The 72,089-nt window shown below is 34.7% G+C and overlaps 5 protein-coding genes across 5 annotated transcripts; 2 read left to right on the plus strand and 3 right to left on the minus strand.

Annotated features, from left to right (window-relative positions):
* The first annotated feature begins 13,507 nt into the window (after nucleotides 1-13,507).
* Nucleotides 13,508-16,624, plus strand: LOC141724827 (protein NRT1/ PTR FAMILY 1.1-like). The gene is made up of 4 exons (XM_074527112.1): nucleotides 13,508-13,811; nucleotides 13,947-14,164; nucleotides 14,839-15,386; nucleotides 15,496-16,624. Exons 1-4 carry the CDS (start codon nucleotides 13,709-13,711, stop codon nucleotides 16,451-16,453), a joined length of 1,827 nt encoding a protein of 608 aa, XP_074383213.1. The 5' UTR covers nucleotides 13,508-13,708; the 3' UTR covers nucleotides 16,454-16,624.
* A 4,314-nt stretch (nucleotides 16,625-20,938) lies between these two features.
* LOC141660700 (uncharacterized) lies at nucleotides 20,939-21,418 on the plus strand. The gene has a single exon (XM_074467689.1). The coding sequence runs from the start codon at nucleotides 20,939-20,941 to the stop codon at nucleotides 21,416-21,418; it is 480 nt and encodes a 159-aa protein (XP_074323790.1).
* Nucleotides 21,419-23,979: 2,561 nt separating this feature from the next.
* On the minus strand, nucleotides 23,980-25,256 carry LOC141724828 (protein PLANT CADMIUM RESISTANCE 8-like). Its single transcript, XM_074527113.1, has 4 exons — nucleotides 24,905-25,256; nucleotides 24,718-24,789; nucleotides 24,413-24,625; nucleotides 23,980-24,261 (listed from the first exon to the last, which is right to left on the minus strand). The coding sequence occupies exons 1-4, from the start codon at nucleotides 25,134-25,136 to the stop codon at nucleotides 24,185-24,187; spliced, it is 594 nt and encodes a 197-aa protein (XP_074383214.1). The 5' UTR covers nucleotides 25,137-25,256; the 3' UTR covers nucleotides 23,980-24,184.
* A 1,315-nt stretch (nucleotides 25,257-26,571) lies between these two features.
* LOC141724829 (protein PLANT CADMIUM RESISTANCE 8-like) lies at nucleotides 26,572-28,493 on the minus strand. Its single transcript, XM_074527114.1, has 4 exons — nucleotides 27,494-28,493; nucleotides 27,335-27,406; nucleotides 27,029-27,241; nucleotides 26,572-26,880 (listed from the first exon to the last, which is right to left on the minus strand). The coding sequence occupies exons 1-4, from the start codon at nucleotides 27,723-27,725 to the stop codon at nucleotides 26,804-26,806; spliced, it is 594 nt and encodes a 197-aa protein (XP_074383215.1). The 5' UTR covers nucleotides 27,726-28,493; the 3' UTR covers nucleotides 26,572-26,803.
* A 154-nt stretch (nucleotides 28,494-28,647) lies between these two features.
* Nucleotides 28,648-33,420, minus strand: LOC141724830 (protein CURVATURE THYLAKOID 1C, chloroplastic). Its single transcript, XM_074527115.1, has 7 exons — nucleotides 33,272-33,420; nucleotides 33,061-33,184; nucleotides 31,425-31,519; nucleotides 30,516-30,602; nucleotides 29,952-30,014; nucleotides 29,094-29,131; nucleotides 28,648-28,866 (listed from the first exon to the last, which is right to left on the minus strand). Exons 2-7 carry the CDS (start codon nucleotides 33,170-33,172, stop codon nucleotides 28,812-28,814), a joined length of 450 nt encoding a protein of 149 aa, XP_074383216.1. The 5' UTR covers nucleotides 33,173-33,184; nucleotides 33,272-33,420; the 3' UTR covers nucleotides 28,648-28,811.
* Between the last annotated feature and the right edge of the window lie 38,669 nt (nucleotides 33,421-72,089).

The following is a 72,089-nucleotide window of genomic DNA, read 5'->3' on the forward strand; positions in this document are numbered from 1 at the left end:
GTTCATTTATCTTGTTGAAGTTTAAATGAGAGAGTTTCTTGTGCCAATTCCAGCTTTCTTCAGTTGAGGCTCTACTCACTAAACAGATTGCAGAACCATCAGAACTTGTTGAAAGCTTAGCTTCATAAATGTTACCACGCCTGAATCCCTTCAGAACAATTTTTCCTTTAGATTTACTAACTATTTCACAATGTTCTGCAAAGAAATCAACATGATAACCTCTGTCACAGATTTGACTTATACTCAGTAAGTTGTGTTTAAGTCCTGAGACCAGAGCTACATCTTTAATAATGACATTCCCAAGATTGATATTGCCATATCCCAAAGTTTTTCCAATGTTGCCATCTCCATAAGAAACACTTGGGCCAGCTTTCTCCACAAAGTCTGATAGCAGGGCCTTATTTCCAGTCATATGTCCTGAACATCCACTGTCCAGAACTAAAATATTTTTCCTGTTGCCCTGCAATCAAAAAGACCACTAATTATTAGTTTTAAGGACCCAGACTTGCTTGGATCCTTTGGCCTTTTTAGGTTTGTTAACATTTGCAGTGGATTTAACATCAGATTTTATGTTAACAGTTTTCTTATCAGAACTTATACTAGAAGGAACAACAGAAACTTTCTTTAAAGAAGGTTTTATTTGATAATAATCATAGTACAAACTATGATATTCCTTACAAGTATAAATGGAATGCCATAAACTACCACAATGAAAACAAGGATTTTGTGGTTTGTATCTAACAGACTGACTCTTAACTCCTGACTTTGTAGATAAGGAGTTAATATTCTTATTCTTCCTGCAAAAAGAAGCCAGATGGTTAGAACTTCCACAGTTATGACATGCTTTCCTAGGAGCATCAGGAACAGATTTATAGTTATTGCTTTTATTCACACCTTCCTTTCCATTCCTGTTTTTCCTAGGTGATTTTACCTTGTTTGCATTCTTAACATCTTTCAGCTTATGCTTAAGCTGCTTCTTTGTCATTAAGCCTATGTTAACTTCAGCTGTCTTTTCCTGTTTTAGTTTGTCAGAAGCTAATTCCTTTTTAACTTCTGATTTCTCATTTTCGGATTTTTCAGTTACAAACTTAACAGGTTTTAACTTCGGCTTTTGCTTATCAACAGGCTTAATTTCTACAGTTCCTTTTTTATTTTCTCCATAGCCTAAGCCCTCTTTCCAGTTTCCACTGCTTAGCAAATTTTGAGTTGTTTTGCCAGAGTTAGTCCAAGTACTGATAATCTCTCTCTCCTTTTCTAACTCAGTTTTTAGAGATTCATTCATTTTTAGCACTTCATCCCTAACATAAAAAGCATCATCTCTATCCTGCTGAGTTTGATGAAACATGACTAACTCTTTTTCTAAGAAATCATTTCTTTTCCTAAAAGCAAGATTTTCAGAAGTTAATCTTTCACATGTTAAAGTTTGATCTCTATAACTAACAAACATGGTTTTAAGATATCTTCTCAACTCATTAATATCATCAGTATGAAAAGCATAAGTAGTCTGAGGTACCTTTGTTTCAGCAGCTTCAGAACTGCTCTCAGAACTTGATTTATCAGCATTTGCCATCAATGCATAGTTCTCCTCACTTTCAGAGTCTGAGGTGTCTGTCCAGCTTTTCTGCTTTGTGACAAGAGCTTTGCCTTTGTCATTCTTGGTCTTCTTGCAATCAGGAGATATTTGGCCTTTCTCACCACAATTATAACATTTAACATTAGCGTAATCTCCTCTGTCAGACTTTCCTCCTCTTCCTTCAGATCTTCTGAAATTCTTCTTATCAGAACTTATGCCTTTCCTGGAAAACTTCTTTCCCTTCCTGAACTTCCTGTATGCAATCTTTGTGATTCCTTTCACCATAAGAGCACACAGCTTCATCATCTCCTCATCAGCATCAGTTTCAGGCAAGCTTTCAGAATCTGAGTCATCATCACTCTCAGAACTTGATGACTCAGTATCAGATTTTATGATAAGAGCTTTACCCTTATCTTTCTTTGAGGAAGGTGGTTTGGGGGATTCCTCTTCAACCTTGAGAGCAACTGTCCTTGACTTTCCTCCTTTCCTCTTGCTTCTTTGTTCCATCTCAAGTTCATGAGTCTTGAGCATTCCATAGATTTCATCAAGAGTTGTTTCATCAAGATTGTAGTTGTCTCTTATTGTTGTTGCCTTCAAATCCCAACATTCAGGAAGAGCTAACAGGAATTTGAGGTTTGTATCTTCAAGATCATACTCCTTATTTACTAATGACAAGTCATTCAAGAGTTTGACAAATCTATCATATACATCAGTCAATGACTCATTAGTCCTAGAGTCAAAGTGTTCGTACTCTTGAGTGAGTATTGTCTTCCTGTTCTTCTTAACTGTTTCAGTTCCTTGACACCTTGTCTCCAGTGCATCCCATATCTCCTTAGCAGTCTTGCAGTTGATTACCCTGTTTGACATTACATTATCAATGGCACTATGCAATAAGTGACGTACCTTGGCATCCTTAGCAATAGATGCTATATCTTCAGCAGTGTAATCATTCTTTTCCTTTGGTACGGTCATTGCTGCTTCACCTGCAACTACAACAGCGAGCTTGGTAGGTTTGTGAGGCCCTTCCTTGATTCTATCAAGGTATTCTGGATCTGTTGCTTCCAGAAACATGGTCATCCTTACCTTCCATATGGGATATTCAGATGGTCTCAATATGGGAACTCTGATAGTCTCATATCGACTCTGAGTTGATGTCTTTGATGATTCCTCAGTTTTGGTAGGCTTAGTTGGAGTTTCTGTGTCAGACATGATTGTGTTTGGATCTTTAACTGTATGTATGTTAACAGATAGCTCTGATACCACTTGTTAGGTCACACTTTCACTGTAGAGGGGGTGAATACAATGTTTATTACAATCAAATCAAACTTCAAGAACTTATGTAACAGAAAACAAACTTTATTTAAACAATAAACTCTGTTACAATCTGGAACTGTTATCTCTCAGTGATGAACAAAATATCACGAGAGCTGCTAGGGTTATAATAAATAATATTCTCGATAATGATAACACTTATAGTGTAAACCCTATGTCTGTGTTTATATACTACACAGTTACAAGATAATCGCTAATTGATATGGAATATAATTCTGCTTCCTAAAATATATCAATCAGATATCTTCTATTCCAAGTATTCCATTCTTCATGGAATTCCTTCTTCATGCATATCTCTTCTTATGTTTATCTTGATCTTCTTAACTTTAATCAGCTACTGTCCTTATCTGATCGTCCTTCAGCACTTAAGTTCTGATATCTATCTCCTGATAACATAAGTACTGATATCCCTTAAGTTCTGACTTCCAGTATAAGTACTGATCAGTTAAGTACTGATTTGTTCTGTTCAAATAAGATCTGAAATCTAAACATAAAACATATTAGCCATGACATTATCAAATATATCTAACAACCCTTCTGAACAACTCTCAAAGCTAGTGGCTCCCTGGATAGATACACTTCCATGCGACCTTTCAACCAGTTGTAGTTTTCTGTACCAAGCAAAAGAGGTGCCCGGTAATCCGAGGTTCCTTCGGGATATTTGTCAGACATTTTGATCGAATATTATTCCTATTACAGAAAGATTAGTATACCAATGCTCTGATACCAACTGAAATTACACCTATCAGGGGGTGAATAGGTGATTATGGCTAACTAGGATTACTTTTAAATTTTACTCGATAATAGCTTACTGAGATTTTACCAACAGAACTATAATCTGACAATGATAGTAAGCTGAGATGACTAAATGTAATGCAGAATATAATGTACAGAAAAGTAAATAGAACACACAAGAATTTTAGCCAGGTTCGACCCCTAATCCCCTATGGTCTACGTCCTGGTCCCTTACCAAACTTGGTAAGAGAATATATTATTGATCAATGAAAGTTACAACTACAAGATACAACAATATATCTCCCTTTATCCCAGCTGCTGATAATGGCTTGCTGAAACCCTGTTTAAGAACCTGCTCTCTAAGTACTATACTACCCCATAGTACAAACTCCTCTAGCAAGTACCACTAAACCCTTGTTTCCCTTAGCCAACTTATCCAGCAACTAATCAATACAATTTGAACAATACAAATCAATGATAAAGATTACAACTCAAACTATAGACTCTCTAATATGAAACACGTGTATAAAATTAAGAGCTCGAGAGTATTTTGAAATCAATAAAGTCCAGGAGTTGTATGTGTTCTTGCTTACAAATCGTTAGACATAAAACTGCAAGAAACCACATATAACCACATATTAACGTTTGAAACATTCTCAACAAATTACAACGGCTAGAATCCAATTCTACCATTTAAGATCGTTGGGATGGTTTCCAACGTTCATGTGTACGTTAGATAGAAGAGAAACAAGGATGAACAACGTTCAGAAAACATCTCTTCTATTTTGTAGAGTATAAAACATTTTAACAGAAGATAGAAGATAGAGTTTGATAGAAAAACAAACTCCTATAATTTAGGAAATCAATTTGAAAAAGTTAAATCGAATTATACTTGAGCTCTATATCTATAATGCACGTATATTTATTAGAGAAGTCCTTACAACTGATATAAAAGAAGATCCTATAATATCTCCATGAAATTCGACTTCCTTGTTGAATCTGGACTACGTATCTTGGCTTGCTGTTATTCTAACATTGTTGATCATAGCTTGCTGAGATACAATATTATCTTATAACGGCTTGCTACAATTATGCTTAAAATGACAAAGTCATTAAGCTTAGATTACCTGCAAACAAGCTTAAATAACAGTATGATAGCTTGCTGTATTGATCATCAAAACTAAGGAGTTACACCAAGGACTTGGCATGCTCAAAATCTAAAGATCTATTATATTTAGTTCATTGAAAAGGAAGTGTTTGCTCGTTAAAGCAGCAACAAGGTTCAAAAGCATCATGAAGTTTTGCTTGCTTAGGATCTATATTCCAGTTTGTTAAGTCATTTCGACTCTTTAGGATCTATATTCCAGTTTGTTAAGTCATTTTGACTCTTTAGGATTTATATTCCAGTTGATAGTTATTGAGGTTTGACCCATTTGTAAAAGGTCTTGCAAGACCACAATATGAGTTGAATACTAAAACTTTGAGAAACCAAGTTAAACTCTTGAGTTGGAGTAATACTTTATAAAAGAATTGAACGGAAGACTATATATAACAAGCAAGTAAAACATGAAGAAGATTGTAAAATATTTGAGAAATGCAGATAAAAGAAGTAACATAAATAAACCCTGAAGGATATTAAGTTCAAAATACAAGAATATAATACATAAAGCCATGAAAAGCTAAGTAAAATCTCTACTCATCCCTTGTAGAGTTATCCTTGTCCCTCTCCCCCTCGTTGCTCATTTCCTTTACATCAGCTGAAGTTTCTGCATGTTTTGCTGGAGAGGATGGAGGAGAAGTAGTGCTAGGGTCAAGGATGTGATCTTCCTGCATGGGAGAATAATAAAAAGCGTCCAAACTATCTTCAGTCTCTGGCTGCTCAGGGCTAATCAAATCTTTGGCCTCAATTAAGCCAGGATGCTTCTCCATCACCGCCTTCACCGTAACATCCCATCCTTGCGTGAACTAGATATGATAGAGACCCTCATCATGTATCTCCATTAATTATTTGAACTTCTGAGAGTCCATGTACTCGTCGATGAGAGTCAATTTATCATTCTGAAGCTTAACCAGCTCAGCATGGGCCTTGGACAGCTCCTCGCCCTTGTTCTTCAGCTTCTTATCAAGGGTCCCAGCCCTCTCCTTCCATTTGTTCATCTCCTTCTCAAACTCATCAGAGTTACCTTTCCAGGACTTGGCTTGGTGGAGTGCATCCTGGAAGTAGGCATTACTCTGTAAAAGAAGGAGGAAAATTCAGTAAAGGGCAACAACAAAAAGGGAAATATAAAGGAGAAAGAAAAGGAGATAAGGTTTACCGAAGCTTGGGCCTGAGAACCCAAGTGCTCGATTGACTCAATATCACTCCCCGTAACAATTTTTGTGTAGTCCTGGGGAGTGATACAGTGGAAAAACTAGTCTTTCGCGTGTTTGGTGGACCCAACCACTGTATCACCTCTTCAAAAGCCCTAGTTGGGCATGTAAGCATTCCCCTTAATTGGGGGATCTACGTCATCTCCTTGGAAAACCTCAGGAATGTGAGGATTTAAAAATGAAGGCCCGTCAGGTTTTCCCCTTGGGTCCTTGTTGAGTTTGGCCCTCTTTTGGCGGCCCGATTCGCCCTCCTTGAGCCTGTTAATGTCATTAATGGCCTCACAAGCTGAAAAATAAACATCGAAACCTATAAGTGATTAAGATATAACAGAGTACAAAAAATGAAGAAAAATGCAGGTAAAGTTACCCTTATCAGTGGCTTGAGAAAGACCAACTTGCTTCAAAGAAAACTCCTCTAAAAGATTCCAAATATATGTTTGTCCTTTATCCGCGGGAAGGGCTTGATAAGTGGCCTCCTCATCGTCAGTTACTCTAATATTAGTTGGGCTACCATTAATTACCTTGCAAAAGGGCCTACAAAATAAACTGGCCCAATCGCCTCCAACCCAAGTTAGCCTAGCAAACTCATCTCTCCATTTTGGGTTGTTTTCGACAATGGAGTTACCATAAAAAATGTGTGGACACCTTGGCCTTTGGCGGATAAAAACCCAGCCCGGTTGGGTTAAAGGGCTGTTATAAAATTAAAAAATTCCTAAAAAGGGAAACTGAGAAGGGGAAGTAATTTCTAAGGCATAAAACCATAAAATAATAAATATTCTTCCATGCACTTGGAGGAAGTTGACAGGGATTTATTTGAACATCCGCAAGAAGGCGGGGGATAAATTCATGAAAGGGGAACCTAAGGCCTAAAACTAGGGCTCCTCGATAAATAAAGATAGTGTCCCCCTCCCAGTTGCAAGTTCTATCACCCGGGGTGGCCGGAGTAATCCTAAGGTAAGGAGGAAGTTTGTACAAAGTATTGTAACTAGCTATTCTACCGTCTAGTTCGTGAAAGGTGTTGTCGTGCTTATAAGAATCTAACTCAGCAAGGGAATGATAATCATCCCCCTAGTATTAATCATGTCAATTAAAGATGTATACGAAGAACGGATTTGAATGAGGGTACCTCGTTTGGAAATGTTCATCTTGGCCAGCCTAGCAAGGTCGCGATCCGCCATTGAAGTGCTTGGGAAGGAGGCTTGAAATACAGAAAAAGGTTGAAGATGGTGGAGCAACGGTGGAAATGAGCGCCGGAAATCGTCTTAGTCAAGAGAGAGTTGAGAGAAATTTTTTGAGTGAGAGTGAAATGAGGAATCTCACTCCCTCTACTCTTATATATCAACAAAAGAGGGAGATGAATTGGCAAAAAGGCCAATGAGAATAGGCCCAACAAGGGAAGCCCATAAGCTGGAAGACCCTGGAACATTCTAGAAGTTCCAAGGACAAACGAAATGACAATAAAATCTAAAAGATCGATCAAAGTCCTGATCAATTTAGGAAGAAATCCTGGTCAAATTTTCATTCGACATGGATGGTAAAAATGACTAAAGATCGATCAGAGTCCTTATTGATTAAGGAAGAATTCCTGGTCGAATTTTAATTCGACATGGATGGTGAAAAAGACTAAAGATCGATCAGAGTCTTGATCGATTAAGGAAGAAATCCTGGTTGAATTTTTATTCGACGTACATGGTGAAAAATACTAAAGATCGATCAGAGTCCTGATCAATTAAGGGAGAACTCCTGGTCGCATTTTTATTCGACATGGATGGTGAAAAATACTAAAAATCGATCAGAGTCCTGATCGATTAAGGAAGAAATCCTGGTCGAATTTTCACCCGACATGGATGGTGAAAAAGCACAAAGATCGGCCAGAATCCTGGTCGATTTAGGGCAGAACTCTCGTCGAAAGTTCACTCGACATGGATGGTGAAAAAGCCCAAAGATCGACCAGAATCCTGGTCAATTTAGGGCAGAACTCTCGTTGAAAGTTCACTCGACATGGATGGTGAAAAAGCCCAAAGATCCACCAGAATCCTGGTCGATTTAAGGCAGAAGTCTCGTCGAAAGTTCACTCAACAAGAGTGGATAAAAAGCCCAAAGATCGACCAGAATCCTGGTCGATTTAGGGCAGAACTCTCGTCAAATGTTCACTCGACCAGAGTGACTAAAATAGCGAAAAGTCGACCAGAATCCTGGTCGATTTCGAGCAGGATCCTGGTTGACCAAGCTATGAACCCTGGTCGAAACTATTATGAAAAATAAGGAAAAATCCCAAAAATTCAGGAATATTATGAAATAATTTCCATAAATTAGTTTTGGGTAAAATATTCCTGAAAAAATAAGAAAAAATCATGGAAAGTACTAGAAAATTCCTAAAATAAGGATAAGGTAAGAAAACTGACATGGAAATATATGAAAATTTCAGAATATATCCTGAAGCATCGGATAAGGCAAATTGTTGTACAAGTGTAGGTCGCTCCACACTTTACGTTAAAAAATGATACCCTGCAAGAGAATAATTGAACTTAACTTTTGTAAAATCTTGTACGATTTCCCAGAAGTTGGGGGCATATGATAGGGGTAAAATAAATATTGGTTATGTAATTAATATTGCATTAATTATGCCCGGTTTGGGCTATCGATAAAGCTCATTTTAAAGGGGCCCAAAACCCTGAATATTAATTAATTTCGTAATTAATTAATATGGGTAACACCAGCTGATAAGTAAAATCCAAATAAGGATACAATTCTTTGGAGATTAGGCTCCAAGAAATCTCATGAGATAATGAATCAATTTCCGGTATTCTAGGACTCCAAAGTCCACTCTAAATATGAGACTAGTCCACCAAGTCTGCCAACTCTAACCCAATTCGAGTCTTCCCATTCCTATATAAGGGACCTTACCCCACAAATCAGAACTACATTTTTTTGACTTGATCCTTAGCACATAGTAAGGTACGTAGCACGAGAGCAGTCAAATAGAGTTTTGAAGCTCACGAACCCTAGCATTAAATACACCTTAGTTTTTGACCCATAACATAGCACAAACTATAGCATTGTGCTATTTTTGCACAAAATTGAAGTGATATTTTTTATTTTTTGTTTTATATTATTACTATATTACAAGATATAACACACCATTGGACATGTTCTTGGAATAAGATAATGAATACCGTCGAAATGATAAATTTTAGTTTTTGTTTTATAATACAGTTATAGAACAACATATAGCACATCATTGGACTTCTCTAAGAGCATGTCCAATGGTGGTGTAAAAATAAGTGTAATTTTTGCTATACTTTTAACACCAAAAAGTAGTTTTTGGTGCTAAAATAGTATAATGCTCTAATGGTTATTTTTATATTTTGTTCCAAATTTCATCAAGCCAGGTACCCCACTATTTTGAATACAAAATTAATTTTCTTAACTATTTTTTTATTTTTCGAGGGGTTGAGATCAGATGAGTTGTGAATTATAACTTAACCTATATTTTATTCTATATTTAACACAAATTTTAGCACAAGATATAAAACGTTATTATAATAATAAATTTTTATTTTATATTTTATAATATAAATATAAAACAAAATATAGCACATTATTAGACTTTCTCTCAGTAACTCATGTATAAAACTTAACGAAGAAGATTACAAGTTTTGTCTAATATTTATAGTAATACTAGCGATTCTAATTTATAACATAATATAATTACTAGGGGTGTGCATGGTGCGGTTTGGTGCGGTTTTTAGCATTAATCGTAGCTAAACCAATACATGTGGTTCAGTTCGGTTAATTGCTATTAACCGCCACCAAACCATTTAAAGCGGTTTTTCGGTTTCGGTTCATCATTCATCGGTTTCAGTTTTTATTCGGTTTTTTATACATTTTTTATTTGTACGATTTTTTGTTGGTAATATGTTAGATAAAAAAATAACATCAAGTTAAATGATAATATTACATTAATCACCAAAGATTTGTCACTTTAGAATTCGTTAAATAAAATTGATATATTTCATAAAGTTATTTTTGATTGTATAATTCATATTATCTTAAATAATAGATACGAAATATGATAAAAATTATATGTTCACAACAATGAAAAAAAGAGTATATATCAAAATATATGATAAAATTGATTATATACATATTAAAAAAATTATGATTTAAGAGTATTTACATATTAATCTTAATTAATTTATGGTATTATACTATACAATTATACTAATGTTAAGTAAATATTTATGGTATCTTATCATAATACTATTAAGTAAATATTTAATTAATAAAATATAAGAACCGGGTTATGATAATATATACATGTATATATATATATAATATTATGAGGAAAGTTCTATGGAGACCAATTTTTCATCGGAGACCTTGGAGATCACATATATTCTGCAATCAAAACACTTTAAAATATATTATTTTATGAAGTATGTTTTACAAGTATCACTAATTCATTAAAATTGTTGAAGATTATTTAAGTTTAATAGGTAAAATTTGTATATTCTGCAAGCTAAACAAATGTTATGCAAACTTAACATGTTTTGCAGAATAAAAGATTTTTGTAATGTTTTACATGCGGTATATATATATGATATTCAAGATTTTGAATAAAATAATGATCTTTGTAGAGTATGATTCGCAAAATAATATGTTTTGCAATGTTTTTGTGCAATATTTTGCTTGCAGAACATTAGTGGTCTCCAAGGTTTTCAAAAAAAAAATGGTCTCCATAGAACTTAACCCATTATATTATATATATATATATATATAATAGCGGTGCGGTTAATTTCGGTTCGATTTTGATTGAAAACCGGAACCAAAACTGCACCGCTAATTCGATTTTTGTCGGTTCGATTTTCTTCAATTTTTTTAGCGATTTGTTTTTTTTTATTTAATTTATCGATTTTTTCGATTATTTTTTCGATTTCGATTTTTTATCCTCACCCCTAATGATTACACAAAGTAAGGCTCTGTTTGCATATATGAAATTTGTAACTTTTAGTTTTGTTGGTCGACTTCGAAGAGATGATTTAACTTTATTATACAGTCATTACTTAGACATTTAAGAATTGGTATTCGAAAGATGAATCAGTGTGATCGCATATTGATTCTACCACTCTGACATACTCGAAAGCTTAAGCTTATCGTACACGATAATAACACGTCTTCGTCTTTACTTACCAGGATTATTTATAAATGGATATTATAAATTGATATTACGAGCAAGAAAAATCTAGTAAGCAGTATTTGAGGACAAATGTTTCTATAAAACAAAATTTTATAATTTTTATCATTATTTTTTTTCAAAAAAAATATTAAAATATCTCCGAAAATTATAAAATATAAAAATATATTCATAAAATATAGATTATATTTACCAGAATTTAATTTCGGGATCCGCCCTTAGCTACGAGAGTGATTTACAAAAATCACATGTTGATTCTAACATTTCCTTTTCCAGAAAACTTATTTTTCAGACTTTTCATGTTCATTTAATAGGATTATATATTTGACTTTCACTCGAAACTCATTATACGGGTTTATAATAAAATTATAAGAATAATACTAATGGCGGAGACATCACCATAAATTAACAGTTTGGAAGAGAGAGTACTATAAATTATGATACTAATAATCCTTGATATAGTGAAATTTTATATGACAACCATAATTTATGTACCCTTACCTGTTTTTTCATCAATAAAATGAAATTTCATTAAAATGCATAGATTTATATCACGAGATACATACACAGTCGTGACTTGTGGGTTTAATTTGAGTAGTAGTAACATTTTTAAATCTTATACTATATCCGTATGTATATGATTAACAGTTTGGATGATTCAAAGACATTGATTTCAGGTAAAAATCACATTAGTTCCGACATGCCTCATGATCCTCAGTGCAAAAATTTAACACAGTCATGATAAAAGTTGGTCATTCTGCACTCTCTGATCTTTCACTCTGTAACTCTTTCATACTGTTTATACTAGTATCATCAGGTTTACCAAACATCATCAACTGTAAAGGTTAATGAATAATTGTTGTAAAGATAAAATTGCAGGCAACTATTCAACTTTAAAATAAACAAATTTAAAATACACCGACCACAAATATTTAATTGCGGGCTGCTGTAATTACGGCAGATGAGTGTTATCGCAAAAATGTCGGGAAACAGCCCCAAACAAGAATACATAAAAAATAATATAATCAATAATCCGTTACACTAATCTACCGTATTTCCGATTACGTTAAATGAGTGGGTACTCGAAAATAAAATGAAGAGTAACAAATGTTGTGTATTCTTTACCCTGTTGTTTTCACAAGTTAAATGGCGGAAAAATTATGTTACATTATGGTTGTGGATATAGATAAAATTTGTATATCTGGAGATTCTTCGCTGACAATGGAGGTTGTACATATTTTATTGCGTCTTGCGGAATACAAGAAGTTGACATTTCGCAGCCACGGGTGTTTTTGTACATGAATAAATACAGCTCAAAACACATATAAGAAGTTAAGATATTTATGTTACAAGCTTACATTATGTTATATATACTGTTCTGTATGACTAATGAGTAATAGTAAAAGATGTATGAAAACACATCACGTGTAAAGCTCCAGAATGATACGTATTACGAAGTTCATCACTATTAATAAACAGTACTACTAGTTTTTTATATGTATAAATTGACAGTTCATACAAGTATTTAAAATGAATTATGCTTAAAATATGAAATTTAATATGCATAATCCTGTTTCTTGAGATGCAAGATTAAACAATCTCAAGTGTTTAAGGTTTTGTTTTTGAGCTGTAATCTCCTGTAACGCGCAGCCGCCCAGTAAAAGTCTATTACAGGTTACATCTCATTATTTGGATATTCCATTTTTGACTAAAACATGTACTTAATTTGGCTTAATTTGTTATTCAATTTACAATAAACAATTAGATCAGCAAATGTCAAAGTTTTTCCACCAAGTTTAAGGTTTCATGTCTGAGCTGTTATGTCTTGCAACTCATAGACGCCAGGCGCCTGGTTTTAGTCTGCTCATGAATTTTGCTTGCAACACAAACTCCTATCTTCGATGCTACATAATTTGTACAGAGTTATTACCTCAATTTGAGATGAAATAATATCGCAAAATACATAAACAACATAGTTATTAGTTCAATTTATAACATGAAGTACTATCGTCAAGTGTATTCACGAGTCATGATTATCGCAATTCGATGTGTGTCCACTTCCCAAATAATTTAATATAGTGACGAGTTAGTTGTTTCAGGAATTAATAAAAAGTTAAGAAAAAATTAGTAAGGAAATTGAAATGTAGTACAGTAAATTAAATACTCATGTAGTAAAACAGTAAAGACAATGTAATAATAATACTAACTGTAGACTAAAAGCCTCAAAGTGTGGATTCAAGACTGATGCTTAGGCAAATCTTTGACTACTCACTAGTTCAAAGAACATACACTTTTTTCCTTTTCAGATCTCTCTTGTTCACTTAGTTGTATATATAAAGCCCATGCCTTCTCCCCCATTCAGCAAAAAAACCAATATTTGTCTTTCAAAAACACACCCACAAACTCTCTCTGCAATCTCTCTCTCTCTCTCCCCCCCTCTCTCTCTCTCTCTCCAAGTGAATGTTGGTAAATTTCCCTTGAGCTAGGGAAGCAATAAGCACATGGAGATGTCTACAGATCAGAAGATTAAGTACCAGCTTCAAAAACAAGATGAACCTCAAGTGAGGAAAAAGGGTGGCCTAATTACTATGCCATTCATTATAGGTACATTGTATATGTATGTAAATATGTTTGTTTGTGTTGATGGGGTTGTGAGATTTACTTCAAAATTTCAATTTTTTATTATTATTTGAATTTGTGTGGTGAAATTATAATAATGTTGGTGATTCTGAAATGCAGCAAATGAGGCATTTGAGAAGGTTGCTAGCTATGGACTATTGCCCAACATGATATTGTATCTAATGATGGAGTATGGAATGAGCTTAACAAAAGGCCAAAATATACTTTATTTCTGGACTGCAGCTACTAATTTCATGCCAGTTATTGGAGCTGTTGTCTCTGATTCTTATATGGGTCGTTTTCTCACCATTGGTCTTGGTTCCATTGCCAGTTTGTTGGTAATTTTCTTTCATTTTTTTGCTTCTGTTTCTGTCATTTGTTTGTTAAATTCTGGTTTTTTCTTGCTTATACATAATTAGAAAATACGGATAGAGCTTTAGGAGAACACTAAAGATACAATTGCTCACAAGATAAAGGAATTTGCTGCAAATGCTAGCTTATTTATGTGTAAGTATATTCATTGTTTAGAGGTCTTTTTTTAGTGTAAATGGATATATGTGTTCTGATGCTGTTTCTGATGTACTATGTCCATCAGTTCACTAAACACAAAGAACTTGTAAAAAATGTAGAGAGGAACTCAAAAGATGCTGTTTATTAATGAGCTCGATTGCTTGAAATCTTGACAGCTAGTGTTGTTTTAATTTTCGGAAAGATAAAAAGGATTGTTGAAAAGGTTTCCTACCCCTCACAATGATTCAAACTCATGACCTGAAAAGGGGAAGGAGATGGACTTGTACCACTCTGATGTCTTCGAATAATCGGGACAAGTTAATCGTGGAGGATAATATTACTATAAATTAGTTGTTTTAACTCAATATTATGTCATGCAAATGGTATTTTTTCTTCTGTTTTAATGAATGATAGATGAGAGCAGTTCATTTAAATAAATTTTAGATTCTAGCTGTTTTCTATTCTGCTATTGATTAGTGTTCTCACTCATGTTTTGTAACAGGGGATGATTCTTTTGTGGTTAACAGCCATGATTCCACAGGCAAGGCCTGGCCCTTGTGATCCTCGAACACAAGCCTGCAAACCAACTTCATCATCTCAGTACTCACTCTTGCTTTCATCTTTCGCTCTCATATCCATTGGAGCTGGTGGCATCAGGCCCTGTTCATTGGCATTTGGTGCAGATCAAATAAATGATGGTAAAAATCCGAACAATGTGAGAGTTTTAGAACGCTATTTTGGTTGGTATTATGCTTCTGCAGCCCTTTCTGTCGTGATTGCCTTGACCGGTATTGTCTACATTCAAGATCATGTGGGATGGAAAGTTGGCTTTGGAGTTCCTGCCATTTTAATGTTCTTATCCGCTTCTTTGTTTTTTCTTGCATCTTCGTTGTATATCAAGCACAAGATTAAGAGTAGCTTGTTAACTAGCTTTGTACAAGTTCTTGTAGTTGCTTATAAGAATAGAAAGATTGATCATCCAACTATGAATTCCGAAGTGTGGTATCATCAGAAGGACTCAAAGTATCATGTCCCGACCAACAAGTTAAGGTATGTCATCCCATGGGAGGATGTTTAAACATTAAATATTATTTTCTGTTTTGTAGCTTCAGTCTTCATTGGTCTGAAAATGTGAATTTATTAATATGTTTCCTTGTAGGTTCTTAAATAAAGCCTGCGTCATTAGAAATCCAGAAGATGTAAGCTCGGATGGCATAGCTTTGAACCAGTGGACCCTTTGTTCAGTTGATCAAGTTGAAGAGTTGAAAATTGTGATCAGAGTTTTACCACTTTGGTCTGCTGGAATCATGATGTCAGTAAACATAAGCCAAAGTTCATTTGCAGTTCTCCAAGCTCAGTCTATGGATAGGCATCTGACTTCGAACTTTGAAATTCCAGCAGGTTCCTTTGGAATTTTTACGGTCATTTCTTTATTCGTATGGGTAATGATATATGATAGGCTAGTGCTTCCAGTTGCATCAAAGATTAGAGGAAAACCAGTTTATATTGGTGTGAAAGAAAGAATGGGGATTGGTCTATTTTTTTCGTTCTTGGGAATGGTAGCATCTGCGATTGTGGAGCATATTCGTCGCAGGAAAGCAATCCAACAAGGGTTCTTGAACAACCCTAGTGCATTAGTAGATATGTCTGCATATTGGCTTATTCCGCAACATGTCTTGAATGGATTAGCTGAGGCATTTAATGCCATTGGCCAGACGGAGTTTTACTACTCCGAATTTCCCCAGAGTATGTCTAGCATTGCAGGATGTTTATTCGGATTGGGAATGGCATTCGCGAATCTGATAGCTAGTCTCATTCTCAGCACTGTCGATCATGCTACGAAGAAAGGGGGGAAAGAAAGCTGGACTTCTAGTAACATCAACAAAGGACATTATGAAAGTTACTATTGGCTTCTCGCTGTTATGAGTGTCATAAATATTTTTTACTTCATATTCTGCAGCTGGGCTTATGGTTCTTGTGTCGAAAGAGTGAATGGCATTCCACACGAGACTACAATCAATGGTTCTGCAAAAGAGTTGCTGAAATTAAGCTCTCGAGTGAACGATGAAGGTGAAAATGGTAAAGAATTATCGAAATCTAGGCTATTACCAGCTTAATTCTTGGTCTGCGTATTTCCACTTAAATGCATCTATAACTAAATAGTACTGATATCATATATAACAAATGTTATGATTTATAGGCTTAAAATTTTATTATAATCTTATGTATGTATCTCTATTTTCATGTTGTACTGTAATATATATATATAATCAAGTTATGGTTTAGAAGTTTGGGGCAACAAATTTGTGAGATTGCATTACAAGTACCTCAATGGAATTGATAAATTAAAGGCAAAAATGTGTTGAAAAAACACCTACATTTTTTTTGCAGAGAACTTGTACTGCTATATTTTTTGTTATTTCTTTTCTTCTTCTAAAACTTAAGGTAAACTAGCCATTATATAGGTTTTACAAACATATTAAAACTAACTATTACCAAAACTAACCACTACTAATTAATGGGTAAATTACATGTCCATAATTTACTCCATAACTCCACTACCCCACTACTAAACAATTCTAAAATAATATTTTTCTCTAATAATTAATCTATTGCTAAATATCTAATAATTAAATAAATAAATAATTAATAACTAAATTTAAGATTATTCCAACATTCACCCCCATAATCTTAAATTTACGAAGCACTTTCTCTTCGCCTGTGATGCACTTCTCACCACCATCAATTTTGATGCACTATCTCATAAAAACACTTTGGAATACTTCTCTCCAAAAACACTTTGAAGCACTTTCTCTCCACAACTCTAAAATAAAATTTCTTTCATGGCCTCTTGAGCCATGATATCTTTCTCATTATTTCCACCGCTCATGTTCCTCCTTCATTTTTATTCTTGCTTCTCTTTCCTTTTTCCACGTACCATTTCATCTTGATATTTCACTAAATATATATGAAGAAATTTTTAATGCCATTTGAAATCTCAGATAAATACTTAATATAGATATATATATATATATATAAATGTATGTATTTTTATAAGAGTCTCACAAGCCTTAGTACATATAGCTCTGATACCATGTTGAAAAAACACCTACATTTTTTTGCAGAGAACTTGTACTGCTATATTTCTTGTTATTTCTTTTCTTCTTCTAAAACTTAAGGTAAACTAGCCATTATATAGGCTTTACAAACATATTAAAACTAACTATTACCAAAACTAACCACTACTAATTAATGGGTAAATTACATGTCCATAATTTACTCCATAACTCCACTACCCCACTACACCTACATGTACTGAACAATTCTAAAATAATATTTTTCTCTAATAATTAATTTATTGCTAAATATCTAATAATTAAATAAATAAATAATTAATAACTAAATTTAAGATTATTCCAACAAAATGCAAGCACCTTTATTTTACTGCAGCGTTTCTGCATTTGTGATGGAATATTGTGTATTACAATTTTGGTATTAAATAAGGTTGTTGAGTGAGATTTGCAAGTTACAAGAGTTGTAAGCATCAAACTTGATGGAAAGAGAAGAATCTTGAAAACATTGGAAAGAAATGAAGCATAATATATACATCAGCAGTTCAGGCTTCAGAGAATCTTGAAAAACAAAACAAAAGGCCATGAGATGAGGGACCTTGATGAAGATGATGGGTGATCAAACTTTTTCTTGGGGTGGGTCCAATATTTCCTATTGATTGAACTAAATATATGAAATCCAAAATCTTGTTTCGAGTGCATCATAGCCAATAATTATTTTGTCATCGTTTTGCTATATACTTTGACATTCATATCTATGTTCCGTTGAAGTGCTTTTTCCACTAAAAAGAGAAATGCAGTATAAAAACAGGCCTTCCTGCATATTACTCGCTGCATTTGCCTTTAATTTGGATTTTAAATGGTTCATGAAGAAAACTTAAATACAAATTTTCTTATAATCGAATCTCAATTTTTTGATATTTTGTTATGAAGAGTAGGGTTATATTTCCGGCCGAGTGAGCCGAATTTCGAGTTTGACATAATTTGAGCCGAGGTTAATTGAGTCGGACCGAGCCGGCTCGTTTAACTAATCGAGTCTAAATCTCTGCCCGAACTCGACTCGTTTAATTTCACGATTCGAGTCGAGCCGAGTCGGCTCGTTTAACTAAATAAACGAGCCGATTTTAACGAGTCGGGCGAGCTGCCTTATTTAATTTTATACTTAATCGAGCCTTAACATCTACCCGATCTTGGCTCGTTTAATTTCACGAGTCGAGCCGAGCCGAGCCGGCTCGTTTAACTAAACGAGCCCGAACCCCTACCGGCTCGTTTAACTAAACGAGCCCGAACCCCTACCTGAACTCAGCTTGTTTAACTAAACGAGCTGAATCCAGCCCACTTAAACGAGTTCGAGCAAAATGAGTTCGCGAGACGTCCGACTCGAATTAGAGCCATGACGAAGAGATAATAAGTATCCACCTAGCAAATATAAATTCATTCTCTTTCCCTCCCGTGCAATAGGACATTTGTTGACTAACACGTTTTTAAAAAGTTAATATTTAACTTTATCTCGGTGATATTCTAAGATAATTTTCAAAATTTTGAGGTGGTGCAATTTGTGCAATGTTCATAATTATTAGAGTAGTGTTGTATTTTAGCTATATAGTTATCTTGTTATTGAGAAAAATCAATTTGGCATGTGTAACCATGTTAACTTGTTATCAATTATTTTTTAGTTATGGAATGAGTAACCTTAATACTGAATATTTGGTATGTGTAAGATTTATCCAAAAAAAATCATTTAACTTTGTTTTTGTTGCCGTTATTGTACGAGATTATGTACAATATTCATAAAAAGCATAAACCGACTTGTGTTTTTATTTGAACAAATTATCATTTACAGCTCGATATGTATAAAAATTAAATTGACAGTACTTAACATAAATGAATGAACTGTATGAAAGGAAAATTATTGTTATCCAATTCTAAAAAGCAAAGTTTTTCGAGCTAAAATAGTTTCATCCGTGCATAGCGGTTTTGGTGTGAAATGTGTAATGATACATGGTACAAATTACATAATTACTGAGATTGGTTTGTACTATCATTGATTGTATCTGTCAAATTTTCTCATATGTACACGTGTTGATGCATTTATTATACTTTTACTGATTTAAAAGCTGCAGAAAGTGTAGTTTGCAAATTCACTAAAGATGTTCGCTATTTTACAGTATAATCTAACCTACTTATTTTATTATAAATGTGTATAATATATATACCTCCAAAAACAATTGAGACTGTACTAAGAACTGACAAAATGTCTGATATTTATCCAAAAAAAATCATTTAACTTTATTTTTGTTGTCGTTATTGCACGAGATTATGTACAATGTTCATAAAAAGCATAAACTGACTTATTTGTGTTTTTATTTGAACAAGTTATCATTTACAGCTCGATATATATAAAAGTTAAACTTGATAGTACTTAACATAAATGAATTAACTGTATGAGAGAAAAATCCTTATGTACCCAATTCTAAAAAGTAAAGTTTTTTGAGCTAAAATAGTTTCATCCCCGCATAGCGGTACATGGTACAAAGTACATAACCACTGAGATTGGTTTGTGCTATCATTGGTTGTATATGTCAAATTTTTTCATCTGTACATGTGTTGATGCATTTATGATACTTTTACTGATTTAAAAGTTGCAGAAAGTGTAGTTTGCAAATTCACTAAAGATGTTTGCTATTTTACGGTATAATCTAATTTACTTGTTTTATCTTAAATGAGTATAGTATATATACCTCCAAAAATAATTGAGACTGCACTAAGAACTGACAAAGTGTGTGATATTTTCTATAACCTCAAGTTGTAAGAGATCACAGATGTAACGCCCCCAAATCCGGGGTCAGGAATCTAGATCGTCAAGCCATCCTTCAATCATGGATAACTTGTATTGATTCCCTAATCCAACAGATCCCAATCTCACACACACAAAAGTTATAGCCTTAGAAATGATGTACTAAATGTAATCTTCTTTTATTACAACTCAAATGTACTGTACATGATCTCAATCAATTATTCATAACCTCTACATGAGGTCACAATAATTACTACTAACATCTTATACCAATCTGAATACTCTGGTCCACCTGAGACGAAGCTGCAAGGGATTCTCCCCATGATTGCAAGTAACTAAGTCCCACACCGGCATACTAATAATTTGTTTTGTTGTGACATTTAAAAGAAAGTAAGAGTGAGCAATAATACTCAGCCATAATAATCAACAATATGAAAAGACTATTAAAGAATTTATAGTTAAACCTCTTTAAAGTAATACCCTTGGGACCGGGAAAAAATATTACTTTACCGAATTTATTACTTTATCGATATAATAATATTTTATTACTTTATCGATAAAGTAATATTTTATTACTTTACCGAATTTTTATGTTTACGTGGTACAGTATAATATATAATGTACGTATAAAAACTAGAATTAATCACATGCAATGTATTTGATCTAAAATTACTTTTATTATGATTACTTATATCCAAAAAGTTAATATCTTGAATGCTATTAGTTTTGCTAACATGGCTTGGAATATTGATGTGAAAACAACCACAATTGCAAATTGTTTTCGGCATTGCAAGATTCGTTCAGAAGAAAATGATGAACAAGAACTTGGAGAAATAAATGAAGGTGTCGAAGGATTAAATGAAGTTATCTCTAATTTACGATATAGGAATGTGATGGATGTCGAGCATCTCTTAAACTATCCAAACGAGAATGATGCGGTTATGGAATCACCTACGGATGAAGAAATCATTGAGTCGGTAATGAGCACTGATGAAGGGACTGATCCTGAACCCGACGATAGCAATGTCATCCCAAGCGTGTCATCAAAGGAAGCATTTCAAGCACTCACCACTTTGAACAATTACTTGTTACAACACGAGCAAAACATACCAGGAGTTATTTTTGCTTTACATAAAGTCAAGGACGAGATTAATTTTGGCTTTGGTGGAAAGAAGAAACAAGCTACAATAGATTCATATTTTAATAAGAATTAAATTTTGTAATCATATACATTATACAGTATATATATATATATATAATTATGGAATTATTACTTTACATATTACTTGGGCCCTTAATGACTTTCGAATTTTTTATTATCTTATTCTTTTAGCGAGAATATTACTTTACAACATTGGCCCAAGTTGGGACCGATGAAAATTATTACTTAAGCGAGGTTATTACTTTATCGGATATTACTTAATCGAGGTTTAACTGTAATCTATAAGGATATGTATTTAATCAAAAGTAGTTTTCTTGGTGATACACACCTCTTTTCGAAACAATATTTCTTATTGACTTCTTTAGTTTGCAAATACCTTAATGGTTAACCAAGCACATAGGCTTGGGTTATGGTATTGTATCTCAATTCCAATTGAAAGAATTAGACATTTATGGAGCCCTACTATACGATGATCAATCGTATAGCTGAATATTATCATTGTTCTATACTAGTAGAAGGACGACTCTCATACATCCAGTTGTCACCCTTACCGCATTCGGGTACATTATGTGTGGCCCATACATCCAGACTTTCCACATACTTCACATGTTTACATGTCACACAACAGTAGTCGCTCCAGCACACGGACTACTGAATTCTACCCCTCCTAGTCCTTTAAGAATCCTATTATATATCTGGAACTCGAATTATATTGAAGTTCCCCAAATGTTTTACTTGTTGATAGGCACAGCTCATCTCATATATTCTATATGTACTTCCGAGAATTTTCGGAGGAATTATTAAGATAATATGAGTTAACTGTTGTTAACAAATAATTGAATAAGGGAGAGTTTTATTTGACATCATCGTCAAATTAGTTAAAATAGACCGAAGTAATATTTTTCGTAGATTGGATGATAATAAAAGATCTTCTGAAAATCAGAAAATATTTGAAAGTATGGTTTATGATTTTTAAATCATATTAAATCATTTAATAAATATTTAATAATTATTAAATAATTAACCTCGAATAATTCTCTTTTAAAAGAATATTTGGAATAATATTCCTCAACTAATTTATATTTAAGAAATTAAATTAATCTATAATAATATTAAATAATTGAATTTAAAATAAAATAATAGTCGGAGAATACATCTTCTATTTAAATGAATATCTAAAATAATATTCATTGTTCGAGTAATTAAATATAGTTGAGGAAATACGATATTTGGAAATCGTTTTAAATAAATTCGAGGTATTTAATGCTTCGCAAGAGGACATCGAGTCCCTTGGAATATTTACTTTAATAATAAAATTGATACGGGCTTTATTCATCCCACACATCTCTGGAATACTTCAGGAATTTTAAATAAATTATATCGCCAGACTCTCGATCTAAAATATATATACCACGCTACTTGCTAGCGTTAATATTCATAAATAAAACACCTCCGGAATACTTCCGGGTTTTCATCAAATTATATTTACCGATCCTCGGTCTAAAATATATACACAACGCTACTCTCTAGCGTTATCAATTGAAATTCGGTAATATTCATATACCAAAATAATTCAAATATCGTATGATATTATATATCACAATTCGTAAAACATCGTAATACAACATCATGTATATATCACAATTATTTAAAAACAAACACAACACAACAATTTTAAAAAGTATGGTTTAAAAACTTGTCTGGAGTCCAAGACACGTTTCCGAGTTTTCTAATCAACAAAAATCTTAATCTTAATCTTAATCAGTATTTCTAATCCAATCAATAATTTATTTTACTAATAAGTGAAATACTTTTTTATAGAACAATATGAGTAACTAAAGATGCATTAGGATTTTTAGCTGGACAAATATAAAATGGGTTTACACCATTGTTGTTAGCCTGTCCAGAATGTTGAAAATCAGTTGTAACATTAGGAAGGATGATATCTTCGTGTAAAGTGGAAGGAGATTATATGATGGGAGATCCAGACTCGGCCATTCATAAAAAATGTGAAGAATAAAATGATATATAATTATATTATAATCAGAACCAGGTGTTATGAAAAAAATAAAAAAAAACATATGATAAGTTTTAAAAACCTACTCTAGATTCGGCTTATCTTGTTAGAAAAAATCCTCAATATAATCATATATTTAACACTGTCCCTCATTCGAAATCTCTCATTTATGGGTTGAAAAGTGGAATACCGTCGACCATCTTTACACTATTAATTGTCTTTTATGTCCACACTAAATTGTAAGAACGTTTGGGTGGCTAAGAATCGAATTTTAGTGTTACCGTCAATTTAAACTCTTATACCCATGTTAATCACCTAACTAAGCATATAAGAATGCTGGAAGAGATGATTTCATCTGGATCTGGTATAGTTTTATTGTTTCTTGTCCATCCACAAGTAGGCTACCTCTTTGAAAGTAGTATCGAATGTGAAGAATTACTATAATTTTATTATTCTTAGTATTTGAATGCAAATTTTTGATAATTTCTAATGAGAAGTGTTCTTGTAAGCAAGTTTTGGACCTCAACGAAATCTTGACGAATCCACATAAGTTCTATTGTGAATACGACCCAGCCAGGGAAGTAAGGAACGAAACGAAGTAAAAATAGGTACTATCATTTATTTCACTCCAATATAATATAATGTGCTTTCAAACCTTACTGCTATCTTTTCATGGAATGAAAATGGTATCGAATCAAATTACAAATTAAAAGAAAATCCAGCCAAGTCCCGTGTTCTTGTTTACTCCGGAGCTTCCTTGACTGTGCACACATTAACATATGAACAACACACGGTTTCATTTTACTTTGACATGGTTTGATATTGAGGAGGATTCTGGTTCTGCATTCTCGACTGTTGGGCAAGTATCCCATTCCATCCTGCACAATCAACCGTATATTCCCGTTAAACAACATATTAGTAACTTAAATTAAACATTCATCAACATAGCTGTGGAAGGTTTTGATATCTGCAGTCTTTTTTTGATTATTGTGGTGTCGTATAGTAGCTGAAGTGTTAAAAAACGAATACCAAGGGCGGGATCAAGTCCTCGTATCTTCAGTTCTCTATATTCTTGAGAAAGAGAACAGCATGGACAAAATATGTGGGAGATGACATCTTCGTATGGAGCTTCTACCAAATTATATTTCTTTCTCAGCTTTGTTCTATACTTCGACCCAAATATCCAATTTGAGCACAAAGCAGGAGTCAGCAACATGTATATAAAACTTCCCGTGGCACAAGCTGCATCAGAATACAAGATACTTGTCTCAATAAAGCATGAACGAACAAAAAATTAAATTAACACTCCAACAGCATGGTTCTTAGTGCCTTACTAGTTTCTCCTTCATCAAGAACCTCAGCCATCTGACCAAATGTCAAACAAGGGAATGCAACTGTCATAATGGCTGCAAAACACCAACAAATATCAGCTTAATTGACATAGATTTCATCTGTGTGTATGCATGCAGATAAGAAAACATAGATTTCACAAAGGAGAAACTAAATGCATTAAACACTTACCGTTTGTTTGGTCTAATTGGCAATCATACAGTCCTGTGGACCAGGGGTTTCCGATCTGAGCTTGATACTGGTTGACAACTTGTGGTTGATACGGGGAAGCTGCGCCTGGAGGATACATGCTATTGCCCTGAGGTTGATATGGGGAAGGTGCGGCTGGAGGATACGTGCCATTGGCAGGTTGTCCTGCAACCGGAACTTCCATATTTTGATCAAAGCCTTCAACTCTACCCATTGATGCTGATTAAACTTGAACAAATGCCTGCACAATTTGCTCTCAAGTATGAACAAATTTAGTTTGCTATCACAAGGTAATCGTCCAAGTGTATGTCCTAGCCTCTACAAATATATATAAACACATAAGGACGCTAGGTGAAGTAGAAGATATGAGTAGAGCAGCCGCGATAAAAGAAGGCTCCTCACACGTTACAAATTCCATAGTCAATGACATGATACTTCCTGGAAATTCAAAAATATCCGCTCAATTGAACAAGTCTCCCTCAAAATAACAATGCAAGTATACATTCCACGTTAATTTTACATTATTTGCATTGTTAATCTGATAGACAAGTAGAGAAGACTTTCGTCCTTATTAGTTTAGTTGATATTTTTTGGATTTTATACCTCGCAAGTGGTGGAAAAAAGTTGACTAATAAGATTGGTTTAGATTACAGAAGAACATTAACAAAGTGTATATAATACAATGTAGTTCCATGTATAAGTGTTCTAAACAAATTAAATAAGTGCTCTTTTTTCAGAAGAGGATTACAGTAAAAATTATAAAGGACATCTAACTTAAGAGAGCTTTTGTGACTAGATACCATACCAGTTTACTATAGTTTGGTGAATTCAGAATGACAGCTTTCAGAAAGTTGTAAAATAAGTTAATACATTGTTTTTGGAAGATATACATAAACATATTCAACGCGATAGTGAATGAGTGGCGTGTTAAAGAATTGTGAAAGATAATTTGACCAGGGAATCAACAGCTTATATCGAAAATGTCAACTCATCAAGATGCAAAATATGATTAGTAGATTACAGAAAACATGCATGTAGTATATGTGTAATGTTCAGACCAGTGGTTGCCCTATTCTACTAGAGGACAGGTCAACGGTGATACTGAAATCGTGGTAATTCACACTGCAAGAGTTTGTAGCAATATAGCGTTGTTGTCGACTGCCCTCTTCAAAGAACAAACGTTCCTTCCGAAGGGCCAACTGCACATTGCTGTCAACTGGCCCTCAAGGAATAAACGTTCCTTCCCCAGGAGTCGACTGCCCCTTTGTAATAAATAGAGCACTCCTCTTTCAGGACTTATTCTTCCGATCAGACAAGGGATCCAAAACTAATCTTACGTGATGTTTAGGTCTTGATGAATACAAGTTCCCACACCTCTCAGGCCTCTTCGAGGGCAGCATCACGATCACTTTTACAAGCAATGTGCCAATGTAAACGATACAACCTCCCCCATTATAATCAGTTTTCACTTTAGTATTACAAGTTTAGAATTACAATTTAATTATTCTTGCTATTGTAAATGTAAATTAAGTATTAATAATTTTCTAGTAAAAAACTGTTGTTTATGTTTAAGTTTCGGAGCTTCCCAAAATCCTGACGAACCCTGGAAGTTTCTGTATTACTACATACAACCCAGGCATGGAAGAAAGGAACAAAATAATATGTATATTAAAATAGAAATCATTTATGTCACTCAAAAACAATGTTCTTGCAAACCATAATGCTACCTTTACATGGTATGACTACAATATTGAATCAATGTACAAACTTAAAGAAAAACCAGTAGAGTCGGGTTTTCTTGTTTACTCCTATGACAAAGCTAGCTTCAACTCATGAACAAACTCATTTCACTTTTGATACAAACAAAACCAAAATTTCATTCTACATTGACATGGTTTGATATTGAGGAGGATTCTGGTTCTGCATTCTCGATTGTTGGGCAAGTATTCCATTCCATCCTGCACAATCAAACATAAATTCCCATTAAACATTTTAATAACTTGTATTAAAAAAAAATCAATAAAGCTGTGGAAGGTTTCAATATCGGAAGCCTTGTTTTGTTTATTGTGCTGTCTGTATAGCAGCACAAGTACAAAAGAAGAATACCAAGGGCGGGATCGAGTCCTCGTATCTTTAGTTCTCTATATTCTTGAGAAAGCGAACAGCATGGACAAATTATGTGAGAGATGGCATCTGCATATGGAGCTTCAACCAAATTATATTTTCTTCTCAACTTTGCTCGATACTTCGATCCAAATAACCAATTCGAGAGCAGAGCAGGTGTCAGCAACAAGTATATAAAACTTCCCATTGGACAAGCTGCATCAAAATAAAATCATGCACATTTGTCTCAATATAACATAAACAAGAGGCAAAAAAATAGAAAGAACACTCCAATGATAAGGTTCTTACTCATTTCTCCTTCATCAAGAACCTCAGCTATCTGACCAAATGTCAAACAAGGGAATAGCGTTGTCATAATGGCTGCAAAAAAAGACTGAAAAACATTAGATTAACATTAAAAAAAACATACATTTCATAATGAAGAAACTGAAAAAATCAAACACTTGCCATTTGTTTGGTCTAATTGGCAATCAAACAATCCTGTGGACCAGGGGTTTCCGATATGAGCTGGATACTGGTTGACAACTTGAGGTTGATATGAGGAAGGGGCGGGCGAAGGATACGTGCCATTGGCCTGAGGTTGATATTGGGAAGATGCAGGCGGAGGATACAAGCCATTGGCGGGTTGGCCTGTAACTGGTGCACCAGTATGTTGATCAGTGTCCTCAACTCTAGTCATTGATTCTGATTAGACTTGTGCTAATGCGGGCACAAGTTGTTTTGAAATATGAACAATAGTATATGCTGTCACTAGGCAATCTTCTAAGTGTAGATCATAGCCTCTACAACTATATATATACACATACTCCCGCTAGGTCACATAGAAGATATGAGTAGAGCAGCCGCGATAACAGAACACGTCAATGGCATGATCCTTCTTGGAAATTCAAAACTGGCCGCTCAACATCGGAAGTCTCCCTCGGAATAACAATGCAAGTAAACACTCCACGTTAATTTTCACATTAGTTGCTTACTTAATCTGACAGATAAGTACACTTAAACGATAATTTAAAAGAAGTTAGCCAAATATTTTACGTACCTGAAGGATCTCTTCCTAGGATGCTGTAATAAAATGTTACACAACTCTATATATATTAGAACAAAACCTTGTATTTTGAATGCTGTCACTCAATAATCAAGTGGTCAGAAGTAATTAACAAGTATAAGAGCTCTTCTTCAGAAGAGAATAAGAGTAAATCTAATTAAGTATTTTTAATTTAAGAAAGCTGTGATTAAATTAACGTACCAGTTTATTATAGTTTGGTGAAATGAGAACCATTACTGAAATATAATATGGAAGATATGCACAAGCATATTCAACGCAATTGACGTTGTGAACCAGTGGCGTGTTAAAGAATTCTGAAATATAAGTTGACTAGAACATTTACAGCTTAATCAAATATGTCAACGAATGATGGGTAGATTACAAAGTGTGTGTAATGTTCCTGACTACTTGTTGTCCATTTCTCCTAGAAGACAGTTCAACAGCGATAGTTGAAATCGCAGCAATTCACACTGCAAGAGTATGTAGCAAAATAGCATTTGGCTGGAGGACACCTCGTTGTCCAAGACTTGTATTTTCCATGAGACAAGGCCACACATAACCAAATAATTCATTTCCGAACATTTTTTGTCAAATATTACATAGAGCTTATACTGTGCATTTTGCATATTTGAAATCGGTACAAAATATATGCAGCAAATATATAAGTTTAATATCTGAAAAATACACTCTTTGTTACATATATATTGTCTACAACGTACATTACTGGCCCAAGATATCTGATACTTTCTTGGTGATGGCTTGCCCCAGCTCCTGCCTAAGAAGACGAGCGAAAACAAATGATACATTTTATTAGGGACCTAACAAATTTCTGCAAGCTTACCCACTACGCTAGTAATCATTGTAATTAACTAGCTAAATCGGAACTGAGTCTCATATTCTTTCAATCTCTTGCCAGCTGACATTACAGGTTAATGTATTATATATCGTGACACTAATAATTATGCATCTACTATATCAACTTTGCAGCAAAGCGATTCTTACCTGTCTGGTTTGAATAACAGATAGCGATACACAAACCACTGAAACAAACATAAATCAAAATTAAAATTTGAAGGAAAGTGCATAACAGATGTAAATATATTGATGAAATGGCAAGTCATCTCTAACACAATTCATTTGGTGGCTGAGATGACAATGATTCACTGATATAAAAACAGCGGATGGTTATTCACATCTACTAATGCAATGACAAGCCAGAATTTCACCACTGGTGTCAAGATATTTTCAAACAAAAAAAAAATCCAACATTAAGTAAATGAAGGTCAGTTATTAAATTAATATAATAAATCATTATATTTCAGAAACAGTTTCACTAAACTGAAAAGAGGGGAAAGTAACTAGTACTAAATATAATATGCATCACAGTACTTAAGTCTTTTAGTTGAAATTAATCAAAGTACATCACATATATTACTTTACTAGAGGACTGAATTGCTGGAAACTTCGTATATGTGTTACTTGAGATTGCTATATTACTTGACAGTAATTACGACACACACACTCACTCACACGCAGTACAGTACTGATGAACCTCCTGTGACTTCAATCTCTATTTATTATTAAATTCAAGAATGATGCAAGGTCTTTTCTATGTTGTGGTTTGTAACATCATGTACAATATGTCTAGACTACTAATTGTAGAAAGTTTACTTCTGAGATTTTAACTTCTGAGATTTTAATTGGTAAACACTAATTTTTAGAATGAAAGTAAGTGGAACTCAAATGCGAATGTGACTTCTTTAAATAATTATGTACAACATTTTTAAACTTGGCTTGGGGTACTCGTGTAGGTACACCAAGTCACCAATGCCCAATGCATACATTAATTACAAAACTTACCGAAGAAAAAAGTATTCCAACAAACTCAAGTACACCTGGGATAAGAGGAAGTTTGTCGATAGCCTGCATATATAAAATAAATATTATAATCTCCATATATTTAAGTGCTGGTAGGTATATATTTGTAAGAAACAATTATCGCTTATTAGTTATTACAGGCATGCGATCGTACTAATTAAGTTTCTATGACTATAAATGGTAAACAGAAATATAATGAACATTTCAAATAACTAATTATAAAAAATTAATAATTTATTCTTCATGTATAATACGACATATGGTAGTTTTTCTGAGCTGACCTTTTTTGATGACTAAATATATGTCAAGATTCAATGTTCATAAACCTTAAAGACAGGTTACGTAGAAGCACTGAAACTTCTTGTAATAGATCAAGGGATATAATTGTAGTCTAAATGTCTAATTAACCAAAAAAACATTATGAAGAAAAAAATTGTGCTATTGGCTTCATATGTTAGACTCTGCTATTCTTTACAAATTTAAATGTTTTTACTGACCATATAAATCCTATACATTTAATAATAAAATATAGAATGTCAATATTACTGTGATTAGGTTTGCAGACGCCCAAAGAGCCACAACTCCTGCAAATCCCAACCCAAATAAAGCAATTCGGTCTTCAGAGTTATCCCACTGTCAAAAGCATATTGCAGCAAGATTAGAAAATAGGTCAAGAAGAAGTATTGCAAATTATGATAATCCAAGCGGATAGAGAAAAGATATTCACTATTTCACTGTATAAGTCCAATCTGCTGATTTTATTTTCCTCGAGAAAGAGTTCAAGTATTTCAGAAACAATAATGGATTGGAGTAAGGAAAATGAGCTTGCACACCTTTCCATTCAGGGGAATTCCTAGCATATAAAAGGTAATTTACATTGTTTGTAGTACAAGCCTTGTTATGCATAATAAATAGTATATGATAGAATATGAAGAAAAGGAACCTAAGCAGGTGATCTCCCAGTTAGGAATATAATCTTGGCATATACACATCTACTGAATATATATGTGAATAGTCCCTCCTTATTTTTAATTTAAATGACTATATTTCTAAAAACACTCTTTTTTTCAATGGCCTATTGTAAATATAATCATCTACTATCTTGAACATAATTTTAGGCTAAACACGACCCTTCTTTTCAATATAAATAATGTCCCTCTACATAAAACAAATGAAAACACATGGCCTTAAATATATAGAGTTTTTAAGGAATTGCACACTCATCACCCTGTCAACTAATAGATTGGTATATGTACATTGAGTATTAAGGAAATATTGGACTGTGATAACTCTTAATTATAAGATGTGTCACGCCAAATAGATTACAAACAGCATTCTAACAGCTTGTTATAAGAAAGTATGCAGTACAAAAAAAAACTTGCCAAATAAGTGGTGATATTTTCTTTTCTAACAAGTAGTTGTGTTGTGAAAGTGGTGGAGAAAAAGTTGCCTCACAATATTTTGTACAGACTCCACAATGCTCAGGGAGGTCGAAGATTCGGAGCTATCACCTGCAGCCTTTGCAGCAACAGTTACACGGAATTGTTTCTCTATAACAAAAAGGTAAAATATACGTAAATTAAAACCCAGAGCACCAAAGCTAGAGCCTGTACTTATTTAATAATTTTACTTGCAGAACATAACAGGTATAAAGGTATATGAGTCCACAAACAAGGATGTGTCAAAAAGGAACATCTTATAACGACTAAAGAAGCAAAAAGAAAAATACTAAAATCAACTCACAACCTATGTGAAATGCTAAAAGGAGAAGCTTGTGGTGCAAATTTATTTACAAAATCCCAGTCATCCTTTAGTCTGAAAGTTGACTTGATGTTAGTAAAAGAGCCTTCAATCACGCTGATTAAACTTTTAGGGATATCTTATATCTATGATTTAAGTAATAAATTGACCTGTATATCTTTCTTCTTTCATCATAATTTAATTACTTTAACATTTTCCATATGTATTAGGAGGTGATAATCGATTCCGAATTAGCAAGTCCAACGGTGGAGCTAAGATATGTATAGCTATTTCTAAACTTTGAAATCAACAAGTGATTTTTGATGTTAAAATAGTCCTTGTGCTCCGGTGTATAGTTTAAAAATGGCACAAACATATCTAAATAAAGCTATAATTTAACTACCTAATCCTGTAATGCACAATTATACTTGTCACTATTACTTTACTTACCCATTTTGCCACATACTTAGGTGGCAATTATAGCAATATTTATACTTGATTTTATATTTAGCATCAAGTATATAGTCATTGCTATATGCTAGATGCAAAATGGTTATGGCAATTGCTATAATTCGGCACCAAAAAGTGCTCTTTGATGCTAAGATAGAATATCAATTCCAATGCTAGTTGCATTTTGCAACCAAATATTTCCATATTTAACTAATTTTTTTGTCTCTTTGACCTAAATTTCATTCAAAGTACACATTTATGGTTTATTTGACGAGATATGGTTAGATCCCATATATGCTTTAGAACCAAGTATGCATTTATGCATATTTGCATCCAAATATAGAACCTCATTGGAGTTAAGCTTCTTAGCATTTGATTCCAAATTATAGAAATGAAACCAACTTTAGCATTGCAATTGACTTGCTCTTATTTTTCAAGGGTGATATATTACATATATAGCATCTCTTTTAGCACCACCATGGGACTTGCTCTTATAGTTGCTTTTCAGTTCATTTTAACACTAGGGATTGGCCTTAACCACAAGGTGGTACTCTATCCCCTGATTTTCTTTTTAACTTTTCCAATTCTTGCCTAGGATACTCCAACAATGTTCTTGTAGATACATTAAAGAAAACTCAAATCAAAGTTAAATGCATTTTTCATCCCATACAAGCTCAAATAGCAAAAAGTACCTAAAAATCAACATAACTCAACTACATGATCTTAACATATCAATATTAGTTACAAATGCAGGTAAGTTCTAGATGAATTTTACTTGGGTCTCAATGATTTCTTCTCAACTTCACTTAACAAGCAAATCAATATAAATTAATCAAACAAGAAATTAATGCACTGAAGCATGAGAAACTAAAATTTGAAAAAAAAAAGAACTTGGGTATACCTCCTCCTCCTCCAATGGGAAAGATTGGGAATTTGATAAGAGGCCTAAAAAGGGTTTGTCTTTCAAAAGCAGAGAGTGGTGGAAGAGTGAGGCTTGCAATAGTTGAAGCCATGTTTGATAAAATCTGCACAAGTAGTCATTGCCATAAGAGAAAGACACACACAAAATAGATATAATGATAGATGGAGTATTAAAAATTAAGTTGTCTTACATGAATAGCAAATTAAGAAAGGATGCTTTGACAATTTTCACAAGTTGAAGTAGATGGAATGAAAGAAACTAGGAAAAGAATAATCCAGTGAGACAGAGCTTTGCTTTGACAAATGACAACCACAAATTTATTATATATGGATATATAGATTAAAACATGAAAAAAGATATTCTTGCATGGGCCTGTCCACAGCTAGAATATTAATTGCAAGAAAATTTTGTTCATATACTTAAAATTATATGCTTTCAAATGCATAAGATAGTTTTAATTTATTGAGATTATCTTTTTTTAATAGAATCAATATTTGGACATTCTTGCGCTTGTATAATGTAAATTTAATAAAATCAATATTTGGACATTTTTTAATAGGATCAATATTTTCACAAGTTGGTGTAATGGTTTTTTATTTAACAAATAATAAATACGGTCCAAAATAAAAATTATAATTATCACGTGTTTTTATAATTTTATAATAAGAAATTTAATTAAAGAGTAATAAAGTGTAACTGAAACGGAAACAGAAACTTTAGTTATACTTTTCTGTAAAATTACACTTTATAATTTTATGATAAGAAATTTAATTAAAATCTAATAAAGTGTAACTGAAACGGAAATAGACACGGGTAACTCAGGTAACAAAGTTTTTTTTGACGAACAATAAGATTTTATTGAATTTAAAATATAAGAACACAAACCCCCAAACTTGTGAAACAAAAAACGAGCTAAACAAATAACCGTTTTGTTTTCAGATTACTTAACAGATAGAATATAAATATTCTTGATAATAAAAATGATTACAAAAATTTCTAGAGTAATACAGTCGACGCCACTATCACTGAAAATAATAAAATCACAATTGACTTGCGCACATAAAAAAACGGTGATAGACCAATGTTCATATCCATCAGTTACATCAACTGAGGTTGGGGTACAGATGCCCCATATATTGAACAATCCTTTGTTGTGCGAGGTGAGCTCTCGCGATAAGTACCACAATTCTAGATTTGAAGCGGTTTGCCCGGATCTCCCAATACACCGTAGAAATCATTCTTAATGCAACATGACAACGAATCAAAAACGCAACAAGACATACACCCAAAAAGATGGGTACGGTAACAAGATCACAACCAAAAGGATTTAAATCTCAATTTTATTGAAAATTGTTATAATAGAAATTAAAGATTTAGAAATAGAGAAAACGGGATGAGAAGATGGATGGGACAGATGCGAATTTGATGGAAGGGGATGGTAAATGATGGATGATAGTTATGAATGACGAAAAAAGAGGTAACTAAAGTTTTAGTTGGCGACTTGATAATCTTTTGTGGGTTGGTTTGATTTGTTAAGTTTGGATTATTTAGCACATTTTTCAATTGGGTTATTATCACGTACTAGCTCACGGCCCGTGCGATGCACGGGTCTTAGTTAATATTTATATAATTTTATATAATTTTACTTTATTAAAATTTTATATAAATATTTAAATACTAAATAATGATTATATAATTATAAAATCATTATGTAGAATTTCAAGTTAAGTTTAAATAATATATGATTGATGAGATCTTATTCATAAATAATAATGTAAATGTTTGATGTTGGTGAGATTCGAACAAAACTTTTATGTATCTTTATAAATAATAATATAAATGTTTGTCGTTAACGGGATTCAAAACTAATAACTTATATCTATCTTTATAAATAATAATATAAATGTTTGTTGTTGACGGGATTTGAACTTGAGAATTTATGAAATGTATTTTTTTAGTATATGGATCTAAGGATTCAGATTATTTGATGAAGAAGATCCGACGGTCGTGATGGAAAAGGATAACCAAAATGAGGGGTTAACCAAATCACACATTATACTCCATTCCGGTTATTATATACTACTAGCTTACGGCCCGTGCATCGCACGGGTTTTGGTTAATATTTATATATTTTTTATTTTATTTTATATAATTTTATTAAAATTCTATATAAATAATTAAATACTAAATTATGATTTTATAATTATAATTTCAAATTAGGTTCAAATAGTATAAACACTAAATAGTATATGATTGATGAGATCTTATTCATAAATAATAATGTAAATGTTTGTTGTTAGTGAGTGAGATCCGAATCCGAAAATTTATATGTATCTTTATAAATAATATACATGTTTATTGTTAACGGGATTCGAACCTGAGAACTTTTATGTATTTTTATAAATAATAATATAAATATTTGTTGTTGACGGGATTCGAACCTGAGAATTTGTGGAGTGTATTTTTTTAGTATGTGAATCTAACGGCTCTAATTATTTGATGAAGAAGATATGACGGTTGTGATGGAAAGGGATAACCAAAATGAGGGGTCAACCAAACTACAAAATTATACCCCATTCTGATTATTATAATATAGTACAGATGATATATATATATATATATACTTATACTTATGAAATGTATTTTTTTGGTATATGGATCTAAGAGCTCTGATTATTTGATGAAGAAGATCCGACGGTCGTGATGAAAAGGGATAACCAAAATGAGGGGTTAACCAAATTACAAATTAGACCTCATTTCGGTTATTATAGTATAGTATAGATTGGTGGATTGTTTGGGCTAGGGGCGAGCAAAATTGAAAAACCGAACCATGCTAATTTGGTTCGGCCTTAATTTTTCAGAAATTTGGTCTAAACCGAATAGACCGAAGTAAAAATTTGGTTCGGTCCGGTTCTTTTAAAAGATATTTCGATCCGGACCGAATAGACCAAATCATAAATACTAGTATAATTTAATATTATATACATATTACATATATCTTAGAACTTATAATCATAATTTTTAATTATATTTATACACTATCAAAACTCCATATGTCACATTAGTTTAATTATATTTTAGATTTATTAGTTTTTGGTTTAATTGTTAATATAATTTTTTTTTTTGAAAAAAAATATCGGTCTGTCGGTTCAAAATCGGACCGAACCGAATTATTTTGGTTTGGTTCAATCCGGTCCATAATATAACTTCGGTCCTGTTCGGTCCAAGAGAAAATAATTATTCAGTATTTCGGTATATTCGGTTTGGTCCGGTTTTGGACCGAACCCAGCGAATTTGGGCTTTGTCCCTTATATGTATTCTGCTTTTCAAAAAAAAATATTTACAATATTATCATCAATTAATATGTTTATCAATTGTGGCAAAAAAAAAAATGTTTATCAATGATCTGAGTATGGTGGGATGTCTGTTCACATAATAAAATTCCCGTGCCCCGTTCAAATTTATTAGATGGCCCAGAACCTCACCCAGGTGGCTTTGAACTGCTCCAGGCCTAGTTCTGGTAATGGGTTTGTATACTCTTAAGCTGGGCCTGAGAAAACCAAAATACTGCCCCTTTTCTGACTTATTAAAATGAATGTGATTTTATGTAAGCCCGTTACAATTGGGTATATACTCATCGAAAGCCAACATATAAAACTTTCAGACAGAAGTAACAAGTACATGTGAGGTACTTATAACATTATTCTAACTTAATTTCATCGATAATCTGTTGATGATCGATTGTTCTTTCAATTTTAATGAACGTCAAATTTCGATAACCTTTTTAATGTTTTTACATTTTAGAATTCTATACAAATTTATAAAACCAACTAAAATTTGGGCTTTTTGGAAAATACCCTATTTTAAAAAAAATACAACTTGATTCAACCAAATGCAATCATGACAGATTTCTGCAACCACATACAATCTCGAATTCAACCAAAAAAACTCGATGCAATTGATTTTGGTTTTATTGTATTGTGAAATATTTTCAGAAAATAGTAAAATTATAAAGCAAAATTTAGGAAAATTAGAATTTATCTTAAAATTTTATAAAATTATAAAATATAATTTTAATAATATTTTGAAATATGTTTTCACCCTTCCTTAATTCTGATGTATTTTTTAATTGTGGAGCCTAGTCAACGGATGTGTTCCGCTGTTCTGTTCCCGCAGTTGTCATTTCTCAGTTATCAGTAGTTTATTAGGGGTGGGTTTCACATGAACAAATCCGAGAATTAAGTAAAAGGCGAGCACCTTTTTGCATTATCGAAACCATAAATAAGGTTGCTCTGAGCCACAATTGTCTGATAATTATTACTATTGGAGAATTACGATAAGTACAGTGCCTTTCTGTGATTAAACATTGTTAACTCACTGTTCTCCTCGATTGGGTCTTGGATCATCTTTGTTACTTCGAGATCATAAACTTCTCACATATAAAATATAAATAAAGGGTACATTTGTAATTACATATTTTATTTACAAATATAATCCCATATTTTTAACCAATACATAACACCATTTATATTTATAAAAAAAAATATATACTGAATATATTATTAATTTATATTTTAAATGCTAGATATTAGTTCTTTCCTAAGATCTACTTGCAACTTTTTTTCAAAAAATAATTTATAATAAAATAAGAAATTTATCAAGAGTATATATATATATATATATATTATTAATTATATCAAATCTTATAAAAAGATAAATAATCGCACAGGCCCGTCTCAACAATTTTGAAGGTCACGAGCGAGATAAAAACGCAGGGCCCTGTAAAAGTGAAAAAACACGTATCTGTACAGTTAAACCTCGATAAATGAATATTATTGGGATCCAAATATTTTATTTATTAATCTAGATTATTCATTTATCGAGTTTAAAAATAAAATATCTCTATTATATATGAAACGAAAAAAATATTTATTTGACGAGATTATTCGTTGATCGAATATTCATATATCGAGATTTTAGTGTAGAACAATATTCATTAAAAATGAATCACTAAACAGCTTTAACACAAGTTATAGATCATAGAAAAAGTTCATGACGAAGTATATTAAAATTATTCAAAATTACGACATACTAAAAATATCTATATGTATTCATAATTTTGGAAAATTTTAAATTGGAGGGCTGGGCGGATAGTGAGTGATTCTTCGCATCCTAATCAACTGTCATGCGCATATCATTAGATGTGATTTATGATGATAATATATATAAGGGTTTGTCTAGTGGGCACATATTGAACACTAATTTTTATGAATATAAAATATTTTTATTGATAAAATTATGTAAATATAGGGGTCTGTTAATATTTATTATCGAAAAATCAATTAAAATTTGACAGATTATTTCTTATTATGTGCCCACTGTGCCCAAGGGTATACCATAAAAAAATCTGTATATACAAATAAAAATAAACATAGAATGATAATTTACCATGACTATAAATTATAAAGAATGACCAAATTTTCGCACAAAATACAGGTACTATTAATACCTAAATATTTTCCATCGAAAAAATGTCTGAAATAAAATTATGAAATGAATAAGGAATCGAAGGATACTTTTTCTAAGTTAACTACAAATACATGTAAATATGTAATTATAATCATGTAATATTAAATATTTAGGTACCATATATTTTGTATATTTTTAAATTAGAAAAATAAGTAATTTGATAACAAATATAATATACTTAAATTAAGTGCTATTTTAAGAATTTTTTCTAAGATTAACCTTAGAATTTTTATTCTTAGTTATGAAATCATGATATACTTACCAAGTAAATACAGTAGCGGTGATTTACTAAAAACTATAAATTAATAATGATTGTCAACTCCTGCTTTATTATTTCATGTAACATGCTTAGCTTCGAGTTGTCATTAATCACGACATTATCATTGGAAAACTTTGGGGAAGAGAGGACCCGAGTCATTGACGAAGATCGTTAACTGATTGGTGTGATGAGCGAGATTGGGTTGGACTTTGACTGATTAGTACAGGTTTACCGTTTACACCAGATCTATATCAGCTTAATTAATCCAACGGAATTTTAATCTTATATTTTCAAAATCTTAAATTTATCTGAAATTTCAAGAAAACCTTCGCAGGACCTTCCGGCATTTGTAGGTAGAAAACAGAAGATCGTTTAACTCATGGTGACAACTTTTTCCCCCTCAACCTCAATTGTTATCTACGGACTTCGATCATGCAAAACTTCAATTCGCCGAGTTCAAAAGGACACATGTAAGCTCTCTAAATTAGTAGCCGCCGCCTCCCCCCTCACTCCCCTCTCCTAGGGTTGTTCATTTTCAAGTAAATCGAGGTGCTTCCACTGATTTTCTCCGGTGTAAAACCCCAATCCTTTCATTTTCTTTTATTCTCGTTGATCTTTTTTCAATAAAACCCATTTTTTTGGGTATTTGTGTGTCTCTCCTCTTGGAGTGTGTGTTTGTCTCTCCTTTTGGAGTGTTTGTTATATTTTTGCTTAGTCATGCTTGGGTTAATCTGGTATAGGATCTGTTGAGGACGAAATTGCTGATATTTTTGGTGATCTGCAAAACCTGTATTGAATCTGGAATGGTGGTTATTATTGCAAGAGCTCACCTTTCACAACTAAAGATTGTTAATCTTTTATGGCTTTACACTTTCGGCATGTCTATAGCTGATATCCGGCATGTAGATAGCTGGGGTGTCTTCGGCATGTCTATAGCTGGTGTCCGACATGTAGATAGCTGGGGTGCCGCTTCTCCAATCTCATTTTATACGATTGTTGTTTTTGAACATTGGGCTAACCATAATTTTTACGTGATATGGTCAATTGCGATATTGTTATTTTCAGAGATGTCGGTGTAATTTGGATCGCTTGGGATGTCTTTGATTTCGTTTTTAGCTTCAAATTTTTTTAAATTATATGTCTTAAACGATCAGGAAACAAATCATCTAATTGATTTTAGTATGTTATTTGTTTTATTACCTGGTTGTATCGACAATTGGGGGTTTGTCCCGGCTGTATTATATTCAATTTAATGAAAACTTTCTGCATTTGTCAAAAAAAACGGACATATGTAAGATCAAAGTAAATAATTTTCACCATCTTTCTTATGTAAAGTACTCGCATGTCAAGCTTATATGCTGCCTCTTGTCCGTTTTTAGTTGTCAAATTTTTTTATATGAAATTGAGTAATTTGTTACTAAAAAATAAATATTACTTTAATATTATTTAAAAAAATTGAAAATCATATATTAAATTAGTTTAAATATATTCTTTAAGGATGTGATTTTTTTATTTTATTCGATTATAAAATTTAAATAAACTTCAGTCAACCTATAATCTATTTAATTATACAAATGTCAAATGTGACAACTAAAAAGTGAGAAAATATATTATATCGCACAACACGGATGGGCATTTCACATATCTTTCTCGTTTCGCATCCAATCCCCACTCAAAATGGGGCAGAAATTCAAGAATTTTTAAATTCAGGAAACCTTGTAACTCCAACTCAAATTCGTTTAACCAATCTCAGCCTGGAGATCGTATACGAGCCAAACTCAAACAAGTTCAAGCATGTTTAGGTAAACGAGCTGAGCATGACCAACTCGATTAGAGCTCGGATCGAAACTCGAAAATTCGGCTTGACTCAAACTCGTCTAAAATTTACATGTAATTAATTTTTAAAACTAATTTTTAATCATTTATGAATTGAATTTTAAAAATTTGATGTTTTTTTTAAATGTTAACCTCGCGAAAGAACTCGGCTCAACTCGTTTAAACGCGGTTCGTTTATGTTGCAAGTAAACTCGAATTATCAATTATACGAGTCGAGTTCAATCACAAATTTAGGCCCGGTCAACTTAAATGAGCAAGTCAAATCGTTTAAAATTACTCGAACTCGTTTATTAAATACCCCACTCGGCTCTGATCGAATTACTGCCGTAGTTACTCCAATTTTGCTCATGGAGCGAGACAAAACTAAACTTACTCTTCCATTTCAAATTACTTGTACATTTTCAAAAAAATTACGGGAGATTAAGAAAAGTGGATTTTAGTAAAAAATAATTATATTAAGTTCATTAATTGAATACTGATTGTTACACCCAGATCTCATTCGCACTGATAGAACGACCTTCAGATTCTTAAGAAATATCTTCGGTTCTACCTGAAAAGGAAGAAAATGTGAGGGATTGTCCCCCCGATTCACCTCCGATGTGAGAATAAGAATCTGGATTTGGAGTGGGTTTTGGGAATAAAAGAAAAGTAGAGAGTATGTGTGATCATTTTGTCTTACTTTCCCAGGGGTTTTATACCCAAACCAGCCATAGATGCTCGTCTGTTACACTTGAGTAATGAAGATGAGTGAAAAGGGGGTGTTATGATTGTATAATCGCAACGGTTGGAGAAGTAATTGGCATCGGCCTGCGGAGCTCTGTGGGCCTTCGGTTCGTGGTTACGTTGGGCCTTCGGCTCAATAGTGTGGTCGTCTAATGGGTCTTTGCTCGTTGGGCTTTATTGGGCTCAGAGCTAACATGTCCTTATTCTTCGGCTAGGCCTTCGGTCGAGCCGATACACATCGATCTCGGCCCATCTTGGGGTGAAAAAACCCTAGGACGATCGCATCGGTCTTGCCTCGATCTCGTTCGTACACGTGGCAACGTCGTTGGTGTATTAATGGGACAACTGTTTATCATGTCGTTCCATAACTCAATCCCAGCCGTTGAATTTTAATCATTTTCATCAGGGTCGTCCATTTCAAAAGAGCCCAGAAGTCGTCTTTTTGGCAACCAAACGTCTTTAGGCGCCTATATAAATAGCTACAGTGTATCACTTTATTTTCTTCATCTTCCTTTGCAACCAAACGCAAACAACAATAAACTCTCCAAATATTTCAACACGGGCAGTAACAACTCAACCTTTCCCAACCATCTCATTTTGGTTAAGCAACATCTTCAAATCAGTAAGTATTTCTTCATATTTCTTTTTATTTTTCATGCAAGTTTATCTGTTGTGTTTTCTTTTGCATGCAAGTTTTTGTTTGTTCTGAAATGCTTTCTGGATTTCCTTTTTTTAGGTTCTTGTTGTTTTTGTATAAGGTGCTTTTCTGGGTATGTTAGATATATTTGATAATGTCATGGCTAATATGTTTTATGTTTAGATTTCAGATCTTATTTGAACAGAACAAATCAGTACTTAACTGATCAGTACTTATACTGGAAGTCAGAACTTAAGGTACTGGAAGTCAGAACTTAAGGGATATCAGTACTTATGTTATCAGGAGATAGATATCAGAACTTAAGTGCTGAAGGACGATCAGATAAGGACAGTAGCTGATTAAAGTTAAGAAGATCAAGATAAACATAAGAAGAGATATGCATGAAGAAGGAATTCCGTGAAGAATGGAATACTTGGAATAGGAGATATCTGATTGATATATTTTAGGAAGCAGAATTATATTCCATATCAATTAGCGAATATCTTGTAACTGTGTAGTATATAAACACAGAAATAGAGTTTACACTAGAGGTGTTATCATTATCGAGAATATTATTTATTATAACTCTAGAAGCTCTCGTGATATTTTGTTCATCACTGAGAGATAACAGTTCCAGATTGTAACAGAGTTTATTGTTTAAATAAAGTTTGTTTTCTGTTACATAAGTTCTTGAAGTTTGATTTGATTGTAATAAACACTGTATTCACCCCCTCTACAGTGAAAGTGTGACCTAACAAGTGGTATCAGAGCTATCTGTTAACACACATAAAGTTAAAGATCCAAACACAATCATGTCTGACACAGAAACTCCAACTAAGCCTACCAAAACTGAGGAATCATCAAAGATATCAACTCAGAGTCGATATGAGACTATCAGAGTTCCCATATTGAGACCATCTGAATATCCCATATGGAAGGTAAGGATGACCATGTTTCTGGAAGCAACAGATCCAGAATACCTTGATAGAATCAGGGAAGGGCCTCACAAACCTACCAAGCTCGCTGTTGTAGTTGCAGGTGAAGCAGCAATGACCGTACCAAAGGAAAAGACTGATTACACTGCTGAAGATATAGCATCTATTGCTAAGGATGCCAAGGTACGTCACTTATTGCATAGTGCCATTGATAATGTAATGTCAAACAGGGTAATCAACTGCAAGACTGCTAAGGAGATATGGGATGCACTGGAGACAAGGTGTCAAGGAACTGAAACAGTTAAGAAGAACAGGAAGACAATACTCACTCAAGAGTATGAACACTTTGACTCTAGGACTAATGAGTCATTGACTGATGTATATGATAGATTTGTCAAACTCTTGAATGACTTGTCATTAGTAAATAAGGAGTATGATCTTGAAGATACAAACCTCAAATTCCTGTTAGCTCTTCCTGAATGTTGGGATTTGAAGGCAACAACAATAAGAGACAACTACAATCTTGATGAAACAACTCTTGATGAAATCTATGGAATGCTCAAGACCCATGAACTTGAGATGGAACAAAGAAGCAAGAGAAAAGGAGGAAAGTCATGGACAGTTGCTCTCAAGGTTGAAGAGGAATCCCCCAAACCACCTTCCTCAAAGAAAGATAAGGGTAAAGCTCTTATCATAAAATCTGATACTGAGTCATCAAGTTCTGAGAGTGATGATGACTCAGATTCTGAAAGCTTGCCTGAAACTGATGCTGATGAGGAAATGATGAAGCTGTGTGCTCTTATGGTGAAAGGAATCACAAAGATTGCATACAGGAAGTTCAGGAAGGGAAAGATGTTTTCCAGGAAAGGCATAAGTTCTGATAAGAAGAATTTCAGAAGATCTGAAGGAAAAGGAGGAAAGTCTGACAGAGGAGATTACGCTAATGTTAAATGTAATAATTGTGGTGAGAAAGGCCACATATCTCCTGATTGCAAGAAGACCAAGAATGACAAAGGCAAAGCTCTTGTCACAAAGCAGAAAAGCTGGACAGACACCTCAGACTCTGAAAGTGAGGAGAACTATGCATTGATGGCAAATGCTGATAAATCAAGTTCTGAGAGCAGTTCTGAAGCTGCTGAAACAAAGGTACCTCAGACTACTTATGCTTTTCATACTGATGATATTGATGAGTTGAGAAGATATCTTAAAACCATGTTTGTTAGTTATAGAGATCAAACTTTAACATGTGAAAGATTAACTTCTGAAAATCTTGCTTTTAAGAAAAGAAATGATTTCTTAGAAAAAGAGTTAGTCATGTTTCATCAAACTCAGCAGGATAGAGATAATGCTTTTTATATTAGGGATGAAGTGCTAAAAATGAATGAATCTCTAAAAACTGAGTTAGAAAAGGAGAGAGAGATTATCAGAACTTGGACTAACTCTGGCAAAACAACTCAAAATTTGCTAAGCAGTGGAAACTGGAAAGAGGGTTTAGGCTATGGAGTAAATGAAAAAGGAACTGTAGAAATTAAGCCTGTTGATAAGCAAAAGCCGAAGTTAAAACCTGTTAAGTTTGTAACTGAAAAATCCGAAAATGAGAAATCAGAAGTTAAAAAGGAATTAGCTTCTGACAAACTAAAACAGGAAAAGACAGCTGAAGTTAACATAGGCTTAATGACGAAGAAGCAGCTTAAGCATAAGCTGAAAGATGTTAAGGATGCAAACAAGGTAAAATCACCTAGGAAAAACAGGAATGGAAAGGAAGGTGTGAATAAAAGCAATAACTATAAATCTGTTCCTGATGCTCCTAGGAAAGCATGTCATAACTGTGGAAGTTCTAACCATCTGGCTTCTTTTTGCAGGAAGAATAAGAATATTAACTCCTTATCTACAAAGTCAGGAGTTAAGAGTCAGTCTGTTAGATACAAACCACAAAATCCTTGTTTTCATTGTGGTAGTTTATGGCATTCCATTTATACTTGTAAGGAATATCATAGTTTGTACTATGATTATTATCAAATAAAACCTTCTTTAAAGAAAGTTTCTGTTGTTCCTTCTAGTATAAGGTCTGATAAGAAAACTGTTAACATAAAATCTGATGTTAAATCCGCTGCAAATGTTAACAAACCTAAAAAGGCCAAAGGATCCAAGCAAGTCTGGGTCCTTAAAACTAATAATTAGTGGTCTTTTTGATTGCAGGGCAACAGGAAAAATATTCTAGTTCTGGACAGTGGATGTTCAGGACATATGACTGGAAATAAGGCCCTGCTATCAGACTTTGTGGAGAAAGCTGGCCCAAGTGTTTCTTATGGAGATGGCAACATTGGAAAAACCTTGGGATATGGCAATATCAATCTTGGGAATGTCATTATTAAAGATGTAGCTCTGGTCTCAGGACTTAAACACAACTTACTGAGTATAAGTCAAATCTGTGACAGAGGTTATCATGTTGATTTCTTTGCAGAACATTGTGAAATAGTTAGTAAATCTAAAGGAAAAATTGTTCTGAAGGGATTCAGGCGTGGTAACATTTATGAAGCTAAGCTTTCAACAAGTTCTGATGGTTCTGCAATCTGTTTAGTGAGTAGAGCCTCAACTGAAGAAAGCTGGAATTGGCACAAGAAACTCTCTCATTTAAACTTCAACAAGATAAATGAACTGATCAAGAAAGATCTTGTGAGAGGACTGCCAAAATCAGTGTTTGTTCCTGATGGTCTTTGTGACTCATGTCAGAAGGCTAAACAAAGAAAATCTTCGTTCAAGAGCAAGACTGAATCATCAATTCTTGAGCCTTACTATCTACTTCATGTTGATCTATTTGGTCCAGTGAATGTCATGTCTATTGCAAAGAAGAAATATGCGTTGGTCATAGTAGATGAGTTCACCAGATACACATGGGTGTATTTCTTGCACACAAAAAGTGAAACTGCATCTATCCTGATTGATCATGTCAAACATCTGGATAAATTGATCAAAGATTCTGTGAAAATTTTGAGGAGTGATAATGGCACTGAATTCAAGAATTTGATAATGGAAGAGTTCTGCAAAAATCATGGAATAAAGCAGGAATTTTCTGCTCCTGGAACTCCACAGCAAAATGGAGTTGTTGAAAGGAAGAATAGAACTCTAATTGAAGCTGCACGAACAATGCTTGAAGAAGCAAAGCTTCCAACCTATTTCTGGGCTGAAGCTGTGCAGACTGCTTGTTTTACTCAAAATGCAACACTCATTAACAAGCATGGAAAAACACCATATGAGATGGTGAAGAACAAGAAGCCAAATCTCAAATACTTTCATGTATTTGGATGTAAGTGTTTTGTTCTCAAGACTCATCCTGAACAGCTATCCAAGTTTGATCTAAAAGCTGATGAGGGAATCTTTGTAGGATATCCACTTTCTACAAAAGCCTTCAGAGTCTATAATTTGAGAACAAAAGTGGTCATGGAATCTATCAATGTCTCTTTTGATGACAAGAAGATCACTGGACTTGAAGATTGCATTGATCATAATAAGCTGAGATTTGAAAATGAAGATTCATATTCTGATACCTCAAGTCCTGACAGTCTAAGTCCTGATACTGTAAATTCTGATGGATTAAACTCTGATGTTATTGAAACTGTGGTGACTACGTCAAAGGAAGATGCACCATTGCAGGGGGAGCATACTCAAGATTTTATCACATCTCAAGAAGCATCAGAACATACATCTGGCTCGTCAAATTCTGATTCGTCAAGTTCTGATAAGCCAAGTACTGACAGTGCTGAAAATCTAAATACTGAAGGATCCAACTCAGAGAGCATAGTTTCAGGGGGAGCATCAGAAAATGAAATCGAAGACAGCATGAATTATGGGGGAGCATCCAGTTCTAGAGAAAATCTTCCATCTGCAAGGAAGTGGACAAAATCACATACACCTGATTTAATAATTGGAAATCCTGAGGCAGGTGTCAGAACTAGAACAGGTACTTCGAATGAATGTCTTTACAATTCTTTTCTCTCTCAGTCTGAGCCAAAGAAAGTGGAAGAAGCTCTTCAAGATGCTGATTGGGTGCAAGCAATGCAGGAAGAGTTGAATGAATTTGAAAGAAACAAAGTCTGGACCTTAGTGCCAAGACCCAAGAATAGATCGGTTGTTGGTACAAAGTGGGTATTCAGAAACAAAACTGACAGTGATGGCATAATTGTAAGGAACAAGGCAAGGCTGGTTGCAAAAGGATATTCTCAACAGGAGGGAATTGACTATGATGAAACATTTGCTCCAGTTGCTAGGTTAGAAGCCATAAGGATATTCATGGCTTATGCTGCTCACAAAAAGTTTACTGTCTTTCAAATGGATGTGAAAAGTGCTTTTCTCAATGGAGAATTGGAAGAGGAAGTATATGTTGAACAACCTCCAGGCTTTGTAGATTCCAAACATCCAGATTATGTCTACAGGCTTGATAAAGCACTTTATGGACTTAAGCAAGCTCCTAGAGCATGGTATGAGACTTTAGCTCAGTTTCTTCTGGAAAGTGGATTCAACAGAGGAACTATTGACAAAACATTGTTCTATCTCAACCATGGCAAGGACTTACTTTTGATCCAGATTTATGTTGATGATATCATTTTTGGGTCTCCAAATGCCAAACTTTGCAAAAAGTTTGCCAATCTAATGCAGTCAAGATATCAGATGAGTATGATGGGAGAACTTAGTTATTTTCTGGGCCTTCAAGTCAAGCAGAGTGAAGAAGGAACTTTTATTTGTCAATCTAAGTACACCAGAAACTTGCTGAAAAAATTTGGAATGCAAGACTGTTCAAGTGCATCCACTCCCATGGCCACTGCAACAAAACTGGATAAGGATACTGGTAATTCAGTAGATATTACTGATTACAGAGGTATGATTGGCTCACTTCTCTATCTAACTGCTAGTAGACCAGATATCATGTTTGCTACCTGTCTTTGTGCAAGATTTCAAGCAGATCCAAGAGAACCTCACTTAACAGCTGTAAAAAGAATCTTTAAGTATCTTAAAGGAACAGCTGATCTAGGATTATGGTATCCTAGAGAATCAGATTTTAAATTAATAGGTTACTCAGATGCAGATTTTGCAGGTTGCAAAATTGACAGGAAAAGCACAAGTGGAAGCTGCCAATTTCTTGGAGGCAGATTGGTTTCTTGGTATAGCAAGAAACAAAAGTCAATTTCCACATCAACTGCAGAAGCAGAGTATATTGCTGCAGGAAGCTGCTGTGCACAGATTCTCTGGATGAAGAATCAGTTACTGGATTATGGGTTAACATATTTCAAAATCCCTATTTACTGTGATAATCAAAGTGCTATTGCTATGACAGGTAATCCAGTTCAACACTCTATGACAAAGCACATCAGCATCAGGTACCATTTCATCAGGGAACATGTGGATGAAGGTACAGTGGAATTGCATTTTGTTCCCACAGATCAACAAGTAGCAGATATCTTCACAAAACCACTGTGTGAAGCTACCTTTTCAAAATTGGTAAATGAACTTGGAATGATTTCAGGTTCTTTCTCTAAATCTGCTTAAACTTGTTCTATGTTATCAGACTTTATGATCAGTATTTACAGAATTAATCTCTTTGTATATTCTGTGCATTAATTGATAAATGTCTTCAAGTACTGACTGTTGTCTGATATATGTGTCTAAACTCTGATAAGTGATATGTCTGTTTCAGTAACTCTTCTATCCTATGAGGATAACTGTGCTAGATACTGACCTACTAGTCTTCAATAAACAAATGATCCCATGAAAGAAGTAGTTATTTCTGTGGAAATCTTATGACACAAGCAAATTCTGATAACTGAGCTTAGTTAAGTTTACTTTGTATATCTTATTACTAAGTCACAAATTAGAATAATGCTACTCATCTGTTTAAGTTCTGATTCTAGTAAAACTGCTGAATGTACTAAGTGCTGATAAACCTCACTTATCAAAAGAAGAAGAACAATAATCAAAGAATAATATCAGGTACTCCTTTGAGATCTAGAGTAAAAATGTGAAAGGGACGACCCAAGTGCATTGCTGGTATTAAGTAAATATGCATTAGAAAAGCAAAATATTTTCTTGGTGACTTTTCACACTCTATGATTACTGGAGAAATACTCTGATAATAGCATAAATTCTAATAAACAGTCGTGACTCACTTACACTGAGAAGCCTCTGTAAAATAGAATTTCAAAAGATGCATAAAATTAGCACAAAAACAGTAGAGGTGAACTCATGCATGAACTCATTTATCAGTAGGTTTCAGGATAATGACAGATCTTTAGCAAAATTTTAATTATGACTTATTTCTAAGATGTACTGAAGTAGATCAGACTTTACTCTTTGTCTGTTATTTAGCTTAATGCACACACACATCACTCCATATGAATGATGAAATTTCTGTGGTGGTCTATGTTATTTTAGATAAACAGTCATTGTGTCACTTCTGCACAAATTCTGAGGACAAGTTCTAGTTACACGTTCTGATGATTAATTTCTGACGTTCATAACTAAGAACTTGTATGAGTATTTACTAAGATAGATATTCCTTGTTCGAGTTAAGACATTATGTTCTGATGACTGTTAAGTTCTGGTATAGGTCTAAGTTCTGATTTTTCAGTCTAACCCTTTACTTAACTTATCTGTGAGTAAAATTTGGTAACAGTCTCAGATTAATTTCGAAATGTTGAAGTGGAAGATTAATAGTCTATGGTTAAAACATAATGGCACTCGTCCTTGAACAGTTCACTCTTGTTCCATGTGCACATTCCTTTTCCAATGACTGTTATTCTTTTTCAAAGTCTAGGGAGACGAGGTAGATTTAATTCTACCTGTCTGCATTCAATATCTTCGCGTCTCCTTGCATTCTCTTGCCTATATACACAGCCACTTCACATTAGTCTTTTCATCACACTTGTATCACAAATTCAGTCTTGTTTTTCATTTACTATCACAAATGGCTGAATTTGGCTGGTTCTACAATTACGGTGATGAGACTGTGCATGTCTTTTTGAATGGAATTCCAACTCCCTACCCTATCACCAACATCCCTCACAATCTCTGGATTCAATTTCCAGAGGTTATCAAACGTGATCTGGTGGCCGTTCGAAGAGACCTTCACCTTCTTCGTATCCGTCAGCAAGAGCGAATCATACGACTCGCCATCTTGTTTGTCGAAGATAGGAAGAGGAAGATGACTTAATCTCGTCTTCTTCCTGTTCTTCTTCATCCTCAGCTTTGTCAGGCTTCTTAGCTAGGACTAAAGCTGTTGACGTTAGGATTAGAAGCTTAGGGAAAATCTTGTATTGATGTAATTTCTATTTCATTTATGTATTGACTTGATATATTAATGAAAACTGTTTTTACTTCAAGATTTTGTCTCTGAGTTATTTTATCTTGTGTTGTTAAATCCTGCTTGATATTCTGATGACCATTTAAATTTTGTCTTAAGTTCTGATTTAAGTTCTGATTCTTTGTCAGCACTTATTCATCGAAATTATCTCGGTCATTTTTAACATGATTCATTTTCAGAATATTAATGTTGCAGTGCAAAATAACCAATCAGTGATAACGGGTTAAAATTTGAATTGTTTCCCTTGATAAATGGAACGGTTTTTCCTTGAAACTCGGCAAATGGGTAAGTATTGATTACTGTTTTCTCGAGCCCAGTAACTATCCGTTATTACTGCATGTCTGACAGGTGTCCAACGGTAATATTTCTTTTGTATAAGTACAGCAGAGAGAAGATTTCTTTAATCTTTTTAATTTCTTCATCTTCTATCTCTCTTCTTACTTTTACTCTCCTTCACTTTACTATTTCCGTTGTTTTCATACAGATATTATCTCAAACACCTAACAGGCATACTTGAATTTCAATATTTTTCACATGGCACCAAAGGATTTAATCATTGATGGAGCAAAGTTTGTTCCAAACAACTATGCTGCAATTCTTGATCATGCTGACGCTCCATCTGAATTGCATTTTGTGCAAGATCTTCTTGCACATAGTGAGGTTGGGTACGCCTTAACTCAGCCTGAATTATTTTCAAGTCAACAAGTTCTGCGGTTCTGGAGGACTGGAATTTTTGATGATGGTGGTAAACGAGGAACTCCCAGTATTATCTTCCAAGTGGGTGATTCTTCCTATGTAGTCACTCCTGGTACAGTACGACGAGCATTACATCTTCCAGAAGATTGTACCTTCTCTATACCAGAGGAATCAGAACTTCGGGGGTTAATGACTGATTTGGGATATGAACAGAGTCTGACGAAACTTGGACAGTTGAAACGGGCTCATATCAGAAGAGAATGGAGTTTCTTCTTCGATTGCATCACCAAGGCTTTTGGGAACAAATGTTCTAATTATGATGCTATCCCAATTCTGAGTCAGCACATCGGGTATGCTATTATCCATCAAACTCATTTTGATTTTGCAACTGGAATAATTGGTTTTATTGGGGATAGGATGACAGAGGATCGAGATGTTGTTTATTTTGCTAGATTCTGTCAACTTATTTATACGTATTGTACTGCTGAACCCCAGTTAGTCAGCACTCAAACCCCACCTTTTAAGGTTGCAAAAAGGTACTTTAACGACCTGATAAATGCTGACACAAAGAAATCAATGGTGAGACAATTACAGATTCCTCAGTCTGTGAAACAGATTCTGGTAAATGCTGATCCAGCTACTTACAAATCTGTTTACTCAAATGTTCAACCAACTCACCATAACCAAAATCCATCAACCTCAGTCCCTACCTCTCATTCTACTCAACCTACCCTCAGAACTTATCTTAAATCATATCTCTCCACTTCACAGACTGCTCAACCTTCTTCTTCAGCACCTACTGTGAAGCCTACATCCTCTAAGCCAAAGAGAACAAAGACTGTTTCTCAAACATCTCAGAAGAAGAGGAGGATTACTTTGAGAGATGAAACAGATTCTGAAGATCAGGTTCCTTCTTCAGAACCTATAATTGATGAAGCTGAGAAGGCAACTTCTCAGAAGGATTCTGCAATTGGGGGTTCTAGGTTTCTCAAGAGGCTTAGACGTATGACTGTTCCTGCAACTCCCAAGGAATCCAAATCAACAAGGAAGTACAAGAAACAGAGGGCACAGAGGCCAGTTTCAGATGATGAGGAGGAAGCAGCTAAGGAAGGGGATCAGGAATCTCTGATCTCACAAGACAAGGAATTTGCTCCAGTCACTTCTTCTCCATCAACTCCATTTAAGAAACCTGTATCTGACAAGGCTAATTTACCTTCTTTATCTCTTGTTGATCCAGGCACAAGTGCTGAAATTGATATTCAGAACTTGGTTGTGCCTGAAATACTTTTCTTAGAAGCTCCAACAGCAAATAATCCTTCCACAACACCTGTTACTGATGCTGTTCAAACTCCTGAGTTATCACTAACACCTTCTCTGCATCAAGATGATGATCAGATTTTAGGTGAGCATCAGGATATGGCTGTTGATCAGAACTTAGTATCAGATCAGCAATTAGAGGATGTTGAAGTCCTCTATTGCTACTCATACAGTTGTCTTATCAGAAGATACTGATTCTTTAAGTTCTGATGCTGCAAATGTTGGAGATACTGGTGAAGCTGCTACAACTGTAGATGCTGATGCAGCAGGTCCTTCAGGACATACTCCTCCACTGACTCTTCCTAAGTCTGCACTGCTAAAGGAGTTTGTTATCAGGGATGCACCAGTACCTTGGAGTGAAACTCCTGCAGGACAGGAGTGGACTAAGGAATGGAACTCAGTTTCATGTGTTCCAAATGCTTTACATCTTGCTGAGCACTTGACTAAAGCTGATGAAATGTTAAATTCTGATGATTTTAAAACCCAGCTTAGAGTCACTGCATTGAGTACTAAACATCTACAAGGTCTTCATTCCAACACTCATGCAGAGCTACACAAGATTCAGGAGAACTTTATTAAACAGGAACAAGTTTGGAAACTTGATAAGAAAAAGTTCTTCCAACCTACCATTGACAGGGTTGCTTATATTGAGAAAACTCAAGAGAAGCAACAAGCTCAGATTGATCAAATTCTGACAAATCAAGCTTCTCAGCAATCGCAACTTACTGAAATCCAGACCTCAGTGGAACTACTTATCTCTCTTTTATTACCTGCTGATGCCAAAAAGGGGGAGAAGGTAATTAAGTCCAAATGCAAAACCAACAAGTCACTGCAAGGACAGGATGATGGAAAAGATGACCAAGGAAACTCTGGAATGGGTAGTGGTCATAGTCAAGGTAGAAGATTTACATCAAGACAAGCTAGTCACAGAACAAGTTCTGATACTGGGAAAAGAATAAGTTCTGCTGCTGGTAAAAGGATAAGTTTTGATGAACTTCTAGATCTTGATGAGGAAATGTCAAGACAGTTATTTCTTCAAGAAAATCCAGGGATGGACTTGGAAAGTTTAAAGGAAGAAGAAGCCAGACTTAAATCAGAGAAAGTCACATCTAAATCTGAAGCTTCTGGTAAAAAGTTACTTCCAAAACCTAAAGGCATTGTGATCAAAGAGAGGATACATACTGAAGAAACTTTGGCTAGATCACAACCACAGATAGATCCAAGATCCAAGGGTAAAGAAAAGGTTGGTGAACCTATCAAGCCTTATGTACCTCCTGAGGAAGAAGAAATTACTGATGGAAAACATAATCTTGCTCTGACTTCAAGAAAAATTCTTAAAACAACCTCTGACATGGCTCAAGTTGTTCAGAGTCAAGAAATTGTAAGTTCTGATATTCAAAGAAGCAAGTAACCTCTGACAGTGCTCAAGTTAACTTGATATCAGAAGATAAATCTAAAACTCTCCTACCAGGATTCACTAAAGCAAAACAGACTCAATCTTTGAAGACTACTTTAAGTGGTTTTGAAGCAAGAGTAGTTACTGGAAAGGAAGCTAGAGATAAAACTGGATTGGGAAGTGCTGATGAAAGAAGAGTACACAACACTACTGATGATCCAACTTCCTTGAGTGAACCAGGTATTGGAGCAACTCCTGAGAGATTGAATCAACTAGAATCTGTACAGATGGTTTACCATACCTACTTGAAAGAATACATCATGTTGTATTTCATGACAGATGGTAGGGTTTATCATATAAGACAAAATGCCATTCCATTGAAGTATTTTGAAGAATTGGAGCATGTATTATTCTTACTTCAAGTGGATGACAGAATAACAGAGACTGCTGCAAACTACTTAAAGGAACAGATTCAGAGACAGAAAAGACTTTATTCTGTTAAGTCTGACAGCAGATATGTTCCAAAGTACAGAAATCACAATGGTGATATTGTTGATATGAAGCCTAATACTGCACAGATCAGAACATATCTTGGTATTAAGGGGCTTGAATTCAATCTAGAGTCTAACAAAGCTTATGTCATAAGACTAGATCGGGAGTTGAGAAAAGCAAAGATTAATGATCTCAGAGCTGCAATATTTCAAACTGGTGAAGATACTGCAGAGCTTAAAGATGTCAAACGGAGAATGATTGATGAACTCAGATATGCTGAGAAATGTTTGTTGAAGAATTATCTCAGAACAACTTCTGACATCAGAGAGATTGGAAAATGATGAAGCCAAGTCGAAGATCTACAACTGCTTAAATTCTGATATTTATACAGGTTGAAGTTGTTATCAGAAGTTGAATTGGTAAAAACTTTAAGGACTGTAAGTTGTAGTTATCTTGTCTATTTCTCATGCATTTGTACTTAATGTTTTTGACATCATCAAATATCTGTTAAACTTGTATATTTTGTTAATTTACAAGTTGGGGGAGATTGTTAGATATATTTGATAATGTCATGGCTAATATGTTTTATGTTTAGATTTCAGATCTTATTTGAACAGAACAAATCAGTACTTAACTGATCAGTACTTATACTGGAAGTCAGAACTTAAGGTACTGGAAGTCAGAACTTAAGGGATATCAGTACTTATGTTATCAGGAGATAGATATCAGAACTTAAGTGCTGAAGGACGATCAGATAAGGACAGTAGCTGATTAAAGTTAAGAAGATCAAGATAAACATAAGAAGAGATATGCATGAAGAAGGAATTCCGTGAAGAATGGAATACTTGGAATAGAAGATATCTGATTGATATATTTTAGGAAGCAGAATTATATTCCATATCAATTAGCGAATATCTTGTAACTGTGTAGTATATAAACACAGAAATAGAGTTTACACTAGATGTGTTATCATTATCGAGAATATTATTTATTATAACTCTAGAAGCTCTCGTGATATTTTGTTCATCACTGAGAGATAACAGTTCCAGATTGTAACAGAGTTTATTGTTTAAATAAAGTTTGTTTTCTGTTACATAAGTTCTTGAAGTTTGATTTGATTGTAATAAACACTGTATTCACCCCCTCTACAGTGAAAGTGTGACCTAACAACCTCTATCACAGATTTGACTAACACTCAGCAGATTATGTTTAAGTCCTGAGACTAGAGCTACTTTTTCAATGATGACATTCCCAAGATTGATATTGCCACATCCCAGAGTTTTTCCCGTGTTTCCATCTCCATAAGAAACACCTGGGCCAGCTTTCTCTACAAAGTCTGATAGCAGGGCTTTATTTCCAGTCATATGTCCTGAACATCCACTGTCCAGAACTAGGATGTTTTTCCCGTTGCCCTGCAATCACAAAGACCACTAATGATTAGTTTTAAGGACCCAGACTTGCTTGGATCCTTTGGCCTTATTAAGTTTGTTAACATTTGCAGCGGATTTAACATCAGAGTTTATGTTAAAAAATTTCTTATCAGAATTTACAGTATCAGACTTTGCATTAGAACTTACACTAGAAGGAATAATGCTAAATTTCTTTAAAGAAGGTCTTATTTGATAATAATCATAGTACAAACTATGATATTCCTTACAAGTATAAATGGAATGCCATAAACTACCACAATGAAAACAAGGATTTTGTGGCTTAAACCTAACAGACTGACTCTTAACTCCTGACTTAGAAGGTAAGAATTTTATATTCTTATTCTTCCTGCAAAAAGAAGCCAGATGGTTAGAATTTCCACTATTATAGCATTTCTTTCTAGGAGCATTAGGAACAGGCATATAATTATTGCTTTTATTCACACCTTCCTTTCCCTTCCTATTTTTCCTAGGTGGCTTTACCTTGTTTACATTCTTAATCTCTTTCAGCTTATACTTAAGCCGCTTCTTTGTCATTAAGCCTATGTTAACTTCAATTGTCTTATCCTATTTCAATTTATCAGAAGTTCACTCTGCCTTTACTTCTGTCTTAGTATCTTTTATCTTTTCAGAATCAGACTTTACAGATCTAGCTATAAACTTAACATGATTTAACTTTGGCTTAGTAGTCTGTTTAACAATAATTGGCTTAATTTGTTCAGTTCCTGTTTCACTTTTATCATCTCCATAACCTAAGCCCTCTTTCCAGTCTCCACTACTTAATAAATTCTGAGTTGTTCAGCCAAAGTTAGTCTAAGTCCTGATAATCTCTCTTTCCTTTTCTAACTCAGTTTTTAGAGATTGATTCAATTTTAACACTTCATCTCTAACATAAAAAGCATCATCTCTTTCTTCTGAGTTTGATAAAACATAACTAACTCTTTTTCTAAATAGTCATTTCTTTTCTTAAAAGCCAGATTTTCAGAAGTTAACCTATCACAAGTTAAAGTCTGATCTCTATAACTAATGAATATGGTTTTAAGATAAGATCTCAACTCAGTAATATCATCAGTATGAAAAGCATAAGTTGTTTGAGGTTCCTTTAACTCAGCAGCATCATAACTGCTATCAGCATTTGCCATCAAGGCATAGTTCTCCTCATGTTCAGAATCTGAAGTGTCTGTCCAGCTTTTCTTCTTTATGACAAGTGCCTTGCCTTTGTCACTTTTTCCTTTCTTGCAATCAGGAGATATGTGGCATTTCTCACCACAATTGTAGCATTTAACATTTGAGTAATCTCCTATGTCAGACTTTCCAGCTTTGCCTTCAGATTTTCTGAATCCCTTCTTATCAGAACTTCCACTTTTCCTGGAAAACTTCTTTCCCCTTCTGAATTTCCTGTAGACTATCTTTGTGATGCCCTTCATCATAAGAGCACACAATCTCATCATCTCTTCATCAGCATCCATCTCAGATAGACTTTCAGTTTCTGAATCCTCATCATCATCAATACTTGATGAATCTGAATCAGACTTTGTGATGAGAGCCTTTCCTTTGCCTTTCTTTGAGACAGCCACTTTGGGGGATTCCTCCTCAGCCTTAAGAGCAACTGTTATTGACTTTCTTCCATGCCTCTTGCTTCTTTGATCCATCTCAAGTTCATGAGTTTTGAGCATACCATAAATTTCATTAAGAGTAGTTTCATTAAGAGCATAGTTGTCTCTTATAGTAGTTGCCTTCAAATTCCAACTTTCAGGTAGAGCTAAAAGGAATTTAAGATTAGTATCTTCAAGATCATATTCCTTATCCACCAGTGACAGATCATTCAAGAGTTTGACAAATCTGTCATATAAACCAGTTAATGACTCATCAGGTTTTGAGTCAAAGTGCTCATACTCTTGAGTGAGTATAGTTCTCATGTTCTTCTTAATTGAATCAGTTCCCTGGCATCTTGTCTCCAAGGCATCCCATATCTCCTTTGCAGTCTTGCAGTTAATTATATTTGACATGATATTATCAATGGCACTATGCAGCAAATATCTTACCTTTGCACCCTTGGTAATAGAAGAGATATCTTCAACTGTATATTCACTTTTCTCCTTTGGTACAGTCTGTGCTGGCTGATCTGCAACTACAACAGAGAGCTTGGTTGGCTTATGTGGTCCTTCATTAATTCTATCAAGGTATTCTGGATCTGTAGCTTCCAGAAACATAGTCATCCTCACTTTTCATATGGGATACTTAGATGGTTTCAGTATGGGAACCCTAGTAGTCTCATATCGATTATGGATTTGAGTCTTTGGAGTTTCTTCAGTTTTGGTGGGCTTGGTTGGAGTTTTCTCTTCTTCAAACATGATTGTTTTGGATCTTTACTGTATATGAGTTAACAGATCGCTCTGATACCACTTGTTAGGTCACACATACTGTAGAAGGGGGTTGAATACAGTGTCTAGTACAATCAAATCGAATTAAGAACACAAGTACGAAACACTGAATAATCTTATTAATGAAACAGTATTACAATGGAACCGTTCTCTCTCAGTGGTGACCAAATATCACGAGAGTTGCTAGGGTTACAATGAATAATATTCTCAATTAAGATAACACTTATATTGTAAACCCTATGTCGTGTTTATATACTCACACAGTTACAAGGTAAACTTCTAATTGATATCGAATATAAGTCTACATCCTAAAATATATCAACTAGTTATCTTTTCTTCCAAGTATTCTATTCTTCATATAATTATTCTCCATGCATATCTCTTCTTGTGTTTGTCTTAATCTTCTTTCCTTCAATCAGTCGTCTTCCTCATCTGAATATCTTCTTAAGTCCTGATATTATCTCCTGATAAATATCTTCTGATATCTTAAGTTCTGACTTCAGTATAAGTACTGATTTCCAGTTAAGTCCTGATTTGTCCTGTTAGTTAAGATCTGAAAACTAAATACAAATCATTATTAGACATGACATCACAAATATATCTAACAAAGTTAAAAACACAGGCAGATGTATATGTACATGGTGCTGGACAGACCCAATGTGAGATTCTACATGTCTGTTGTGTCATAGGTAATTCTCACAGTGATAATGATGTAATGGTCCTTAGACCTGAAGTCATTATATTTCTATACGAGAATTAATATACATTGATTCCATTAAAAGTTATCCTTGACCGGGTAATCATAAAAGTGGACATTGGGTATATTTTGAATCGTATGAGAAATATGAATGATCTAGATGTGATTTAACCCTCCTATTTTAGGAGTGATATTACTGGCCTCTTGTGTGAGCTAGACTATGAAATGTGTGGCCACGCTCAAATTTGATTTGATATGATAGTCTACTCATTAATCAAGGAAACTTGGATTAAACTATGATGAGGATGACACATTAAATGCCTCTAGTTTAATCTATAATATTTGGTTAAAGGGATTAAATTACATTGTACATTATTCACAAAAGGTTTAATCGATCACCGATTCAATTATTATTACTTGGGTAGCAATAATGTATTACTAGATGCCACTCATTATTTACGATTTTAAATTAGATTTAAAATTCGTTTCCAACGTAATAATAACCTATATGGTCATACACTAAGAATGCTTGAAGGATTATTTAATTTAAATTGGATTAAAATTATATTAAAGTAATTCGAATTATTTATAATATTGATTAAGTATGACTTAATTAATTAAATAAATATTGATATTCGAATTTACTAATATTAATTATGAAATTGATTTGTTAAATAATTAAGTGAGACTTAATTATAATTCAAATAGGAATTTCGAATTAATAATAACTCTTAATTAGTTAAGAGTTATAATTCTTTTTCTACTCTCGATATAATATCTCTTGTGTGGCTGATTTTATAAGTAAGACTTTTACTAAAACCCTAGCCACCAAGAAAGAAGATAGAGACAGCAAGAAGAAGCGAGTTTGTGCTAGTACACATTCAATCCTTGAGTTCAAGCATTCGTGTGGATACCGATAGAGCGTAGATCGCGAGAGCGGGATGCGTGGTGATTGAACAAGCTTTGGATCTCCATTAGTCAACCAATTGGTAAAGATTCTTAAGGTAAACAATCTGATCTACAAATTAAATATATATTTTTCGCATGGATGCTGCGGTGGGTTTCGAAAATTCTAATTTTTACATTTTTAATTACTGTTTCCGTTGCGTTTATGTACTCGAAACCCTTCAGTTACGTCATTATGCAATAATTACACCTAGGATTGCAAGGCCCATTAAAGAAGGTCGTATGTATGAAATTCAGACCAAGAAGGTTAACACATTGATCAGGCCCAAGAAGGTTAACACATTGATCAGGCCTGATAAGGCCTAATAGCCCAGAATAATAATTAATTCCGTAATTAATTAATGAGGGATAAATCAGCTGATAAATAAAGTCCAAACAAGGATACAATTCCTTGGAGATTGGCCTCCAATATATCTAACAAAGTTAAAAACACAGGCAGATGTATATGTACATGGTGCTGGACAGACCCAATGTGAGATTCTACTGAGTCATGAAACACAAGAGCAGTCAAATCGAGTCTCGAAGCTCACGAACCCTAGCAGTAAATACAACAATAAATATGACCTAGTTTTTAATACATAACATTTGGCACCGTCTGTGGGAAAGCATAACAACAACCATGGTAAGAACACGGAGTGGAAATAACCCCCTTGAAGGAACACCAGCTGGAGCAACTCAAATGATTTCGTCAATGGTGGAGATACCCCCTCATTTGACTTATGCCACCACCCAAGGAGGAACCCTGGTAGGGGAAACTGAACCTCAGTCACAAGGGATGAATCCCCCAGCTCTTCAAGGGACGAATTCCCGATTTCAGCAGTTACATGCACCTGTGAATCCTCGACCCGTAGGGTATGTGTATTCCATTGTTGTGACCACTAACCCCCTTATGAGATGCCCCTATACCCCGAGGTTGGAGGAAGTGGACATGCAAATTAGAGTGATGCGCAAGGGCAGACGCCACCTACATACGTGGTCTGGCTCCTATTCCGGAGGATCAAGAATTCTCTGGGCCTTACACTGAGAGAGACTCCGAATCTTCGGATGATGTGGCTCCAAGAAGGAGGCGTGCTGGTAAAGAGCCGATGCCTGATGGTAATCAGCATTCTAGGAGCATCCGAGGGACAAATCCCCAAGATGTACAGGAGAGAATCAGGGCTCACGAGGCTGAGATCCAAATGCTGAAGCATGACCTGGAGGCGTACCTGACCCCAAGACCCCCGAGGAGAAGAAATCATCCTCCAACCATAGACCTGGATGGTCCGCTGCAAAGAAGGACTATTGTCCTAGGGGCTGAGCCAGGTGATCTTCCGCCTCTAGGAGATCCTGATGATCCCACTCCACCATTCATTGAAGAGATAATGAATGCCCATATCTCAAGAAAATTTAAGATGCCCATTATCAAAGCTTATGATGGCACTGGAGATCCCGCTAATTATGTCAGGACATTCTCTAATGCACTATTGCTGCAGCCCATGAACGACGCTATTAAGTGTCGGGCCTTTCCTCAAACCCTATCTAGAATGGCTCAAAGATGGTATAGCCGTTTGGCTCCGAATTCTATTGGGTCCTAGCATCCCTCATGAGCATTGTGCAAGGAGCAAAAGAATCCTTGAGAGACTATCTAAATCATTTCACCAAGGAAGCTTTGAAGGTCTTAGACCTTGATGACAAGGTATCTACGATAGCACTGCAGCGGGGAACTAGCGACGAGTTCTTTAAGATGTCATTATCCAAGCGCCCCCTTGAAAGCATGTTACAGCTCCAAGACAGGGCCGGGAAGTACATCAAAGTGGAGGAAAGTATGAGGAAGACGGTAGTGAATAACGAGCCTTCTGGTGGCAAGAAGCGAAAGACCGATCTGGAATATATTGCTAATGATAAGTATCCTAGAACTGAGAAAAACACTGATTCAACCCCGAAGAAGAGAGGACCTGAATAAAAGTTCATTGAATATGCTAAGTTGAATGCTCTGAGAAGTCAGATCTTGATGGAAATTGAGAAATATAGAGATGTTCGTTGGCGTAAGCCCTTGAAGGCTGATCCTACCAAGTTGGATAAGAGCAAATATTGCAGGTTTCACAAGGACGCTGGTCATGACACTGATGAGTGTAGATAATTTAAAGATGAAATAGAGATCCTCATTCGAAAAGGAAGGCTGGGCAAGTATACTGGAGATGGAGGAGATAGGAATAACAATGGAAGAAAGAATTTCGATGATCGTAGGAGAGATCGAGACGATCAAGGGCGAAATCCCCGGCCCAGGGGACCGGTGATAAACGCTATCTTCGGATGACCACAAACCCGAGGGCAGTGATAAATATGATTTTTGGAGGACCAACATCTGAAGGGCTAGAAACTCGAGGAAATCCTACACTAGAGAAGTTATGCATATTTTCTGGAAGCCCCGAAGAGAGCTAGGACAGGAGTAACAATGTCGTTCGATGATTCTGATTTAGAGGGTGTTAAATTTCCCCATGACGATCCTTTGGTCATAACACCAATAATAGGAAACATCCCAGTAAAAAGAGTCCTTGTAGACAATGGTGCCTCGGTGGAAATTTTGCTTCATAATACCTTTATAAGGATGGGTTACAATGATTCTCAATTAACCCCAACTGATATGCCAATATATGGTTTCACTGGAGTTGAGTGCCCCATGGAAGGGATAATTAAGTTGCCAATGACCATAGGTTAGGAACCAAGACAAGCAACACAGATGTTAGACTTCGTAGTGGTAAAGGCTGGATCAACTTATAATGCAATTATGGGAAGAACGGGAATACATGCTTTCAAGGCAGTTCCCTCTTCTTACCATTCAGTGATGAAGTTTCCCACCCAGAATGGGATTAGAGAAGAGAGAGGAGATCAAAAGATGGCAAGGAGTTGTTATGTAGCCTCTCTTAGGGAAGATGGAGCTTGGGGCAGGTTTTGCCTATTGAAGATCTGGATATCCGCGAGTATGACGAGAAAAGAGAGAAGCCAGCAAAAGACTTGGTTCCGATTCCTTTGGCTCCCGAGGATCCTGAGAAAGTAACTTTCATTGGAGCATCGCTAGAGGAGCCCCTTAGAGGGAAGTTGGTAAAAATTTTACAGGAGAATAGCGATGTATTTGCATGGTCAGCAGCTGATATGCCTAGCATAGACCCGGAACTGATCACTCACAAACTGAACGTAGATCCAAATCGAAAGACTGTGAAGCAAAAGAAAAGAAGTTTTGCTCCAAAGAGGCATGAATCTCTTAAGTAAGAAGTAGAGTAGCTCTTAGAAGCTGGTTACATTGAAGAGATACAGTTTCCGGAATGGTTAGCAAACCCTGTAATGGTAAAGAAGGATAATGGAAAAATGAAGAATATGCGTGGATTTCACCGATCTGAATGATGCATGCCTAAAGGATTGTTTCCCGTTGCCAAGATAGATACATTGATAGATGTTATTGCTGGTTATGAGATGTTGAGTTTCATGGATGGATTCAGTGGATACAATCAGATTAAGATGCTTAAGGATGACATCTCAAAGGTATCTTCATCACTGACTTTGGTATTTTTTGTTATCTTGTTATGGCATTTTGCCTTAAGAATGCAGGGGATACCTATCAAAGGTTGGTAAATAAGATTTTCTAGGATCTTATTGGCAAAACTATGGAACTTTATGTCGATAACATGTTAGTCAAGAGTTTGGTGAAGACTGATCACATAACCCATTTGAGGGAAGCCTTTGAGGTGCTGAGATATCACAAAATGATGCTAAATCCTGCAAAGTGTGTTTTCAGAGTGGGATTCTGGAAAGTTTTTGGGTCTGATGGTCTCCAAGAGAGGAATCAAGGCCGATCCTGATAAAATAAAGGTTATCCTGGATATGGAACCACCATGTTTAATAAAGGACATTTAGAAACTCACTGGAAGAATTGTAGCTCTCGGATGATTCATCTCCAAATCCGGAGATTAGTGTTTGTCATTCTTTAAGTCCCTAGAGAAAGTAAAAGATTTCATATGGACTGAGGAAAGTCAGGAAGCATTTGAGGGATTAAAGAAGTATATGGTACAAACCCCGTTGTTGGACAAACCATCCCTGAATGAAGTTTTGTACTTATATTTGGCCGTTTTAGAAAATGCCTTGAGCGCTGTATTGGTTAATAAGGAACTTAAAGTCCAGAAACCCATATATTATGTCAGTATGATCTTGCACGGAGCTGAGTTAAATTATTCGACTATTGAAAAGTTTTCTTTAACCCTGGTGATGGCATCAAGAAAGTTGCGTCCCTGCTTCCAAGCTCATAAAATTAAAGTGCTAACAAATCAGCCCTTGAGAAACATCATTCATAGTACCAAAGCTAGTGGGAGACTAATTAAATGGGCAATAGAGTTGGGAGAATTCGACATCAAATACAAGCCGCGAAAGGAAATAAAAGCCCAGGCATTGGCTAACTTCATGATGGAATTGTTAGTGTATACTGAAAATATTTATTTGAAGTATGTACATTTATTTCTGGCCAGTTTATTTGAGAATCATTTGAATGTTTACATGTTGTCTAATATTATATATTGTGAACAATCTAGTATCAAATGGGATACAGAATATTAGATTGTTAAATACGGTTATATAATATAATAAGGTTCACAGCACAGGTGGTGTTGGACAATCCACTGGTATGGTTGTAGTATTATTTGGATTAGTTTATATTGACTAATAAATAATACTAGTATACTTTGTGTATATTGAACAGGATCAAATTTAGAATTGTTCCCTTAATACTGATTAAGAAGGAGAACTAAGATTCTATGTTATTATTAAAGCTTAGGTTCTTAATCCGGAAATAGTAATTGACACGTGTATATTATATACATGCTTTGATTTATATATGAAATAATTCTTTTGAATTATATCATTATATTTTGGGTGATGGGAATATATACATGGTGGATATTATTTATTGAAGGAATCCATGTCCTGATAATATTTGGGTTAATGATGTCCCCTTGAAAGCTCAAAAAGATTTAATTATATGAAACCCTGCAGGTGGAATTTATTCTGACATAATTAAATAAAGGTTGAGTGGATGATCAAGGATAAAAGATATTAATTAAATAAATTATCAGTAATTTATTTAATTAATGGACATATGATATTTTAAACATGGGGAATTTAATAAGCAAATAATATTGGAACCGAATTAATTAAATTACGGTATTAGGAAAGGTAGTGCAAATATTAATTCTTTAGTGGATTGAATTAATATTTAATTACATTGGGCTAGGCTCAAGATGTAATTAGAATGCCCAACCTAATTATCCATGGTCCCTATTGTAGCCTATATATATTCTTATTCTCTTCTTGCTTGGCAATTGTGTGAAAATATATTGTAGCCACCAAGGAGCAAGAAGAGAGGATAACTTGAGAAGACGGAGGCCACACTTCGCTCAAGGGAATTTGGGAATACAATAGAAGAGCGTGGAATCAACCATTGACAAGGTAATCCTCTTTTCGTAATCTTTATCGTAAAATGTAGTAACACCCTAAGTCCGTGGTTCCCAACAATTGGTATCAAGAGCCTGGTAATGGGTTCTACGTTTTATGATATAATGTCCATGTCGTAATTATATATGCGTGTATATAGTGTTTTGCTTGTATTGGTTTTGATGCAGGTTGTTAATCCACTATTATGGCCATGTATATTTTAATTATGTGTTTGGATCCCATGTGGTTTAATCGTGGTTAATTTTGGTTTTGTTTTCCACGTGGTTTAATCGTGGTTGTAATTTACACGAGGGTTGATCGTGTTAGAATAGATTTTACAAAATTAGTTTTGTATTAGATCTATTTTTTTGTAATTATTCCGGGTATTTTGTAATAGTTATGTGCGATCGAAAATCAATTCCAGAAGTTTTTTGTTCCGCTGTGCGATTACAAGGGGCTGCTGTTGATGTTTGGATCGAACAAAATCAAAACAAAACTTATAGAAAAGCAACAGGCACGCGCGCGCTGCGGCCGCTGCGACAGCTGGGACTGCCGGGGCTGCTGCGGCAGCTGGGACTGCCGGGGCAGCTGGGACTACCGGGGCTGCTGGGGCTGCCGGGGCTGCTGGGGCTGCTGCGACAGCTGGGGCTGCTGGGGCTGCTAGGGCTGCTGGGGCTGCTGGGGGCGTCGGGGCGCGCTTGGGGCAGATTTTTTTTTGAGAGCAGGATTTTTTTTCAAGGGCCATGATAGTGGAAAATTTATTTTAATTTTTTCCATTAAATTTTAATTATTGCTTTAATTTATTGATTATGTGTGTCGTTAATTATGTGTGTAATTCTTTTAAAATTGCATGTTTAACTTAATTAGGACGACATGGACATAAAACTTATTTATTGCTTTAATTAAATGTTATATATTGCTAAAATTATGTGTGTATTTTGAATGCATGATTAGACATAATTATAACAACATAGGGCCCCATTTAATTTTAAAATTCCTTAATTTTAATAAAAAAAATTTTAAGTGGGAGAGGGAATTAATATGAAATTAAATCCCATGGTCTCCATTATTGGTTGTAGGTAATTTAACATAAAGACGAATATAAATTATATATACGTCACCCATCGTGGCATGTAATTTGTGGTGTCTAGAATGTTATATAAATTACTAGAACAAACTTCTTAAATTAATAAATTTTGAAAGGAATAAATGCGGATTTTCTTTATTTCTGATTTGGGACGATTTTGTCAAAAACGGGTTCATCGAACTTGTAAGGCTGTGGGTTTTAAGCGAGACCGATGTGACTCCTCCACTACCTAGAAATCAAACCATTGATGAATATTGAATTGAAGTATTCTATTAAATTACGAATATTGGAAGGTATACACGCCACCCATCGTGGCGTACCAAGTTTCATAGATTTCAAATAATTTAAGATTTGATGATGGTATACACTTAGCTATGAAAAATAATATAGTCCACCCCAACGTGGCATATTGTTTAGTAATAGGACCGAAGTAACATTTAAACAAAATTAGGTGGTATACATGTCACACATCGTGGCGTACCAGAAGCTTATGGTGTTTATATGTTAGTGCATTAAATTTTAATAATTGTTAGAGGAATCAATAGATCTTAATAATTAATGCACCCTTATTTATGTGATGTTTTTATGCATGATTCTCAGGATAAAATGGCTTTTAATCCACTATTCACCATACTTAAGGATAACAAACTTACCGGACCTAACTATATTGAATGGATACGAAATTTGGACATTGTGTTGACTGCTGAGGAGTACAAGTTTTGCACTTATGAACCCAAGCCTGAACAGCCTGCTGTTGATGCTCCTGAAGATGAGAAAGAGTATTATAAACGGTGGATTAAGGATGATGAAATGTCACGATGTTACATTCTGGCAGCAATGTCGGGTGTTTTGCAGCATCAGCATCAGTCTATGGCCACTGCTTCAGATATGCTCTTTAATCTCAAGGAACTTTTTGGAGATCAGAATAGGGCTGCTAGGCAAGTAGCCATGAAGGCTTTAATGAACACTCAGATGGCTGAAGGCACACCTGTAAGGGATCATGTTCTCAAGATGATGTCTCATCTGAATGAGATAGAGATCCTTGGTGCTGAACTTGACGGGGAAACCCAGATTGACAATATCCTTATGAGCTTGTCCAAGAGTTTTGAGCAGTTCCGCTTGAATTACAACATGAACAAGAGGTAGTATAGTCTTGCGGAACTGCTGACAGAACTTCAGGCAGTTGAAGGATTATTTTGGCAGAGTGTTCAAGTGAATGTGGATGAAAAAGGTTCTTCCTCTAAGCCGAAAGGTATTAAGAAGAAGAAAAAGGCTCAGACACAGAAAGCTGTGAAGGCAGTGGGAGTTCAGGGTGGTGTGAAAAAGCCTAAGGGAAAGTGCTTCAGATGCAAACAGTCAGGTCACTGGAAACAGGATTGTCCTCTTCCTAAGAAGACAAACAATACTGGTATGTCTCTTTCTCTAGTTACAGAAACATTTATAGCGGCTATATCTACGAGCACTTGGTGTATAGATACAGGAGCCACTGATCATGTTTGTAATTCTATGCAGGGGTTCCAACTATCCAGAATGCTTAGAGATGGTGAGATATACGTGTTCATGGGAGATGCTACGAAAGTAGCAGTAGTTGCAGTAGGAGTTATTCATTTATCTTTTGGTTCTGATAGGATTTTGGTTTTGAACAATTGTCTTTATGTACCTTCTTTTAGAAGGAATTTAATTTCGGTTTCTAAACTTGCTTTGGACGGTTATAATATTTGTTTGGATCGTAATGTTTCTATTATGATGAATAAACGAATTATATGTTCTGGTACATTGCAAGACAATTTGTATACAATTAATCCTAGTCAACCTGCACTGCAACTGCAATTTAGGGAATTGAACAACACATCTTCTAACTCTACTAAAAGAAAGGAACCTTCTAGTTTGAACCAAACATATCTTTGGCACTTGAGATTAGGTCGTATTAACTTGAGGAGGATTCAAAGACTGGTAGTAGACGGGCCTTTAAGCTCATTGGCAGTGGAGCCATTTCCAGTTTGTGAATCCTGCTTGGAAGGTAAAATGACTAATAGGCCTTTCAAGGCAAAAAGGAAATAGAGCCAAACAACTGTTAGAATTGGTTCACTCTGATTTATGTGGACCCATGAATATCCAAGCAAGAGGTGGTTATGAATATTTTGTCACTTTCATTGATGATTATTCTAAAATATGGGTACGTTTATTTGTTGCACCGTAAGTCTGAGTGCTTTGATAAGTTCAAAGAGTATAAAGCTAAAACGGGGAAGCGACTTAATAAAAGTATCAAGTCACTACGATCAGATCGTGGTGGCGAATACTTTCTTCGAGAATTTAGAGAATATTTATCAGAAAATGGGATAGAATCCCAGTTAACTGCACTAGGCACACCCCAGCAGAACGGTGTAGCAGAGAGAAGGAACCAGACTCTTTTAGAGAGTGTTAGATCGATGAAGAGTTATTCGGATTTACCCAAGTCGTTTTGGGGAAATGCCTTAGAGACAACAGCTTATCTTCTGAACTTAGTACCTTCTAAGTCGGTTCCTAAAACCCCCTTAGAATTGTGGATCGGGGATAAACCGAGTCTAAGACATATTCGAATATGGGGTTGTCCAGCACATGTGCTGAACAAGAACGCGACTAAGTTAGAATCTCATACAGAAGTAAGGTTGTTTGTAGGCTACCCCATGGGAACGAAAGGATATTTATTTTATAGTCCGAAGAATCGGGATGTCATTGTTAGCACCAATGCAAGATTCTTGGAGGAGGACTATATAATGAATCACAAACCCATGAGTAGTGTCATTTTAGAGGAACTAGTGGGAGGGACAAATAATACCCATGAAGCTGTAGTAAAAGTAGAACAACCACAACATAATGTACAACTTGTCACTAATACCGCACCAGCGCCTCGTCGTAGTGGGAGGGTTGTTCAACAGCCTGATAGATTCATGTTTTTGGGAGAGTCTTCAGACTTGGTCCCTGGTGAACATGATGATGATCCCCGTACATACGAAGAGGCAGTACAAGACAAAGATGCAGATCTTTGGCAAAAGGTGATGGAATCTGAGATAGAATCAATGTATTCTAATCAGGTCTGGGAGCTCGTGGAACCACCCAAAGGTATAAAACCTATTGGATGTAAGTGGATCTACAAGAAAAAGAGGGGATTAGATAAAAAGGTGAAAGCCTGGAAAGCAAGACTTGTTGCGAAAGGGTATACTCAGAAAGAAGGTATCGATTATGAGGAAACCTTTTTACCGGTAGTCATGCTTAAGTCAATCCGTATTCTTTTATCTATAGCAGCTCATCTCGATTATGAGATTTGGAAAATGGATGTCAAGACAGCTTTTCTTAATGGAAGTCTTGAAGAAACCATCTATATGCAGCAACCAAAAGGATTCATTAAGGAAGGCCAAGAGCATCTGGTATGTAAGCTTAAGAGGTCTATTTATGGACTTAAACAAGCTTCTAGAGACTGGAATATTCGTTTTGATCAGGCAGTCCAGTCATATGGATTTGATCAAAGTCCAAGCGAATCGTGCGTGTATAAGAGAAGTGAAGGTAATGCAGTGGTTTTTTTAGTACTATATGTAGATGATATTTTACTCATTGGAAATAATATTGAGATGTTGTCATCTGTAAAGGCATGGTTGTTCAAACAATTTGACATGAAGGACTTAGGTGAAGCGGCATACATCCTTGGGATCAAAGTTATAAGGGATCGCAAGAAAAGGATGTTGGCTTTATCTCAAGAGCCCTACATTGATGAAGTATTAGCTCGTTTTAACATGCAGAACTCCAAGAAAGGTTTTTTACCTTTTAAGCATGGAGTTGCTCTATCTAAGAAGCAGTGTCCTTCGACACCTAAGGATATAGAGAGCATGAAAGCAGTTCCTTATGCTTCAGCATGTGGAAGCTTAATGTATGCTATGTACGAGGCCTGACATCTGCTTTGCTGTAGGCATGGTTAGTAGATATCAGTCGAACCCAGGTCAGGAACATTGGAGTGCAGTAATAACTATACTCAAGTACCTGAGAAGGACTAAGGAGTATATGTTAATTTACAAGGCCTCAGATCTATTTCCTTTGGGATATACTGATTCAGATTTCCAATCAGATAGAGATAAGAGGAAATCAACCTCGGGATATGTTTTTACTTTGGGAGGTGGAGCCGTTATATGGAGGAGTGTAAAGCAGAAATGCATTGCAGACTCCACCATGGAGGCCGAGTACGTGGCGGCCTCTGAGGCTGCCAAGGAGGCTGTATGGTTCAGGAACTTCCTTTTGGACTTAGATGTGGTACCTAATTTGCCTAGGAGCTTGACGGTGTATTGTGATAACACTGGTGCTGTGGCAAATTCAAAGGAACCGCGAGACCACAAAGCAGCTAAATATATTGAACGTAAGTATCATCTCATACGAGGAATCGTAAAGCAAGGGGATATAGTTGTGGCTCACATATTATCAGAAGACAACCGAACAGATCCTTTCACAAAGAGCTTGCCAACCAAGGTTTTTGACAAGCATGTGGAAGCGATAGGAGTCAGATGGATGGACACATAAATTTTTATGTAATTGTGGATTAAATAAACACTGATGTATACATAGAATATTTTGAGTATAAGTGGGAGATTGTTAGTGTATACTGAAAATATTTATTTAAAGTATGTACATTTATTTCTGGCCAGTTTATTTGAGAATCATTTGAATGTTTACATGTTGTCTAATATTATATATTGTGAACAATCTAGTATCAAATGGGATACAGAATATTAGATTGTTAAATACGATTATATAATATAATAAGGTTCACAACACAGGTGGTGTTGGACAATCCATTGGTATGGCTGTAGTATTATTTAGATTAGTTTATATTGACTAATAAATAATACTAGTATACTTTGTGTATATTGAACAGGATCAAATTTAGAATTTTTCCCTTAATACTGATTAAGAAGGAGAACTAAGATTCTATGTTATTATTAATGCTTAGGTTCTTAATCCGGAAATAGTAATTGGCACGTGTATATTATTTACATGCTTTGATTTATATATGAAATAATTCTTTTGAATTATATCATTATATTTTGGGTGATGGAATTATATACATGGTGGATATTATTTATTGAAGGAATCCATGTCCAAATAATATTCGGGTTAATGATGTCCCCTTGAAAGCTCAAAAAGATTTAATTATGTGAAACCCTGCAGGTGGAATTTATTCTGGCATAATTAAATAAAGGTTGAGTGGATGATCAAGGATAAAAGATATTAATTAAATAAATTATCAGTAATTTATTTAATTAATAGACATATGATATTTTAAACATGGGGAATTTAATAAGCAAATAATATTGGAACCGAATTAATTAAATTACGATATTAGGAAAGGTAGTGCAAATATTAATTCTTTAGTGGATTGAATTAATATTTAATTACATTGGGCTTGGCTCAAGATGTAATTAGAAGGCCCAACCTAATTATCCATGGTCCCTATTGTAGCCTATATATATTCTTATTCTCTTCTTGCTTGGCAATTATGTGAAAACATATTGTAGCCACCAAGGAGCAAGAAGAGAGGATAACTTGAGAAGACGGAGGCCACACTTCGCTCAAGGGAATTTGGGAATACAATAGAAGAGCGTGGAATCAACCATTGACAAGGTAATCCTCTTTTCGTAATCTTTATCGTAAAATGTAGTAACACCCTAAGTCCGTGGTTCCCAACAGGAATGTACCATACCCAACCAAGAAGTTAGGGGGCAGGAAGATGCTATATCTCAAGATGCAGAAGGCAATAAATGAGGCAAAGAAAAGGAATACTGGATTCTCTA

Source organism: Apium graveolens, chromosome 5, assembly GCF_009905375.1.
Source record: "Apium graveolens cultivar Ventura chromosome 5, ASM990537v1, whole genome shotgun sequence".
Lineage (NCBI taxonomy): Eukaryota > Viridiplantae > Streptophyta > Magnoliopsida > Apiales > Apiaceae > Apium > Apium graveolens.

Excerpts from the sequence above, each read along its gene's own strand:
- LOC141724827 (XM_074527112.1), top strand. The coding sequence starts at position 13,709 with ATGGAGATGTCTACAGATCAGAAGATTAAGTACCAGCTTCAAAAACAA. Across the intron at positions 13,812-13,946 it reads TACTATGCCATTCATTATAG|CAAATGAGGCATTTGAGAAG; the intron begins GTACATTGTATA and ends TCTGAAATGCAG. Across the intron at positions 14,165-14,838 it reads GTTCCATTGCCAGTTTGTTG|GGGATGATTCTTTTGTGGTT; the intron begins GTAATTTTCTTT and ends GTTTTGTAACAG.
- LOC141660700 (XM_074467689.1), top strand. The coding sequence starts at position 20,939 with ATGGCTTGGAATATTGATGTGAAAACAACCACAATTGCAAATTGTTTT.
- LOC141724828 (XM_074527113.1), bottom strand. The coding sequence starts at position 25,136 with ATGGGTAGAGTTGAAGGCTTTGATCAAAATATGGAAGTTCCGGTTGCA. Across the intron at positions 24,790-24,904 it reads CCAATTAGACCAAACAAACG|CCATTATGACAGTTGCATTC; the intron begins GTAAGTGTTTAA and ends GGTGTTTTGCAG. Across the intron at positions 24,626-24,717 it reads TCTTGATGAAGGAGAAACTA|CTTGTGCCACGGGAAGTTTT; the intron begins GTAAGGCACTAA and ends ATTCTGATGCAG.
- LOC141724829 (XM_074527114.1), bottom strand. The coding sequence starts at position 27,725 with ATGACTAGAGTTGAGGACACTGATCAACATACTGGTGCACCAGTTACA. Across the intron at positions 27,407-27,493 it reads CCAATTAGACCAAACAAATG|CCATTATGACAACGCTATTC; the intron begins GCAAGTGTTTGA and ends CTTTTTTTGCAG. Across the intron at positions 26,881-27,028 it reads AGGACTCGATCCCGCCCTTG|GATGGAATGGAATACTTGCC; the intron begins GTATTCTTCTTT and ends TTGATTGTGCAG.
- LOC141724830 (XM_074527115.1), bottom strand. The coding sequence starts at position 33,172 with ATGGCTTCAACTATTGCAAGCCTCACTCTTCCACCACTCTCTGCTTTT. Across the intron at positions 30,603-31,424 it reads TGGAGTCTGTACAAAATATT|TGGGATAACTCTGAAGACCG; the intron begins GTGAGGCAACTT and ends TGCTTTTGACAG. Across the intron at positions 28,867-29,093 it reads CTGTTATTCAAACCAGACAG|GCAGGAGCTGGGGCAAGCCA; the intron begins GTAAGAATCGCT and ends TCGTCTTCTTAG.